General features: G+C 38.0%; 2 protein-coding genes across 2 annotated transcripts; one reads left to right on the plus strand and one right to left on the minus strand.

Annotated features, from left to right (window-relative positions):
- Window positions 1–33,177: 33,177 nt before the first annotated feature.
- LOC113279160 (FHA domain-containing protein DDL-like) lies at window positions 33,178–34,496 on the plus strand. Its single transcript, XM_026527865.1, has 2 exons — window positions 33,178–33,307; window positions 34,054–34,496. The coding sequence occupies exons 1-2, from the start codon at window positions 33,178–33,180 to the stop codon at window positions 34,494–34,496; spliced, it is 573 nt and encodes a 190-aa protein (XP_026383650.1).
- Window positions 34,497–37,120: 2,624 nt separating this feature from the next.
- On the minus strand, window positions 37,121–38,326 carry LOC113279161. The gene is made up of 2 exons (XM_026527866.1): window positions 37,822–38,326; window positions 37,121–37,725 (listed from the first exon to the last, which is right to left on the minus strand). The coding sequence occupies exons 1-2, from the start codon at window positions 38,324–38,326 to the stop codon at window positions 37,121–37,123; spliced, it is 1,110 nt and encodes a 369-aa protein (XP_026383651.1).
- Window positions 38,327–72,089: the final 33,763 nt, after the last annotated feature.

Here is a 72,089-nt window from a genome sequence, read left to right on the forward strand (position 1 = left end):
TCAAATTACTGATTTGAGACTGCACATCTCTAATTTGGGTTTGAAAATTTCCAAACTTATTGTGATTCCAGTCACTTAAAATGTATTTAACATTTTTAAGGACCTAGTAAGCTTGAAAGCATAAGAACCATTATCTTGAGTTTTCCAATTTTCTTTAATAAGATCAGCACAAGAAGTGTCAGAAAACCAGCATATATTAAATCTATAAGGTTTACTAGTATCATTAGTCTCTCTATCACAAACAAACAGAATAGGACAATGATAACTAGCATGAGGAATAAGATGGTACACCACACAATTAGGGAAAAAATTCAGCCAATCACCATTGCAAAAGGCCCTATCTAACCTTTTCAGAATCAAACTAGAATCACTTCTTTTATTAGACCAAGTATAGGGATTACCTATGAAGGGAACATCACTCAGGTTCAAGTTATCTAGATGACCATTAACAAAGTCAAGATCAGCTTGTCTAGGTATGTTACCACCTAGTTTATCTTCTTTATGTGTTATAAAATTAAGGTCACCAACTATCACCCAAGGACGGTGATAAGAACTAGCCATATTATAAAGAAAACCCCATTGTGCAGTAATGGTTTCACTATTTAAGGCACCATACATAAGAATGACTAAGGATTTATTACTCCTAGCATCAATCTGCATGTAACAAACTATGAAGTTATTATTAGCATCTATAACATCAAGAGCAATCCCATATTTCCAAAGCAGAAAAAAACCACCAGCAACCCCTATAGGATTAACAAAATAGTAATTCATGAACCCTAGTTTTTGAGTAAACCTTATCATTTTCTTATCACTATTTTTTGTCTCAGCTAGAAAACCCAAATCAGGATCATTAACCTTAACTAGGTCGCTGAGGTGAAATCTAGTATACTTATTTCCAAAACCTTGGACATTCCAAGAGAGAACTTTCATGTTGGAAATGTCCTTAATGTAGATACTATGCAGATTATGAATACAACCCCTGAGATAATAGATTAAATTCGACTAATTTATCTACTATATCAGATTGAGAACCAAGATTATAAAAAATACCACCAAAGACAGTAACAAAAAATCTAGAATAGAAATTCGACACAAACCAAAAAATACCTAAATTAAAAATACTTTTCAAAATTAAATAAAGATTAGGGATGATGATAAAAACCTGGTGAGTATTGGCAGGATTCCCATGGCGACTCTGTGTGCTTGTCCCATAAAGATCAGTTGTTGAGCTATCAATTGCTTTTGGGAGATTTTCCTCACCATTACTGCTTTGGTACTCCATCATATGCTCCATAGGTATGTCACTATACTCACTGTTGTCCTCAGCTTGATAAATAGGGTTATTATGAGTATTGATTGGATTGAGGGTATGAGGATTGGGATTTTCAGAAGAGACCTCATCTCTAGTTCTTTTGGTTTTCCTCAGTTCAGTATTCTCAATCCCTAAATTAGTGGTCGAGCCAATTTGGGCCACAAGTGTAGCAGTAGTATTAGAAGAATTACTAACAACACCCATCTCATGTTCACTACCATCCTCCATCATATTTGCATCTTCACTAGTATAGTAATTAGCCAAAAAAGCTTTTCCTTCCTCAGTCTGACTCCATACCGCATATTATTGATCTGTCATTGCTTCCACTTTTTGTTCTTGAGACAATATTTTGCAAGATTTTTCATCATGATCTACTACCCAACATTCTTTACAGATTTTATATGCTTGCATCTCATAATGATAAATAACCCATTTTCTCTGATCATTTGGAGTATCCACCCAACCTCCTCTTCTCAGAGGTTCCTTGAGCTTGGTTTTTACATACACTGCGCTCGTCACACTTCCTCTTGGTTGCCTTCTTCTTCCTTCAGGAGTAAATTTCCTCCCTATATCTTTACATAAGCCTTCAATCAAAGTTTCATTCAAAATGATGTTGCCTAAGTTCCTTAGTTTGACACACCAGATATGATTGTCAAAAACATGATCCTTAATTGGTACGTTAGAATCATAAGGAATAAGAGATAGCAGATGACCCAGGATATCCCGCGTTTTGTCTTTCACTCCATTTTTTGCATCTTCCCTTTGAAAACGAAAAAGAAACAAATTCGTTCCTTTAGTGATTATATCATATCTCCTGTAACTTCTCCAACGATCGTTGATTTCTTTCTTCACATCTTCATGATCCAATGGCTTTTTGAAGATGATTTTTCCAAGCAGACAAAATAAGTACTCATCATCTCCATCATATGCAACTTGAGCAGAAGCAACAATTCTTCTTAGAGGTCTTGGTACATTAGGACCAATAGTTGCAGACTGCATTCTTGAATTGATCTTTTCGACTTGTCTGTTACCCTGAGAAGACATAGTGCCGCACTGAGTTTTGAGAATATAAGATTGCCTCACAAGAGTTCTATGCGATTTAGGGTTTATGATATGAGTTGGATACCTAATTGGGTTATAAGACCTTTGCAATATACGGAAATCTTTTTGTTTCCATATTTGGTTATTATACTGCTGATTTTCCGTTTTGACTAAATTGACAATATTTTTGAATTTGAAACTTCTTGAAACTTTCCCATTTATGAAGCTATAATCTCGGCAATGACTTCTGACCGATTCATGAAGCTTAGTTTCATGAGTTACCAGGTTGAACATAGATCTAATGGATATCATGATTGAAAGGAACAACTCTTCTGACTTTAGAACTAGGAATGGGGATCAAAAAAACAGAATGGAATACCAGTGAGATTAAACGACTTTTAACTCACAGTAATAATGAGGATAATCAATAGACACTACTGTTATTATAAGCAAACACCACTGTGACAATCTTCAGAATCAACTTGATCTCAAATACCACCACTGGGAACAACACAGAGACAACTATGGGAAACCTGCAAAACAGATTAAAACCCCATTAGACTACAAATAAAGAAAAACCCGAAAAAAAGTTCGACTCACAAAAAGAACAAAGGAACTAAAACCTTCTACAAGAGTTTTAGATAAACAAAGAACGTTTCAGATAGAACCATAAGCTACAAAAGAGAAGGAAAAGAGAACAAAAAGATCAAATAACTGAAAAACAATGATTGTGATTCATGGCGGAAGGAAAAGATTCAAAATTTTGAAAACTGAGTTAACTCAGTTTCGCCCGATCCTCTGAGCCCAAGTCAAATTTGTGCATTTGATCAAGGTATTTGGGTCTCTGCAACCTAATATCAGTTTCAATCAACCTTTTTATCTCAATGCAAGTATTTGAACATACCAGGTTCAGGCTCAGGTGCAGAAGTATTTGAACTGGTCCCAGGTGCAGGCGAATCAGCTGATGGAACCAACCCTTTAAACAAAACCAACACCAGTTCATGTATTAAGCCTCAATCAAAATTTATTAGATTCAGGTGCAAGGGAACCCAGTGTAAAGTACTACTACTAAGTAATCAATATGAGAAGAAAAGCTGTTGTCTAATAAGAACTGTAGGAAGCTTAAGCATCAGTATTACGGAGCTTTCATTTAACGACTCAGATGAAAGATTAAAGCTTTACAAATGACTTGAAAGTTCACAATGTAATCACAGTTGTATCAGCTAGTTACATACATGAACATGAAGTTTTGTCGAGCTGAATCCTATAGAGAGCAGGAATCCTTAAAGCAAGTGTTTGGTTGAGACGAAAGAAACCTTGTGGGTTATCTTGGTTGCACAAAACACAGAGGCAATTTTGGTCTTGAACATGGAGATCCATGAGGTTGTTGCAACATAGACTTGCTGGTGCAGGCATATATCCTTGTACATAAGGGACGCAAGGTGCTAAAGTTGGAGAGATATACCCACATTCAATAGTGTTGGAGCCTGTTGAAGACGATCCACCTTTCAAAAAACCTATTAACTTTGGTCCCTCAAAAATTATAACTAGAACAAGTATCATCAGAGGAAGGATATAAAATTTGGAAAATAAAGCCATTGAATTTATGTTTTACTTTCGCATATGGATCAAGCAAAGCCAATAAAAAGACTTTTATAGGATAAAATTTTCTGTTTGCAGGGAGTAACTTTTGCATGGTAATAGAAGAAATTTTCATTTCGTACTTGGTTTGTTAAAAGTGTGGTTCATTTATTTATTATGTGTTCACATCTTCATGTCTGTTTGTCGAATCACTTTTTCAGGTGGGTTGATCGGGGGACAGCCTACGGTTAAGATACAATAAAAGAGGATTTTGATCCTATTTTAAACATGGGGTGTGTAAGACGTGCCATTATTTACTTGAGGCAATAAACTGCCATTATTTACTTGAGGCAACACAACTTGCTTGGGCAAGAACTGGCACCTCTTTTTTACCTAGTACCACTCAACCTGCAAAAAGTGCAAAGATAAATTGTTATTATAAGACGCAGTGGAGGGAGAAGTTACCATTAACGGCCTGATACTTGAACACAACATAGAATAAGTAATTGTTCAAAGGCCTAATGAAATGCAAAATCAAATGGAAAAACACAGAATAACTGTTCAAAGGCCTAATGGAATAACAATTGCCGAGGAATAAAAATAAAATTAGTCAGAGACAGTTGTTGTCAAACTAATGATTTTTTCTCGATAGGAAAAGTAACAGCGACCACATCTTATTGAAATGTAAACAACATTTGCATACCTATTTACCACGGAATGTGGTGTGTGTTCAAAATTTGTGACCCAAATACATTTTCTTGTGTGATAAATCGACTGAAATCATGAAATCTCCAACGAATGCTAGATCCTTTTAATTACTCGGTGGTGCTCACTGTCAATCTCATTCCAAGAACAACGCGGATTTACTATGCAATGGTCACGTCTCTTTCATCTGGTTGTTGTGTTCACGTAATCCATGGAATAGTGAGAAGTTGTCAAATTAAGGCATAGAAAAAACAATGTAGCTGCGCATCCGAACAATTAAAAACAAATGTTTGTATTTTGTTCCTTCTGAAATTTTCAGAAATAACTGGAAATCGCACTATTAAAGAATATCATATCACATATGCAACAAACAAATAAATTATGGTCATTTACAGATATGTCCCATTTTCTTAGGTTGTTTACAAAATAGTCCCGTTTTTTTAAGACTTATAAAGTTGTCCCATTACAAACAATTCCATCCAGTTACAAGTTAATTGGTGTTAACGGACATGTGGAAAACTTAGGTTGACCTTAGATGCTCAATATACCCTTCAGTTAAACTAACTAGAAGAGTTGCTTTCCTCTGTCTCCATTTACTGCAGAGATTTTTTCTTCAAACTTTGTCTTCTTCGCCTGTTAGAAATCGGAAAGAAGAACCATAAAATCGTAAAAACAGAGCAATGCAAGCCAATGACATAAACACTACCATTTATTAATAACATTGAATCAAAGATCCAATACTCAAAAGTATCCAAAAACAATATATCTGGGAGATAGATAATATCCAAACAAAATAAAACTAAACTAAAACATAACTAGACAAACATCAAATGCAGGAAGTTTTATAGGTCTCACTTGAAAAGTGAAAGCAAACAAAGACATCCTAACTAAAGCTAGTTTTAAGTAAATTTTCGAGTAAACATTGAAAAGCATGCCAGGCTGGAGGAGATCCAACGGGAAAACCCTAGGGCCCAAGCTCAAAGATCTCATCGAACTAATTATGTAGAACAAACCAGCAGATCAAAGAGAGGCGGTTCGGCTGAACGTCCTAATGATGATAAAAGAGGACGAAGAGATGACCGTCGACGTGACGATCAGAAATTCGAAGATCAAGTCTTCACGAATCTAAACACAAGATACACGCGCATCCTGAGGGAGATCAAAGTCAGAGAAAACCTTGAGTGGCCCTTCTAATGGTACCATATCAGGGGCGTACGTGGTCCTATAGTTATCCACTGAGTAGTAGCTGGCACAATACCGGTAAAAATATGCAAAAAATAAGAACAAAACAGGCTTAACATATTGGAAACAAAGAAAGAATCATCGTTCAAACTACATATGGGTTCTGAACACTTACTCGACCCAATTTGGTCTGATTTGTTGTAGAGCACAGACTGAGTGTTGGCAGGGGAAACCCCTTAGCTGCCATTGCATACAGCTGCAAGTATGTTTCTCAAGGTCAACAGTGAAAACCGTATTATGTATGCTTGTCACTTCATAAAGCTTGCCAGTAACCGCTCCTTCTACCTTATATTCCCTTGTTTTCTTAAACATCTTCATCAATAATTTTTTGGCAGTAGGAACCAAATCCCCAGAATCCCATCCAACACAAGCATTTCTTCTCTTGTAAAACAACCCCATCACCAGACTAGATTAAGTCTAATAAGTTGAATCGAAGCTATCTTTAAAGGATGAAGATTGAAGATTGAAGACTACAAGAAGACATCAACAAGTACTTCATCAACAAAGGTATGTGATTGATTTCATTTGTATTCTTGTTCAATTCTACCTTTCTAATCTATCAAGATAAATGCTCACTCTATGGAACAATTCCAATGACGGTAAATGTACACATATATATATATATATATATATATATACTTGAGGTTATTTGATTCATGACCTTGGATACAATAACCTTTATCCTTATAAAGAATCTCATGTTATAGTGAATGATCTTATGAATCCAACGAGCCAAGAATCACTCAATTCCGAGTTATAACGATGAAGTTATGAGTGATTCATTAAAGTAACAATTATAAGTGTTGCTGTGATTGTTACAGTTCGTTAGTAGGAAACAATCCATGGGCTGTTTGCAACAGTTCACGGACTTGGGACCAATTACGTGACTAAAAGACATTTTTGGTCAAATTGGTGATGTTTCCTTATCTAGGCAAGATGGCTATTGGTCCAAACATTTTTGATTGCCATATTAATGTGGTTGTGATTCCTTCCTAATTTAATTTGTGTTTATTCTCAAAAATACAATTTGCTAAATTAATTATTTATTTAATTATTTTGGCAAGAGTTGTAACTTAGGAAAGACTCCCTTATTTAGGAGAGTCTTGAAAAAGGAAAATAGCTTTACTTATCTTCCAAGATATTGTTCATTATAAATAAGGAGTTCGTGAGTTTACACGTTTTTCATCCCTTTGGAAAATTGGCGTAAGCTCTGCAGGTTGTTTTCCACGTCTTCCTTTCTTCGTGAACGAGAGTGAGATAAAAGTCTTTGTATTGGGGATCACAAAGCCAAGTTGGATTTAATCTTCGTGATTGATCATAAAACTTGTAATCTAGATTTTAACCTCTTGTCTATTCTAAGGTTTTCTCTTCTGATATAAAACCATTCAAGAGTTGTTGATCATAAACCCTAGGTTTTGATAGATTTCAGTTTCCGATCGTATACCAACACTTGTTAGTCGAAATCGGAGACTAGAAAGAAAAACTTCTTTTGAGGCATCTCGTAAAAATCCTTGAGAAGTTTTAAACAAGATATCTCTAGATTCATTCTAGTTGTTCTTGTTGTAGATTTATTAGGGTTTTCTTAACTTGGAAATTGATCTTTGGAATCACCCAAGTTTACTTACGGAAATCAGGTTCACGGACTCCTTGTGTGTACGCATACCGATTGTAAGCTAAAACCCTAATCTATAAGTTTGTTTTGATATTACTTTTACCTAGTAATTATTTTTATCAAAATAAACACAAGATTTTCAAAACCTTGATTTACATCTAAAGAATCAAACCGGTGTTTTGTGCAAACAAAATATCGAATCGTATCAATCGTGGTGGTGTATCTTCTAAAGAGAACCTTGGGTTCTGCTAGAAGATTTGTATGAAGAATTTCTAAAGAGAATCGGTATTCTGCTAGGAGTTCTACAATTGCTGAAGAAGGTATTACATCTAGTCCGAATAGGTAGTAGGAAATTGGTGTAACAACTTATAATCAGTGTGTATTTATTCTGGACTAGGTCCCGGGGTTTTTCTGCATTTGCGGTTTCCTCGTTAACAAAATTCGGGTGTTTGTGTTATTTTTTTTCCGCATTATATTTTGTTTATATAATAGAAATATCACAGGTTGTGCGTTAAGATCAATCAGTCCTTGTATCCGGCCTTTGGGTTGTTGAGCGAATTGATTGACACTTGAACATTGGTCTTTGGTACCGTTCAAGTTAATCCTCTTATATTCAATCGGGCTCGCAAATCCCTATTTGTTGATTGCGGATTGAATCAAGAGATAGAGATATAAAACTCTTTGATATACTTTTTATAGATTGTGTCTAACTGTCTAGTTGATTCTCTTGAAAGTATATTGGAGTTTGTCTATTCAGATTGCCAGACAAAATATTGGGTGGTGTTGTTAGACCCCCGCTTTTTCAATCTGTAAACCATATGTATTTGTAGTGTGAACTACACATTAATTCTCCCCCTTTTTGTCAATATAAATTGGAAAAGGTACGAAAACTAGTGGGATCCTCATGAAATTTTCATAGAGATACTTCATGACCAAAAGAGAACAACATATCAACTTGTTTGGATGCCATCATATAGCCGAAACTAAATGCATTCATCAAGGAATTTATAAAGATACAAGATAACCCTACAATATTCCACAGCCGCACTCCCCACAAAGATTTGGCAATTAAGCACAAGTTCAAATAAGAACTCTCCCCAATAAAATGTCATTCCCGAAAGAACAACAAGAGCGACCTTACTTTTACAAGAAAAGAAGGATTTCTTTGGACAGTAACAAATCACACGAAACATGAATTTGTATCCAAAAAACACAATTGAATCAACCACAAGGAAAATGATCAATTCAATTGGTCATGCTCAACATAATAAAACTTACGGAGCACCACAGTATATGCACAAAGATGTGGATCAGAGAAAGACCAATACTGCAGAATAAACAAAAATTTATTCTACTTTTCATCACTATTTGCATAATGACATACAATAGACTTAATCTTTGTAAACAAAAGTTCATCCCTTCTTCCATCAATATTTGCATAATGACATAAAAGGCTTAACTTTGGTAGTCAAAAGTGCATTCCATCTTTTATCAATACTTTCATATTAACATGTAATAGAGATAACTTCTGAACAAGCATGGGACAGTCAACGTTCACAGACGTAAACAACATATCCCATAACAATTTGCAATATATAAAACCATAAAGATTAATACTAAAAAAATCATCTTCCAAATCAACTTTAGAATTTAAATAAATAAATCTAAAAACATTGCAAGATGAAAATGTTGGCAATAGCTATGTGTACTCACAATAATGGCTATTCCAAACCCTAGTTATCCTTCTTAAAACACAAGAATAAATTCTCATAAGAAGTTTTCTGGACATCGTAGAGCTTTCTCAGGTCATCTACTGAGAATTCCTTCTCATTATTGAAGAACCCATTGATAATGGGATCATTCAATTCCTCCAGATCTTCAGAAATATCAGTTAATTCACTAAGTTCTCTTTTCAGTCCACGTAGTGTGTTCTTTGTTAGAGACAACAATTGTTTATAGTGAGATATTTCTTCTAAAGATGAAACGGTTTGAGATTTTAACACATTTCTTTTTCTGATGAAATCTTTCACCACATATAGCCCTGAAGTTATATGATAACAAACAGACATAAGATAGTTAGAGGAAGAACCTGAATCACTAACCGCAGCCTTCACCTTTCTCTTCCTTGAGGACAGGATTCCTTCACATATATACACATTGACAGCTTTTAATGCGTCCCTTTCTGTAGTACCTCTAGTTATAGGTGCCATGACACTGTATCTTTCAAAGAATGGGGAAATAAAATTCTGACCACAAATGAATATAAATAGACTTATTAGGAAAACTAACCCTAAAGAAACTTTGAAAAAGTCTTCACAGTTCACGTTCCATTATCTATCTTGACCAACAAAATATTCACTTACTCAAAATAACATTTAGTCATAAATGAAGAGAATAACCAGCATATTTTACAAGACTTGAGTAACCTTGATGCGATCCTTATTCCAAGTCAACAATAAGGATTCATCACATTACTATGATTAGATAGTAATGGAGTGAACACAACGTTCACTTCTTTTGTCACAAGATGACATATCAAGGTTTGTTGGGTAAAAGAACTTACCTCGTCTGACTCTGATTCTCTTAGTCATCTTCTTCTTGTACTCATTCGTTTGCTGTTTCTCCATAGTCAAACTAAATCTTTGCATGTCATTTTGAAGTTTGGATTTTTTTTTGTTGTTCCTCTTGAATCTCCAACACGCACTTTGAACATGACTTGTACTTCCATAAAATGAGCAAAACACTGGAGATTTTTTTCTTTGTAAAGATGACTCAAAATCAGTTGTTCCATAACCGGCCGGAACAAATGAGTTGATTGTGCTTACAGTCTTATTTTTGAACCCTAAGCCTTTTGTGTTTCCAAAAGCCTTTTAACCAAATAACAATGCTGAAATTTTGTCGGAGCTTCCTGTCAACCTTTGCAGGTCACACTTGAGAGAATTAATCTCTTTTTCTTTCAGAGATAGGGTTCTGGTGAATTCATCATTAAGAAAGTCAATCTCAAGAGTTTTTACCTGAAGTGATGATTCAAGTTTCTCCAACAAAGTCTTTAGTTGAATATTTTTCTTGTGAATTTCTTCACTTTTATCCAAGAAATATAAAATCTCAGTGTCAGACTCACATTCCGAACCAGAATTTGAGTTAATGGAGACTTCTGCCCATAGGGCTGAAAATCCTGAACATACACCATTAATACACTAAGATATTTCTTCTTGAACTGAATCATCAATAGAAACAGAGAGAGAAGACAATGTCTCGGATCTCTTGATTTTCTTCACAATATCCTTGGTCTTTTGTGTATATCCTTGATCTTTTGTGTAATCAGTGATTTGTTAAGATCACATTGATTAGAACAACACTCATCAGGCCATGATAAGTTAGAAGCTTCACTTGTAATGGTCACAGCATTGAACGCAGACGTTCTGACTGTATTCTAATCACGATCAAGTAATTTTAACTTTCCAAACAAAGAATTTCTGGAAATATTATCGAGGTTATTACCTTCAACGATGACATGCTTCTTAGAATCGTATCTAGATGGCAGCGATCTGAGAATTTTCATCACAATGTTCTTTTCAGGAATAGTCTTAACAACGCAAAAGATGCATTAACAATTTCATACACTTTGTGATTAAACTCATCAATTGAATCTTCATCTGCCATACGAAGGTTTTCCCAATCGTAATTTAGGTTTTGAAGCCTAACTTCTTTTTCACTGGTATTTCCTTCAAATACGGTTTCTAAGATATCCCAAGCATCTTTAGACTTTGTGCAAGTAGTCACATGATGCTGGAGCTCTGGGGTAATGGCATGAATGATAGCGTTTAGCACATCAGAATTTTGCTTTGCAGTAAGAATCTCGGCAGCATCATATCTACCAATATCCTTTCGAACTGTTACATCGCCTTATGTAACTTCCGGAGGATTATAGCCATTAACCACATAAACCCATGATTGAAAATCACGCGCTTGAAGAAAGACTCACATAACAATTTTCCATCATAAGTAATTTGGTCCATCGAAAAACTGGTGGTACGTTTATAGAGATAGCACTTCTGTCCATATTCAGATCGCTACAAATACAGACTTATAAGGTCTTTAACATGTTTGCCTGCTCTGATACCAATTAAAAAAAGCGGGGGTACAACAACCACACCCCACAATTCGTTTGGCAATCTGAATAGAAAACTCCAATATACTTTCAAGAGAATCAGATATAAAGTTAGACTCAATCTAGATAAAAGTATATCCAAGAGTTTTATATCTCTATCTCTCAATTTAATCTATAATCAGCAAATAGGAATTTGCGAGCCCGATTGAATAAAAGAGAAATAACTTGAACGGTACCAAAGACCAATGTTCAAGGATCAATCAATCTCAATTAACAACCAAAGGTTGGATTTCCCAATTGATCGATTCAAGCACAACCTGTGATATTTCAATTATATAACAGATGCAGAATTGGGACCTAGTCCAGATTTGAACGCCACATTGTATTAAGCCGTTATAGACACTAGCTTACTACCAATGAACTTCGGACTGGACTGTAGTTGAAACCTAATCAATCTCACACTGATTCAAGGTATAGTTGCGCTCCTTACATCTCTGATCCTAGCAGGATACTACGCACTTGATTCCCTTAGCTAATCTTACCCACAACTAAGAGTTGCTACAACCCAAATTCGAAGACTTGATAAACAAATCTGTCTCACACAGAAAAGTCTATAGGAATAGATAATCTGTCTCCCACAGAAATACCTACAAGTTTTGTTCCGTATTTTGATAAATCAAGATGAACAGGAACCAATTGATAACCCGGACTTATATTCCCGAAGAACAACCTAGTATTATCAATCACCTCACAATAATCTTAATCGCATGGTAGAGAAACAAGATATTGTGGAATCACAAACGACGAGACGAAAATGTTTGTGATTACTTTTTATCTTTCCTATCGGAGAATAAATCTCGATCCAATATTAAAGAAGATCGTACCCAAACACGATAGAAACAGCAAGATCAGATCACGCAACTACAGAGAAAATAGTTGGGCCTGGCTTCACAATCCCAGTGAAGTCTTCAAGTCGTTAACCTACAGGGTTTCATGAAAAACCTAAGGTTAAAGAAGAATCAACTCTAGCTTATGCAACTAGTATCACACAATAGGTGTGGGGATTAGGTTTACCAGTTGCTAGAGTTCTCCTTTATACAGTTTTCAAATCAGGGTTTGCAATCTAAGTTACCTTGGTAAGAAAGCATCCAATAATCACGGTTACATGAAAACCTGATTAGTTTCAAGCTAATATCTTTTAACCGTTAGATCGAACTTAGCTTGTTACACACAAATGAAATGTACCTTCATTTAGGTTTATGTAGCCGTACCTAAACGTGTACACCATGTTGGCTCAACAATAGTTAACCAAAGTTAACCATATGAACACTCCCATATCAACCTTATTCATCTTAACCATAACTAGTTCAAATGACTCAAATGAAACTAGTTAAAGAGTTGTTCAATTGTTATATTCTCATAGAAGTATATAAGAACACAATTGAAGCAAAATCGGTTTGATTCACTCGAATCAATTCATGAACATTATAGCCACGGTTTGCAAAGAATGCATTCCTTATTATATAAATGTATTAGTTCATGTACTAAACCGAGTTTAGAACTTTAACCTTCAAGTACGCGAACAGGTACGCATACTTGAAATACCCGGACTGAAATTGGGTTTCGCCGGTACGAATATAGGTATGCATACCACCAATCCCAGCAGAAAATCTCGGACATGAACCTTACTCCAGTACGTGTACGGGTGCGCATACTCAGGTTCCCGGACTTCTCAAACCAACTGGTGCGCGTACGGGTACGCATACTATGGTTCCCGGACATGGATCACATATGTGCAAGAGTACACAACATGTTATAATCCAATAATGTCTAAGTGTTCTAAACTCTTATTTCAATCACTGAAACTTTCTTAGAGGATGATAGTAGCTGTTTTCACACACTATTAGCATCAAAGCAATTTTCAAGTTATTGAAATAATCATAACGAAACATTCCAAGTCTACATCAAATGATTGTATCACACGAACCATGTAAGATGTTACTCGGAAATTTTCACATGATCATCTTTTGACTTTCGTCAAGAATATAAGATGAACTTGGTCGAAGCGAAAGCTTTCCAACACATATTCCGAGAAATATGTAAACGAGTTAATCTCAGCTCGAAATCTCAAATGTGTATAATAGAAAACTATATCGTAACACGTCTTACGTCTCAATATAGGAGATAGAGTAGAAATATACTTTCCAAGTGATAGATGAGTTTCAGTCTCGACATACCTTTTTGTTGATGAAGTTCCACAAGCTCTCCTTAGTAGTTCTTCGTCTTCAATGATGAATGTCGTGAAGTCTAATGCTCAACTACACAATTTATCCTAGTCCGATATGTCTATAAGTAGACTAGAAATCAAGACCTATAGTTTTGATCACTAACATTGAAAAACAAGCTTGAGATAGCAACGCTTGCGAGTTCGATTGAGAAATGCTCGAACACTAACAATTTTAGTATCTCTTGCATTGTAGGTTTAATGGCGTCTGTAGTCTCCTTCTCTTTTTTCTCTTTACGTTTATTGATGGTGTTAAATTAACTTCCATCATAACTTCTTTTTCGACTAAACTCTATCATCCTCCTTGCTATATATATTTTTATTTTATTTTTGCATGGTCTTCACCGGGGAAAGAAGATAAAGATGAAAATAAAGGGCGTGGATCCCATGTCCCCTCTTTCCCTGTACCACAATGTCCCTCCATTTATATGCTGACATGTGTTCCATGTTTACTTCCTTATTTTTTTTACTGTTTGGAGATTTAGTTATTTTGAGCCAAAAGATATCACTTTCCTTTATTTTCATTATAATCCAATTCCGAACCTATATGAAAAACAGAAATGAGAAAATTTTGAACCTTTATCTTCCGGCATATCTCAACCGTCTCTTTCCGTCAAAGGGGGAAAAACAACACAATTTATGAATTATCCAGACTTTTACTAGTAAACCAGATTCACCAGGCATCGTGTTTCCCAATCATTAAAATGTCTTAGTTACAAGTCTTACGATCAAAATTCATTGATTATCTTTTCAACATTTGATTCTATATATTTTTAGAGCTACCAATGCAACATGGAGCTCGGATAATTGTTAGACAAGATCCTTGTTGCTTTGTGGTCTGTTTTTGTCTTTTGATCACCACTACAAAAAAACTACATAGTAAAATGCTCAATTTTAACATCTATAGCTTTGTTATATTAACAATATGTAACAAATTCTACTGTGATTGATGAAAATTAGATGACTTTCGCGTTTATAGCTGCGGTGTAGAGAGAATATGTCGAACTCATCTCATCTGTGAGAGATTGGAAACTTGTTGGGAAAAATGTTTTCAAGAACTTGGGAGACTTATTAGTAAGGCATTATAAACATCATGGCCCCTTTATTATCTCGAGCACTGATAGACGCATTTATGTGTATAATATAGCTCATTTGTATATATTGTTAGTACTCGATATTGTACTTATTTGGTTATTTTATGTATTTGTAGGTGTTTTTGGAAAATAATCTCTTGCGGCGAATTTGGCTAAAAATGTGGCATTTGGACCTCCGTTGATAACGTACCGGAAGCGCCTCAGAAGTGTACCGGAAGTATCCCAGAAATACCCCGGAGGAACCCCGAAAAAAGTGTGGAAAATGCCCCAGAGGACACTTGTTATACGGACCCTTGATTTTGGATAAGGGGTAACCTAATTACTAAGGGGTGACCCATTTCCAGGCAGCTGCTAAAGGGACACCAGAACTGGATAGGGGGAGATCACATTTCTTCACGTTTTCAAATTAATGTTTTGGCGGGAAACTTCATGCATGTTTACTGGCAGAGTTGGATTCGATTAATGGACGGTTTCTAAAGAGATTCAACCCCCAAAATCAGTTGGGCTGGATGTGAATGGACTAAACAGAGCTGGTACATGTGTTTTGATCGATCACATTGGGCTGGAATAGCCGGGAGAAGAAATCAGAGTCCAAATAGGACACGTATGGTTCTGTTTACGTTTCAAAGATTTTTTTTGAGGAGATTCTGGGAGAGTTTTATGCTAAAGAAAACTCTACTTGGTCCTTTTCAAGTCTTGGGAGAGTTTTGGGGCAATAGAATAGCTCATAAACGCGTACAGGGAGATCAGAGAGAGATATTCTCTCAACAGCGCAGAGAAGAAAAAGAAAAGAAAAAGTCGGATTCAGTAGAGATTTTTGGGGATTAAAAGACTATGTAAGAGTTGGTTCAAGTCATAGAAGGGTTGGAAAGTTTTAGAAAAGTTTTGGAGAGAGTTTAGAGGTCAGGAGAGACGAGAGAATCGAGTTACAGAGAGATTTTGTTGCTGCTGCTGCCAGCCATTGAAGACCTTCAAGAACACGAAGAACAGACTCTCAGAGTCAGTCGTTCTTTAACAGTCTTAAACAGCAGTATCCCGTGTTCTTCATTACAGCAGTACCGAAGTGTCGTTCTTCAACAGTGCAAATAGCGAACTCTCTGTGTCGTTGTTATACAGCACTTGTGTTGTATCGATTATTTTCAGCACTACCCCTTTGTAACAGTGACGCTGCAACAGTATAACAGCGTTACAAACTTCAATTATCAATTATTTTCATCAATAAAAACACTTATTTAGCCATGAATACATCTTGTGAGTGTGTTTTTGAGATGAGGAGCTAAACCCAATCCCAGGGGTGACAGAGGAAGCCATTCTCACAATAATTATGTGGTAATCTCTATTTTATTAATTTATGCAATATTTTTATATGATTAATTGCATTGATAAAAATGATTTAAATGGTTTTTATTAATCAACTGTGTTTTTCCTTGATAATGCATGCTTAGTTTTAGACTTTTGATGCATTATACTTGTGATTAACATTTGATATTTTTGAAAATCTGCTCTTGGCAATATTTAGAATCAACCCAATTATTTAAATTGCATAGTAAAAAAATATTAGATCACATAAGTATTGTTGATTGGTGGAATCTTAACCCCTATTTCTCCATAAAATTTTACTTCAGTTTGCTATTTTTCCTAAATTTTATTTAAATCTAGAAATTTTGTTACCTTCACAAGTCTGAAAAGAACCTGTTTACCACTACAACTACAAACATCATTTGAAAATACATCAAATTTTTGGCGCCGCCGACGCGGACCTGTGTTTAGTTAGCATTTTTTTTAGATTTTTTTTTTTATTATTATTTTTGTTCTTCTTTACGTTTTTTGGGTTTTTTTTGTTTCCTTGCAGATTTTTGAAGATTGGAGCGAAAGACAATTTTGCCAAAGCTTGTGGTGATTTACTTAAAGTTTGGGATCGAAAAGCAAAGCTAAAGGAGCGAAAGAAGAATATTTTCTTTATTTTGCAAAAGAGAGAAAAAAAAAAGAGTGACATTTTTATTTTTGTAATTTTTTTTTATTAGACTTTCTTTTCTTTTGTATTTTTTTTTATGGACTTTGGACATTAATTTCGGGACATTTTTATTTTTATTTTTAAACCCTACGGAAGGGTACCCTTAAATATAAACTGTTTGCAGGGAAGGACGACGATTACAATATTGTCTCGGCCCCTCGGGTTCGCACACGACATAGGAGTCGTGGCCCGAGTCAACGACAACGGTTCATCGCCCGTCTGGTAAGGGAGGTAAGTCCAATCGAAACACTCGCGAATCTCCTGCAAGCGGGTTACTGTATTCCTTAAGGTGATAATTGTTTGAGGACGAACCGGACTGTTTTTATATTCCTAGTAAAGGGCAAGGCCTGGCCTAAACAAGATAAGGGTTCGGATTTCATCACCGTTCCCTTCTTGCCCGCCTTAGGAAAACGAAACCTAAAGCGAACCTAAGCCTAAAATTTGGACTAGAAAGAGACCTATAGGGTATCGAGCTTAACAGGACAATCATTCGAAAAATATTGGTTACTCTTTTAAGCACACCTCGAAGTTCTTGACGGTTTCTGCGAGTTGAATGCGTGACTGCGCCGCATTGGATCGGTGAGGTTTTGGGTATCAAAGCTCCACTGAGCTTCCCTCGCCTCTATTCAACTTACTTTAACTCGGATTGATTCCAGAGGGGTTTGCTTAAATTGTAACGAATTCCCTTTCGAAGGATTAGAAGCTGGTCTAGAAACAATCTAAGTGGAGCCATCATGCTTGTTGTTTGCTAGAAATATTTAGGTTTGATGTGGTAAAGTCGAGTCATCCTGCTGTGTGATTGCTAGAACCTTCTTGTTAGGATTTTTATTTCTTTTTGAATTCTTTTTAGTGTATGCCGATTTTGTTAATAGGGCTTGGAAAAGAGATACTCTAGGTCGATTGATTAGCGAAAAACCTAGTAGTTCTTCTGATTTAAGCAGGGAGCTCGAAGACTCTTCTTTGGAGAGCCCTGTTTTTGGAAACTTCAGTTTTGAGAATTTATCTCTGAGTGATAAAAGTACCCCTAGTACTTCTGTTGTGCCAGCGATGGAAACTTTGAAAGATTACATGTTGCCAACTAGGACCAACCGAGCTTCATGCATTAAATTGCCAGCCACTACGGCTAATTTTGAGATAAAACCTAGTATTCTTCAGATGATCCCTATATTCTTAGGAAAAGATGATGAGAACCCTTATTTCCATATTAGGGACTTTGAGGAAATCTGTGGGACAATTAGAATAAAAGACCTTACTGATGAAGTCTTGAAACTTAAAATGTTTCCCTTTTCCTTGAGAGATAAAGCCAAGACCTGGCTTAACAACCTACCGTCTGAATCCATAGAAACATGGAAGGAACTTATCGCTGCCTTCTATATGAAATTCTACCCTAAGCATAAAACTGCAGCTGTTAGGCAGAAAATTAGTGCTAGTGTGCAACAAGAGGGAGAGTCTCTTTATAGGTTTTTAGAGCGATTCAATGATCTCCTATCTCAGTGTCCTCACCATGGATTTGATAATATGAAACTTGTACAGATTATTTATGATGGTTTAGACTATTCGACCAAATCCATGGTTGAATCTATGTGCGCTGGTGAGTTCACTAGTAAAAATGCTGATGATGCTTTTACCTTCTTAGGAGCTATCGCTGAAAAATCCCAACAGTGGGAATCTTGTGTTGAACCCCCTAAAAGAATCTTGGTCAATAGAAGTAGCACCAATATGGTAGATACGAGTTTTGCATCAGATGCTAAGTTTGCTGCTTTATCCAGAAGGTTAGAAGCTTTAGAAATGGGTCAGACTAAAAATAGATCCCTTGTTGAACCTAATAGAGCCTCTCAAGTCTCTAGTTGTGGAATAGAGCCCGATAATTCATTTTGGGAAGGTCAGGTTAGTGAAGAGCAAGCCCATGTTGTCTATAACAATGCTAGGTTTGAGAACCGTCAGAAGTTTGACCCATACTCAGAAACCTACAACCCTGGTTGGAGAAACCATCCTAATTTCTCTTGGTATAAGGGCCAGAGTCAAGGCCAGTCTAGCAATTCTCAGCCTCCCCCAGGTTTTGGTTTTAAGAACTCTTCAGGTCAAACCCAGTTTCAGAACACTTCCGAGAAAAAGATCTCTACCTTAGAGGAAGCTATCACTATGTTAGTAAGTAACCATGACATGCTATCAAAGAACCACATGAGCTTTCAACAAGAAACTAGGCAGGAATTGAAGAATACTTCCCAGAGTCTTGCCAAGTTAGAACTTCAAGTAGGACAAATAGCTAAGTTTATAAGTGAGAGAGAAGATGGAAGGTTCCCTAGTCATACTGATCCTAACCCTAGAGGAGAGAAATCGTACAATCATGTGAATGCTGTCACGACCCTTAGGAGTGGAAAGAAAGTTGATAATAAGGTCGACATATGGTGTGGTTAGAAAACACACAAAAACTCTTGCAAGTATACAAGGCCAAGTTTTAGTATAGAAAGTAAGCAAGGGATCATTCCACAGGGACTTGGGGTGTATTGAAGTTTCTAGACTAAAGTTATCTAAACAAGTAACTAAGTGGCAGTGAGATAGTGACAGTGGAAGTTAAACAAAGGCAGTGAGCCTAAGGCAGTGAACTAAAGAACCAAAGAAACAAAGAAAAACTTAACCAAAACAGAACATGGGAAAGAAATTGTGGATGGGAATGAAGTGTATGGAGATGGATGAGAATTCCCTTCACCTAGCTAGTTCACCTAGGTTAAGTTTTTGTCATATGGCTAGTGAACTAACCTTACAGCCTTAGCTAACCCCTAGTATTGGCTGTCTGTTTAAGGCACAGGAAATCACAGGTCAACTAGGCAGTGGATTACTAACTAATGTAGCTGATTAACCCCTTAGAGCCACCACTGACCCCTAGCATTAGTGGTCTTCTTACAGCACCACTAATCACAAGTCAGTTGGGCTTTTAGGAATCTAACTAGCCTAAGCTATTTTGAGTTCAACAAAAACTATCCTAATGGCTAACCATCATGGTTCAGTTGTCTTCTCACCTTAGTGGTGAATTAGAACATGTTGCAGTTAGGAGTCTTCATGGTTGTCAAGCATTAAGACTCAAAATAAGAGCATGTGAGTTAAACAGGGGAATTACAGGATCATGTGTAGAAACAATACAAACATACTAATTAACACAAACATAACATGAACAATACATTCACATGATGAAACTGATATTTAATTGAAGAAACTAACATTTGAACAAAACCTAAGAACCAAACAGTGAAGCATAAATTGAAATTGGAAAACAAAGAAATCTAAAACTAAACCTAATTGACACACTGGCTAGTCCAGGTATGCCCCAATTTCACACCCAACACCTTCTATTTATAGTTTCACACGTCTAACCCTAGAATCCCCAAAATATCAGAATTAGGGTTTCAAAGAAATCAAAATTAAATCATACCTACTTTCTGAAAACACTCAATAACGTCGACCCATTCTTCTATTGTGTCTTCTGTGTCTTCCCATGCCTTCAATTTGTCCATTGATGCCTACCAACTATTCTCTCCAATTTCACACACAAACGGCTAGGGTTTGGGGCGATGTGAAATTGAAAAGTCTAGTTGAGAGACATAGAGGTGATGATGGACTTAGGGTTGGTGGTAAGTGGAGTTAGTGGTGGTTGTGGTAGTGGCAGAGAGTTGGTGGCGGAGCAGGTGGTGGAAAAGGTGGTGGTATGGCGTCTGTAGAGGAATGGAGAAGATGGAGTCGATGGAAAGAAGGAGGGGAGTGTTTGGCTAGGGGTATAGGGTGTTCGATACTTGGGTGTTAGGCGGGTTCAGCGAGGTCTGATGATCTGCGACAAGGAGCGATGGATGGGAAGATGGTAGGTGGATCCAGCGGCGATACGGAGGTAAGCGTGGAGCGACCGTCGGATGAAGGGATGTAGCAAAACGGACGACCCAAGATGGAGATGGGCGTTGCGATGTAAAGCAGGGGCTTCGGAGTTTGATGTGCGATGATGGAGCGACCGTAGGATGCTGAAATGCTTCGATCTGATGGCTGAAATCCGAGACGGGCTTGGATAGTGGAAATGTGTTTGAGTAAGGGTTTTGGGCCTTGGGTATGCCAAGCCCATATCTTCTTTAATGACAATTCTTCTTCTTCAAGACCATTCCTAGCCTCTTGGTTTTGTGCACAACGTTCTTCGCGGCTTCCTTGCGTAACTCCTCCCGGCTTTTCACTACTTTTCTGCTCTATTCCGCTCCGCAATTCATCCAAACTTTATTTATTACCTAAAAATATAAAATTAAGTAAGAAAAATATTTATTCTTGAAAACAATGAAAATACAGAATATGGGATAAAATGTAGAATTAATGCACAAAGGATGAGTTAAATGCCAAGAAAAATATATATAAATATGCACTTTTTAGCACTCATCAACATACCTGAAAGTGAACATGTTGTAGTTCACCCTTATGAGCCAGAAAATGAGGAGACTGATAGAGTCTCTAAAGAGACCAATGAGGGTCATGTTGAGCCTCACTTTGTTCCCAGATCCCCGTTTCCCCAGCTGCTAGTTCCGAATAAGAGGGAGTCCAACTTTAATGATATATTGGAGGTTTTTAAGCAGGTTAATATCAACCTTCCATTATTAGATGCAATTAGGCAGATTCCCTCTTATGCCAAGTTCCTTAAGGACTTGTGTACGCGAAAGCGTAAGCTCAGTGTCCAGAAGAAAGCCTTCATAGCTAGTCATGTGAGTTCTATTATTCAGAATACCACTACTCCTAAGTATAAAGACCCAGGGTCCCCTACCATTGCTTGTACAATAGGTAAGTACCGTGTTGAGAAAGCGTTGCTTGACTTAGGAGCCAGTGTGAACTTACTTCCATACCATGTGTACCTCAAGCTAGGACTTGGTTAGATGAAACCTACCCAGATAACACTTCAGTTAGCTGATAGGTCCGTTAAAGTTCCTCGTGGTGTGATAGAGGATGTTCTCATAGAGGTTGACAAGTTTATTTATCCAGTGGATTTTATTATCCTAGATACCCAACCTGTCCCTGATCCAAAGAACCAAATACCAGTGATTTTAGGTCGCCCGTTTTTAGCCACGTCTAATGCGATCATAAACTGTCGAAATGGTATTATGAATCTATCTTTTGGTAATATGACTATTGAGTTGAATATTTTTAATGTCAATAAGCTACATTCTGAGCTAGATGACACGTGCATTGAAGAGGTCAACATGATAGGAACCTTAGTTCCGAAGTCTGTACCAAACACCGAATCGGAAGATCCATTAGAGAGTTGTCTAGCCCGTTTTAGCATGGATTTTGACGATGATAGCAACATTGAACAAGTAAATGCTCTGTTGGATTCTATTCCTATGTTAGATACCGATAGATGGAAATCTAGGTTTGAACCATTACTAGCTACCGAATCTACCTTAAGCCCTTATTTCGAAGAGCCTAAAGATCCTCCTAAGTTGGACCCCAATTATGCATTTGTAGGCCCATCTGAGATTTTGCCTATAACTTCCAATTTGGATAGTGATCATGAGATTAGGCCAGTAACCGTGCTTAACACAATAAGGAAACTCTAGGGATGACCATAGAGGATATGAAACATATAAGTCCTATAGCTAGTATACCTCAAAAGAATTTAGAGGATGAACCACCTGATTATAACTCAGAGAAAGCAATTGACCTTTTTCAGGAACCGGATGGTCTAGAAATTAGGAATATTGTGACTAGTTTATCTAGAGACACCCAAAACTCTAAGTTTGGGGGTAGTGAACTAGAAGAAGCTCTAGAGTATTTTAAATACTCTCCGGATCCGGAAATTCAAGCCATAGTTAAAGGTCTTACGGAGAATAGTGATTACCCTAAATTTGGGGGTAGAGATTGTCAATTATCCCCAATAGAAGTCCCTAACTTGGGACTCAAGCTAGTGCATCTGAGGTATCGCTTGAGTGTATTCAGACTCCACAACCTGATCCGCCTGATAAAGTCCAGGAAAAAATCCATATGTTAGAGGCCCGTTTTTCGGATGAATCTGTCTGCCGAGACACTCATATGAAGCCCAATTGGGCACTCCAGATAAATCCAGTTGTCTTGCGAGAAACTTTAGATCAGGTTGTGCTCTTTCTGCTCATTTTTCTGATCTTGACCATTTGTCTCCTATTAGTGGCAGTTCTATTTGGTCTTATGGACCCACAATTATTTCGACTATTGGTATACGACTTTGGAAGGTGAAAATTCTTTTTGAGGTATTTGATGTCTAGCTAATGACTATAAATTTAGCATTTACTGGGAGGCTCCCGCGTTCATGTGATACGGTAATATCCTTCCTTATTTCTTTTCCCTCCAGTGGTAATAGTTTCTCCTTGTTCATGCTTTTATTTTCATCCTTAGAACATTGAGGACAATGTAAGATTTAAGTTTGGGGGTGGGGAAGAAACACTTTTTGTTAGCTTTTAGTTGCAATAAATAAACTCCAGAGCCTAGAAATTTATGCCTATTGAGGATTGCACTAACTAATCTAAGTGGATGGAAGCATTTTGATTGTAGGAGTTTGAGGAACCAATCTGATTAGATGGAAACATATAAAGAGTCTATTCATAAAAGCACAGAGCTCAGGTGTTAGAAATAACATGATAGTTTCACCATATCTCGTTGAGTCCTTTTCACTTCTATTTTTATTTTATTTTGTTTTTAAACTATGTTTCTCTAAGTGATAGGTGGGGCCCACGATTCAAGTTGTTACCAATGCTAGGGTGAATTAGAGTGATTGAGATACCATGAAAAAAAAAAGTTGAAAAAGAAAAAGAGATGAAAAAAAAGATGAAAAAAAATGGTAGTTACCAAAAAGTAAAAAAAAAAAAAATAAGTTGAAAAAAAAAAGAAAAGAAAAAGAAATTGAGACCAGACCATTTGACCAAAAGGAATAAATTCAATAAAGTCGACCACTGGTACCCTTGTATATGCCAGTTGTGTTGACCTAGAGTTAGGTTATCGACCACTGGTACCCTTGTATATGCCAGTGTGTTGATATTAGTCAGACTAGTATCTCAATCCATTAGGATAGGTTCATTTTGGCGGAGGCCTTCAGACAGATATGGGAAACGCCGTTCACTTAGTAAACATCAAAACCATACATGTTTTTCTATATCCATCTTCTTGATCTATCCATGTGATTAGTTTTGACTCCGAATATGATGTCCATAGTGCAACTATCTGAGTAGAGCTTTGTCACTTTATATGAATTTTAGTATGCTTGAGTGCAAACTCGTGTACAGCAATTGGAATTTCGCATCAGGGTACTTCTTCCTGTAGTCAATAAGTATGCCAACCAAGGAGATTCTTTAGTGCCTTCCAAGGTTCTGCGTGGATAGCTAAGGTCTGGAGTACAGGTTTTGTGGGTATATCTCTGGTAAGCCCTTCCGAGACTATAACTCGGCCACTAGGGCCACCTAGGGGTTTAAAGGCTTATTGCATACGCTAAATACAATCCACGATACCTGCGACAGTGAGTTAGGATTTTATTTTGTAGTTTTTTGATTTGCTCGGGACTAGCAAATAATAAGTTCGGGGGTAATTGATAGACGCATTTATGTGTATAATATAGCTCATTTGTATATATTGTTAGTACTCGATATTGTACTTATTTGGTTATTTTATGTATTTGTAGGTGTTTTTGGAAAATAATCTCTTGCGGCGAATTTGGCTAAAAATGTGGCATTTGGACCTCCGTTGATAACGTACCGGAAGCGCCTCAGAAGTGTACCGGAAGTATCCCAGAAATACCCCGGAGGAACCCCGAAAAAAGTGTGGAAAATGCCCCAGAGGACACTTGTTATACGGACCCTTGATTTTGGATAAGGGGTAACCTAATTACTAAGGGGTGACCCATTTCCAGGCAGCTGCTAAAGGGACACCAGAACTGGATAGGGGGAGATCACATTTCTTCACGTTTTCAAATTAATGTTTTGGCGGGAAACTTCATGCATGTTTACTGGCAGAGTTGGATTCGATTAATGGACGGTTTCTAAAGAGATTCAACCCCCAAAATCAGTTGGGCTGGATGTGAATGGACTAAACAGAGCTGGTACATGTGTTTTGATCGATCACATTGGGCTGGAATAGCCGGGAGAAGAAATCAGAGTCCAAATAGGACACGTATGGTTTTGTTTACGTTTCAAAGATTTTTTTTGAGGAGATTCTGGGAGATTTTTACGCTAAAGAAAACTCTACTTGGTCCTGTTCAAGTCTTGGGAGAGTTTTGGGGCAATAGAATAGCTCATAAACGCGTACAGGGAGATCAGAGAGAGATATTCTCTCAACAGCGCAGAGAAGAAAAAGAAAAGAAAAAGTCGGATTCAGTAGAGATTTTTGGGGATTAAAAGACTATATAAGAGTTGGTTCAAGTCATAGAAGGGTTGGAAAGTTTTAGAAAAGTTTTGAAGAGAGTTTAGAGGTCAGGAGAGACGAGAGAATCGAGTTACAGAGAGATTTTGTTGCTGCTGCTGCCAGCCATTGAAGACCTTCAAGAACACGAAGAACAGACTCTCAGAGTCAGTCGTTCTTTAACAGTCTTAAACAGCAGTATCCCGTGTTCTTCATTACAGCAGTACCGAAGTGTCGTTCTTCAACAGTGCAAACAGCGAACTCTCTGTGTCGTTGTTATACAGCACTTGTGTTGTATCGATTATTTTCAGCACTACCCCTTTGTAACAGTGACGCTGCAACAGTATAACAACGTTACAAACTTCAATTATCAATTATTTTCATCAATAAAAACACTTATTTAGCCATGAATACATCTTGTGAGTGTGTTTTTGAGATGAGGAGCTAAACCCAATCCCAGGGGTGACAGAGGAAGCCATTCTCACAATAATTATGTGGTAATCTCTATTTTATTAATTTATGCAATATTTTTATATGATTAATTGCATTGATAAAAATGATTTAAATGGTTTTTATTAATCAATGTGTTTTCCCTTGATAATGCATGCTTAGTTTTAGACTTTTGATGCATTATACTTGTGATTAACATTTGATATTTTGGAAAATCTGCTCTTGGCAATATTTAGAATCAACCCAATTATTTAAATTGCATAGTAAAAAAATATTAGATCACATAAGTATTGTTGATTGGTGGAATCTTAACCCCTATTTCTCCATAAAATTTTACTTCAGTTTGCTATTTTTCCTAAATTTTATTTAAATCTAGAAATTTTGTTACCTTCACAAGTCTGAAAAGAACCTGTTTACCACTACAACTACAAACATCATTTGAAAATACATCAAGCACTTAGCTCATGCCCAAGAAGTTAATGTAGATCGGATTAACATAAAAGCAAGTGATCAAGCTGAATAATATCCTCACGAGAAGTTTATTTATTTAGAATGATGAATTACTCGTTTTCTAGAAAAAAAATATAAAGTTGGATACAGTATCAAACTTGTGATACAGTATCAAGCTTCTCTAAACTTATGCAACTCATTGGTTCACAGTATAATCAAGTCGAGGATAATATTCAGCAGAAAAAAAGAAGAGTAGATGTGGTTCGGAATTGGCTTAATGCCTATAAAGGAAAGTGAATAGTTTTCTGCTAATATTTTTCAAACTAATTAGACCTCCAAACCATAAAAGATAATGGAAGTAAACATGGGACACATGTCAACATATAATTGGAGAGACATGATGGCACACAGAAAGAGGGGACAGGGGATCCGCGCCCGAAAATAAAGAAATTATGAATCTCTCTATTTTTTTATCTAATGGCATGTGTCATTTTTATTACAACAAAAGTTAATGACTGACATTTTCTAATCACGTGTCAATTTTCATTTTAGGTTAAAAGGTAATCCATGAATCTTAAAATTAATTTATTAACTTGTTACCTACATGTGAGTTGCACTGTACAACTACAAGGATTATAATGGTTGTTACTTATACCTGAGAGGGGCTTTTACCTATTAGTGATTTAAAAAGAATAAATGTAAAATAACTATTTATTTTGAGGGGAACACAGAATCCCCATTTTTTTTTCATGATAAACCGTCTAGGCCGCCCTTATCAAATCTAGTGGGTTCTTATTCGACGGACCAAAAGGAGGCCTTCTATAGGATGAAAAATTGATTCCTTATCCGTCACAATGGATGCCCAAAAAAAAATTAAAATTCGTATTTTATTTTTCCAATTCCATTAAATTAAGATCCAGTTCGAGATAATCATTCAAATTCATCCAAATTTTCCTTCACTTGTAGTCAAACAATCAAATTATATGTTTGTAGTTCATCAAAGTCTCCATTGATTCGATCAGAATCGATAGATTTCATCTTCAAAATATTCAAAAAAAAAAAAAAAATCTCTCTCCTGATTTTATGAATTTAATTAACTTCAGGCTTTTACACTTCAACCCATTGAATTTCAGATTGAAATATCATCAGATTCGATCACATGTGGTAACAGAGAATGAAATTGCAGAGTCTCAATAGCAGGGGATCGGGTGAAGAAGATGAACTTCCCAGATATGGTGTTCCCTGGTCCGATTGTTAGCCCATGTTCGACCCACGTTTACAAAGTGAAACGGACAAATAAAACAAATGAAGCGAAATTCCAGAATGAATTATTAATGATTACTGATCAGTAGTAGAACTTTCCCCTTAAAAGAAAGTAGAAGAACCATAATCAAAATAAGTAAAATTTATGGAAGACCTAAAAAAATGTCATCCATTCACAGTAGGTGGTTCTACATAACACCACAAGTCCACAAAGTGCCTTCGCATTTTACCCATTGGTAATTGATTGGTGATGGTACTCTTTTGCCGAACCAACGGCAATAGACTTGGATTTTGAAGCTGTTGTTTATCTCCATTCTCTCACCGTCATGAGTTAAAACTGCACATAAGCTAGGAAGACTGCCAAATCTTTATGTTCCAAGTGCTGTTTGGGTGGTAATCAATAAAGACTTGACTGAAATTTTTAACAAACAGTACATGAATTGGTGATGGTAGTGGAGTCGGACTAGTGGTTGAGTTGATTTTGGAAGAAGAAGAGAATGAGAACAAATTAACAATCGTGGACAAGTGGGCAAAGAAAGGAGGTAGTCTAGAAGGTGGTGTACTGAAAAGCCTTTGGCCTCGTATACTTGGTGACCATGCCTTTAAATGTTAACCCACATGGAACATGAATTGAAGATGATTTCTTCGGAAATTATTTTCAAAAATGAGATTTTTTATTTGGTGCAATGTTTTTTTGGCCCTGCATAACCGTTTTTTCTAAACAATTGTCCTAATTTTTCTCCAACCTATTTTTTATCCATCATCTTCATGTATAATCTAGATTTACTCGGTATTGGATCTTAGATTCACCAAGTAAATTTAGGAAATACTAGTTTGTTGTTTTATTTTTCAATAAAAAATATTGTGTTCTTTCAATATTTAGGTTTTAGGTTTTAGATTTTTGTTTTCTTTTTCTAGTTTCAATAAATTTATCAATGGCTACATGCTATTTTTTACTTCATTACGCTTATATAGCGATTTTTTTATTGTCATTGAGGCTTTCTAATGAGATTCTATGATATAATCTATATATGGATTTCAAATGTTGTCTCTACAATCTCATCAATCCAGAATAGTGGAAGGAATAACATAGAAAATATGTTATGTTGGACGAAATCTGATTTTGTTGTTCGTGTGGAAGATTATTCAGGAATTTCGGTTACAAAAATTCGAATATCAGACTGATTTTGATACAACTTATTCTCTGATGGACAAGACAAAGGTATGTGATTTGGAAATTAAATTGAAGAAAAATCTTAATCTTACAGATATGATAATTGAGGAGTATGCAATAAATGGGCAACAAGCCGATTTGGGGAATGATCAAGTTATTCTTTGGAGCATCTTCTTTCTCACTTGTAGGATCAAGATTCATGTTAGTCTCTTCCATATTATTTGGTTTCATGTAATCTCAACAAATGTAAATTACATTGCATGCTTGTTGTGGCAATATGCAATGCATAATGATGAAACAAGAGGGTGTATTTATGTAACACCTATACTATGTAATCCTTCAAACCTCAACTTGAATGAGGTAGTCAAATAAATAATTTCTTTACTCGGTCCAGGAGGGAAGTTAAAAAGGCCCGAGGGATGCACTCGTTTCCCCGCCATATAGCAAGGAATGCTCTATATATATTTCCAAAAAAAAAAAAACACATGATGGAACTGAAGGAGTCTACCCGAGATATCAACCGACTCTAAAAACAGATTCCACATTAAGAAGTTTACCCGAGATATCAACTGATTCTAACAACAGACTCAACGTTAAGAAGTCTACCCAATTTTGTCTCACTAGATATTACATTATTGATTATACTAATACTCTAAAAAAGGAAAGCTGCTCGTACTCTCTCTCCTCTCTAGACAGGCGATTTACGGCAGGGAGGAAAAGAAATTTTCAGTAACCTTAACTGCTCAGATATTTTTAGATCTGGGAAATAACAAATCTATTCCTCAAAATTCAGCTTCAATTTAATCCCATGGAGAAAGAACAGAGATAGTAAACCTAATCCATAGCACAACCTTCACCTTCATCAACAAACCCTAAAACAACCGCCATGGGTTTAACAATCATCATCGGCTAAATCCTCGATTCACCGGCCTTCAAACTCAATTGGTGTTATTTGATTGATAATTATTGTGATACCCCTCTTTTTTTCCTAAGATTTTAACCTAATTGTTGGTGCTGCTGGATGAGATATGGTTTTCATCTGAATTTTATTGGCTCCGATCTCCGTCTTCAATATATCCGGCCATGGTTCCCAGATGCAATATCCTGTTCATTATTCAAAACTGAGGTAATTTTCTGGTTGGTACATCCTCAATCTCATCTTCGGGTTCGCAGAGGGAACGATCCTTTGGCTTTTTCACTGTACCTATTTTTCATATCGATTGTTGTTCTCAGTATGCTTCTCTTTGTTGTGATGCCCAGAGTCTATTGATTTGTAATTTTTGGATTTCTCCGACCCTGTGAGACCTTTTGATTTCCATGCCTATCTCACAGGATAAACCAAAAGTTACCTTAATGTCTCATCAAACTTTGATCGTTAGGCCTATCTTGCTCTTGTTGCTTAAAACCCTTATTTCTTTTGAGTCATTTTTATCTGCTTTCCTACATAGCCTTTACTGGGCTTGTGAAGTTTCTTTGTTTCCTGCTTGTTTTCCTCTAAAAACCTGATGTGGAAGTTGAAAGGCAATTGTACAATCCACCAGACTAGTTTCAGTTTGAAGTTTTGCCTCAGTTTTGTTGGTGGTGTCCTTTTTTTAGTATCATTTCCTTGCCTTGTGTCTCTTGAGTAGTGTTGCAAAATTCAGTATGGTTTTGGATTTCAGAATTCCTTTGTGATGGTTTTTCTATCGTTTTTTAGTTGTTTTCCAAGGTTCAGTTCTTTTTCTTACAATTTTTTTTCAATTATGTCTGAGTCCTTTTGGAGGCCTTCCATGATTTGGGTTTATCCTATCTAGTCTCTGGAATTTAGTTTTGAGCTTTAACCAGTGTTCCCCCTCATAAATTGGCATCATTAGTTTCATGTCCCAACATACTTTCACTTCTACACCAATATTCAGAATTTTTAGCCAAAGGGTTGCAGTTCCCTCACTTATCTGGATTGACAGTATTCATCTCCAGCTTCCCAATTACCCTCATATAAGCCTTTATGCATTATTATTGAAACCTATGGCAAGTCATTTTTCACTTTGGTCCTCTTAAGATTTTCGTTTCATCTGTCAGTCTTGACCAAGGTATCATATCTTTCTTTACAAACATCATAATCAGCACCTCCACATATTTGAAATCTTAGAGTGCTGAAATCCTAGGATTGTATCACAGCTTCAGCTTTATTCTATCATTCTGCAACAAGCATAACACCTAATTGGAATGCGAGTCTGCCGGTGAAATAGACAAGTTGCTTCTCAATTTAGTTGTTTTTTACTTTTCAAGTAAAGTTATAATCTTTTAATTACTTAGTTTAAATTAGTGTGTAATCCATATTGTATTTTTCAGTTTCAGTTTTTCAGGTCTAGTAATTGTAATAACTTTAGTAGTAATAGTAATAGTGTTTATTAGCTTATTCCTCCAAGGGAAGAGATTGGATTCTACTTCAACACACTCAATTCTAAAGATGCAATTTGAAGTTATGGACAAAGCAGTTAAAGAAGGTATGCAAAAAATGAGTGAGCAGTACTCGGCATCATCTGGAGACAAATGCATAATCAGCATCTCAGATCAATTGCAACGAATCACATCACCACCAACCAAGTTCTTATGGACACATTCGCGCCCCTCAAAAATACAACTTTTCTTTTGGAAAGCATTCGCCGATGCCCTTTGAATCGTTGACAACTTCATCCTCGCCATCTCCAACTATCCCCTCAGCAATTCGAATCCCGAGAATGCTGCTCGCATTTCACTCCTATACCTTGTTACTGTAACTTATTGGTATATTGGTCCAAATGTATTTGATCCCACGGGTATCAAATACCATCTTGTAATAGCTCTTTACTAGCGTAATAAAATCATGCTGCAAAAAAAAAAAAAAATTCCAAAAGGTTATAAGCTAGCGAGTTTTGACACGTTGGATGATTAGATCTCACCATCCGTCTCATCTGGGGAACAGCTGTAAAATTCTAGTAGTTGCAAGAGAGACTCCTTATCAAAACCAGATCTGTGTTCTTTCCGTGTCTATTCTGTCCTCATTTTCCATCAAACCGAAAGAAATAAAAATGAATCTTCCCCATTTTGATTCTGCAACAACTTGATTGAAAGCAAGAAAAATGAACATTATAATAGATCTTGGGTTATTCTTCAGTTGAAAGTGCAGCAGCCATAAAGAGAGAAATAACGGCTAACGTAGGGCCACTTTCTTCGTCGCCCCCCACTGCTGTAGCAGTAATCTTTTCTTGGTATTATCTCCCAAACCTGATAGAAGAAAAACCATTATCATTTCTTTCTTTCTTCTTTCTTCTTTCAGTCGATTTCAAGTCGACGAAGCGAGCTGGATCTGATGTGAGTGATTCACCAATGCTTAATTAGTTAGTTGTATCGATGGGAAGATGATGGTGCTGCAGTAATTTGGGATTTTCTTATTTATCGTAATTGCTTTATGAAATTTCCTTGTGATGATAACTTAGAGGTGGGTTTGTCATTTATTGAAGTAGAGTTGGTCGTATGAAGTTTAATTTTGAATTCATAGAGAAATTAGGTTTTCTGTTCTTCCGTAAATCAAAACAGAAATTAGGGTTCATGTAAATTAAGATGTCTGAACCGGAAACTGCAGATGAAGAAGATGCACTGGATTGAGGTGATTGAAGCTGGGATATTAATTTAGGGTTTTGCAGAGAAGAATAGAAATCAGAGTTTGAAATTTTAATTGGGGATTAATTGATTGGTGTTGGAAGGAAGATGAATTTGTGAATGTAGGTTTCTGTTGGTGATTTAGAATTAGGTTTCTGTGACCCAGAGGAAGCTGGGATCTGTTGAGTGGAGTAGATAGGTTTGTGGCTGTGGTTTAGTTTCATCTTGAGACACAGGGGATGTGAAGTTTCAAATATAACGAAGGTGATTGGTTTGGGCAGTTATGGAGTGAACTGGTGACGGGACTCTATTAATGGAGATGAAATTGATATTGCAGTTGATAAAAGTGAGTACAAGTCTGGAAGTAAATTGAGTTGTAGGAAGGGTATTGATGTTGTTGTTGTTGCAGACATGAAGATGAAGTTCAAATTGTAATGAAGATGTTAAATCGTTGTGGTGTATGTTGGTGTTGTCTGGAAATGGAGATGCAGGTGATGAACATGAAGAAGCTAATGGTGTTGTATGCAAAGTGGATGAGGTTGATTAAGAATGAAGTTTAATGTGGATGAGAATGAAGGTTCTGGGATAGAGATATTGTTGTGGCTAATGGAGCTGTTGGAGAAGAGTTTGGGGTTATGTCAGTAGAACAATGGTTAATTGAGGTGAATGGCAGGAAGAAGATTTAGTGGTTTGAAACTAAGAGAGTGTATGTGTTGCTGGTGTTATTGCACAAATATGGAACTGTCAGTGTTAGTGTTCACAGGTGCAGGGGTGGTTGGAGTTGAAGTTATTGGTTAATGCAGTTAGGACTGCGGTTGAAGTTTAGAGGAAATGTAGTGAGATGGTAGAAATGTTATTACCATTGAAAGGCTTGTTGCAGTTAGAAATGCATCTTTTGGTCAAGGCGTGTTTTGGGTTATGTGCAACAGTTTATTTTGGCCGTGCAAAGGCTTTGGCCTATGCAATGGCCTGTTAGTCAGTCAGCTCAGCTGACTCAGTGTATCTGACTGAGTTGAATCGGTTCGACTCAGAACAGACTCAGTGGGGCGAGTTGGACCTTTCCCAGTTGTCATTTGACCCTTGACTTGACATTGACTTTGACATTGACTGTTGGAAAGGCATTATTATTCCTACTAGGAAGGGATTATTATTCCTACTAAGAAACTCAAATACTCCCTCCGTCTCACTCCTAAGTGACCTATTTGATTTTAGATTTTGTCCCAATGATAAATGACCTATATCACTAAACAATGAGATATTCCGGAATTATCCTTAATTATCCTTTTAGTTAATTATAAATAATATATGAAATATGTATAATTTGATAGGCATGTTTATATTCGTTACGTAGGTGTTTTAAAATGCTTTTCAATTGTATGAAATTTGCGAACATCCGTGGAGTATTTTGAGAGATAAACCATTTTTAAATTTCACTAGTTATTATTCATAAGGGTATAATTGTAAAAAATGATTAAAAATACTATTTTCCTTGCTTTCCTTAAAAATTGTGCAAATTTCAAATAGGTCACTTAGGAGTGGGACGGAGGGAGTATAATCGAATTTTATTTGTAAGAGGATTCTTAGACTTTCAGCTGGGTCGTGACCGCTCCACGTCAAATTTTATTTCTTGCTGCTCATATTGATTTTACTCTTTGATCAAATACCAGCGGTTTGAGGGTTGCATCTTTTATCAAGTGAATTGATTTGTAAATACCAGCCTTTTCAGCTCGATCAAATACCAGTGATATTAGAATTGATTTTGTGATTCCAGAAAAGGCTGAGAAATTTATCAATGCGACATGGGGCTTTGATAGATTTACACGTCGTGTTAATGATTGGAGGCTTAGGATCTTAGAGGACGATAAATTGCATGGTACCGGATACCTTTCGCGGAAAAGCTGTTATTTAGTCGGCAAGAGTCCGCTTGCTGACATTGATCTTGTGGATCAGACAAAAATAGACAAAAAGCAGCCTGATGGCAACATTAAAAAGCAATTAAGCCTTTACTTATGGGATGCTGGAACCGGCGACGGAACCTACATTAATGGTGAACTCATTGAACCTGAACGCTACTACGAACTCAAGGAAAAAGACAAAATTAAGTTTGGCAAGGGCAGCAGGCGAGAGTACCTTCTGTTGCACGGAAAAACGTTACCGTAACCGTGTGCTGCTGCATCATCACAACTCTGTTTTTCCTTTGTTGCTGCTTCGATTTTGATTAATAGATTTGGTACTGTTTTATTGGAGTTATCTTTTTATAAAGAGCTCCATATTTTTCTATTAATTGCTTTTGATTAATCAAGAAAAATAGAAAATTCACAAGAACCGTACAAATATGAGTTTTAGATTATTTTTTTTGAAAACTTGAATTTATTAAAAAAAAAGGGGGGAACAGAAGCAAGAAACTCCAAGTTCAACAAAGAAAGAAGAAAACAAAGCAAAAAAAAAACGGAGCTGCTATTCCACACACTTATTGCAGCACTATTTAGCACTCAACCACAGACCCTAGATTTGGGGATTTTGGTAAAAAGGTGGGTCATAGCTTAACAATCTTGACCAATAATACTGGGACACATGGATTTGAGCTGTAAGTAGTGCTGTGATTAGAGCACTGAATAGCATTTCCGAAAAAAAAAAAAAAAAAACAATTACATAAACTTAAGGAGGAATCCACTCGAAGAGGGCATCCCAACCAAATATCCAACGGTGGAAATTAACCGCCACTTGCGGACAGTAAACTTTCATCCAAGAAAAGATCAAAGCTTTGATCATTCCTTTCCTTCCAAATTAGCCACAAAGTGGCGTGAATCAAACATTTCCAAATTTGATGTCCATCACTTCTGGACTTTACACTCCTCGATCAACTGTGCAATTGTAGAAGGAAAACTCTTACAGACTTGAGGAATAACTTCTCGCCAGACTTGTGACGGAAAAGAACAAGAAAGGAACAAATGGTTGACTGATTCCATACAAATATTGCAGAAAAAACATCGTCCATTATTAGCCATTCCTCTTCTATCCAAGTTATCAAGAGTCCCAATCTTATTTAAAACCAATTGCCATACATAGAAGCAAACTCGGGTAGGTAATTTTGAGTACGAAATCACTTTATATGGAAAAGAAGGTTGAGGTTCTAATAAAGAATGCTCTTGCAATAACCAAACATAGCAGGACTTGAGAGAAAATTCCTTCGTGACAGTAGATTTCCACTTTACTTCTGTCGATGGAGAAAGAAGATGGTACGGAATTACGGATCCTACCCAATGATAGAGAGAAGCTGACATACCTCATCAGTTTCGTCCATATTAAATCCACGTCTAAGCTTGAGATTCCAGCCCCAAGATGAACCAAAGGTAATGTGACTTTCCACAGATCCAAATTTGTCGGTCGCAAGCTTGTAAAGAGAAGGATCGAAGCGACCAAGAGCCAATCCAAATATCAGTCCAAAAGGCCACACTACTACCATCACCAATGGAGATATTCAAATTCTTTTGAAAATGGAAATTCAATCGGGAGATAGCCACCCAAACACTAGTGCCATAAGGACCTGAAGCTTGTGGAATAAGCATTCGATTTAGATCAATCATACACAGCTGGAACCACTTGCACCCACAGACAATGTTTTGAAGAGAGAAATTCCCAATGTCATTTTATTAGCAAGATTTTTCCCAATCATACAATCTCCAGATTTTTAATTCCTAAACCACCGTGACAAAAGGGCAACTGAACCTGATCCCAAGAAACCCAATGCATACCTCTCGAACCATCGGCCTTACTCCAAAGAAAATCTCGCATTTTCTTCTCAAGCAGCAAAATAACACTTTTAGGAGCTAACAGAAGAGAAAAGTAGTATGTGGGAAGACCGGAGAGGACTGATTTGATTAAAACTAAACGACCACCTTTAGAGAGGTGTATTTTCATCCACACAGACAATCTTTTCTCGAATCTGACTATCACAGGGTCCCAAACGTGTTTTGATTTATACCGAGCACCCAAAGGTAATCCTAAGTACGATATAGGAAGCATATCGACACCAAATCCAATACGAGAAGCCCACAACTGGATTTCTGGAATGTCTCCAACCCCAACCAGCCTAGTCTTAGCATTATTAATTTTCAGACCCGACAAGACCTCGAAACATCTAAGAGTAGAAAACAAATTATATAGTTGATCCCATATCGCATCAAGAAAACGATGGTATCATCAGCGTATTGAAGATAAGAGATCGAGTTAGAAGAATCGAAATGAAAGCCACAAAATTTACCTATCTGTTCTCCCCGAGAGATAAGTTTGCTAAGACCCTCCATAACAATATTAAAGAGGAGAGGAGATAGGGGGTCACCTTGCCTGACCCCCCTAGAATTCCTGATTTTCCAAAAGCGGATCCATTGATAAGTATTGAAAGAGAAACTGAAGAAATACATTTGAAAATCCACTCCTCCACTTAGCACCAAATCCCATTGCAAGAAGGATTTCATCAAGGTATGCCCAATTAAGCCTATCGAAGGCTTTCTCCAAATCAAGCTTTACAATAATTCCGCTTTTTTTCTCCTTGAGTCTTAAATTGATCATCTCATTTGCAATTAAAGCGCCATCCATAATCTGTCTCCCTTTTAAAAAGGCTGTCTGATTCTGACCAATAACCTTGTCCAAGACCAATCTCAACCTATTTGCCAACACTTAAGAAATAATTTTATAAAGACTCGAAAGCAAACTGATCGGCCTGTAGTCCTCAATGGATTCCGTCTGCTCTTTCTTTGGAATGAGCTTAATGTGAGTAATATTCAGAAGCTTAGAGAAAATCTTGTTTCAAAGAATTCCTGCATCATGGCAATAAGATCCACTTTAAGGAAACTCCAGCATCTCTTGAAAAAAACAAGAGGGTATCCATCAGGTCCTGGAGCTCTTTCTTGCCCCAAACTCTTTACTGCCTCCCAAATCTCTTCCTCAGAGAAAGGTAATTCAAGGTTGTCAGCTTCTTCTTGTGACAATTTAGAAAACCAATCATGATTCATACCTGGTCTCATATCGAAATCCTCATTATAAAGATTTGAATAAAAATCAATGATGTTTTTCTTAATATCTTCTCTTTCTGTAATGAAATTACCATCAGAATCTTTAAGACACATAATTGAATTGGCTCTTCGACTCGCACAAGCGAAACTATGAAAGAAACCCGTGTTCTTTTCACCTAATTTGATCGAGGTCTGTCTAGATTGTTGTCTTTTAGCTATCTCCTTCATCACAAGTAATTTATCCAATTCAGCTTGGACTTTACCCTTTTCAATAACTTCAGACGGAGTCAAAGACCTGGCTTGCTCAATAAGAACAAAGGCATTAAGAGATTCGTCAACTTCTGAAATCTTCTTCTCCAAAGGACCAAAGTTTTCTTTAACCCAAAGTTTAATAATGGCACTCAAACTTTGTAACTTCTTCCAAAAAATGAAACTCGCAGTACCTTCGAAAGACAAATCATTTCACCAACCTTCAAGCCTATCCAAAAAACCGTCAATTGAGAACCACCAGGTAAAGAAACGAAATGGAGGAGGTCCCCACCCCACATCAAAAGTATCCAGCAATAACGGGATGTGGTCTGAAGTAGGTTTAGTAAGAGCTAATTGCAGCACATTTGGATATTTATCAACCCACTCTAGTGACAAGAGAAACCTATCAATTCTGGACATGATTGGATCAGGAAACTGACCAGTAGACCAAGTAAATAAAGCTCCCTGTAGAGGCAAATCAATTAGACTCTGATCTTCAATGAAGTTTGAGAAATCTTGCATACTTCTAGTGAGTGGAGAACCCCCTTTCTCCTCATCTTGAAAGCGAATAACAGTAAAATCCCCTGCTAAAATCCATGGCAATGGAGATTGTAACCTCAAATAATTCAGCTCATCCCAAAAATCAGACCTAAAGGTTGGATTATTAGGCCCGTAAGCAATAGAAAGAAACCACTGGAATCTATCTTCTCTATTAACAATATTCATCGAAAGAGCATAGATACCTTAACCCCTGTCACATCAAAGTCTTGAGCTTTCCATAAACATAGAATCTCACCAGATGCACCAATTGATGGAAGGAAGTTCCAACTAAAGCATCTTGAACCACAGATTTCTAAAATTTCAACTTCAGTAAATTCCTCCTTTTTTGTTTCTTGTAAACGTATAATATTAGCTCTAGACGAAGTAATGATATAATTAACTGCTGTTCTCTTAACAGGAGCACCAAGACCCTGAACATTCCAGGTCAAAATCTTTGGCTTCATGAGAAACTCTCATTCACCCAAGCCTTAAGGCTTTCAATTCTACCAACATCGTTCCAAATTTGAGGGTTATACGAACAAGATAACCTCTTGAGTTCCTTCATCAGCCTTACATTACTAGGAGTTTCAAAACCAGGGGGAATTGAGTCAGTTAAGTAGCCACAACCCTCCACTTCATCATGTTTTAAATCAGAACAAGCTGTATCCACCGCATCTTCTGCCGAGAAACGATAGGGGTCATACACTGGAGTTGAATTTTGCCTTGGACTCTCATCGAACAGTTTCATAATTATTTCCTGAGTTATTTTCTGTCTCTGAATCAACCAATTCTTCAATAACCACCCCACCCCTGCAGATTCTAGACTCAACATTTTGAGCAATCTCATTACCCGAGTTTGGACAATTAAAATTATTACAAGCAAATCTATTCTCACCAATAACACCTTAATCACTGGTATACTTGCTCGAGAAAAGTTGTTCTCTGTGATTAAAAGGTACACCAATTTCTACTCCAAATGAAAACAATCTAGACACTTCATTGGAGATTGGGGTGGAACAGAAGGAGTCCCAAGTCTCCGGATTTTGACGAAATGGTAAGGCCGAACCAACTTCTCCAGAAATTTCGGCAACGCATGTAGAATACTGATTACCCTCGAATAACTCATGTTGAGAATTAAAATCAGAAAGAGAATCGTTACCTGAATTATCAACAGCAGGTTGTAGTAATAAGGAATGCTCAATCTCAGCAAAAATGATGTCATTTGAGACTTCATTACAATTTCCATCACCATTAGCATCCGATTCACACTCTTGAAAATTTTGAGAAGCATCTTTCGAACTTTGTTTCAAATCCGAATTCGCTTGTTGAAAATTAGGAACCTCCAAATTTTCTTCACAAAACATTAGTGAAGAATTAACCATTTCGCTTTCATCTCCTGCAACATAACTTCCATTGGTAGAAGAATTTTTCTTAAGAATTGTCAGCCCATGATTACTACAATTCTCTTGTATTTTATCATCCGACTCCCTATCAGATGAAGGAATTTGATAGGCATCCGAGAAGTGAGAATCAGAAGATATAGTTAGGGTATCAGAACTCAACTCGTCCTCATCTATGCTTGATTCAAAAGAAGAAGGTGCCTTTATCTTGAAACTTGGTTTGTTGTGGTTGCCCGCTTGCCCCAAAAATCATCCGATTCACATGAAAACGCGAGCTGATTCACCTGTATGGATCGGTTATGTTTCTTTTTCTTCTTCTTAGATTTGGGCTTTCTATGCCTCTTGAAACTCAAGTCCAGTCCAGGATTTTCATGTAGAATGTTCGGTAAAGAAACTGGACTTTTAAGTGCTTCATCGCCCGCCTGAAAAACTGGAAACTCAAAGTTTGTCCGCCCTTTAGAGTTATTGAGTCTTCTCTCTTCATTCAAATGTTTGTTAGTTTCCACCTCTTTGAGAAACTCGCCATATTCCGAAAAACTAGAAAATACTTTGGTTTCAATATGGAGAATTTTCGTCACCGTCAATACCAGTTTGAATTTTTATTCTAGGGAACGGTGGAACTTCCATGAAAGGTTGAGCTTCAACAACCACTGAAACTCCAAAGGTACCCACTGGAGTATCTAGCCTGAAGTATCTTGGAATCTCATTAATGCCGTTGGTGTTCCTGACTTTAACCCTGATTGCCGAGAGGTCCGAAAGATGGAGTGTTCGATCCAAAGAACCACATAATTTAACTAACTGTTGAATGAGAGATATGGACCAAAAACAATACGGGATACCCACAAAAGCTAAATCAAAGAAACCTGCTGTTGGAGATGCACAAAATTGAATATCATACTGATCCCAAGTTTTAAAGAAAAATTTATCCTCATCCATCCAAAATTCCTTGTTGTTCATGAGAATTGCTTTTGTATTATCAATTGGAGCTAAATCGAAATTCTCATTTGACTGTACGAAGTCGGATATCATTTTTCCAACATCTCTCCAATTCTTAACTGTTGAGGATGAAAAAACCACTATTGCCTTACTCCATTGACCCCAACTGGATGTAGTTGAAAAATTTAGTTTAATGGTTTTGCATTTCACTCCAGTGACCTCTTGAATGTTAAAGTCCATAGCGAACTTGTCACAAATGGCATTCTTCCATATCAGCTCCTTATTAATTTTTATACTGTGAGCACCATTTTTAAGAGTTAAAATACACTTTTACCTTCGTCTGGAAATTTGAAAAGATCAAATTTTGATTTCTCTTTAGAGTGGCTTTGGTTACTTCTGAAATTCTTCCAACCCGGATCGATAGTACTACCGTGACTATCAGATTCAGCTTTATCTTGATTCTCGAACCACATTTGCTTCTATGTCTATGCTTCCAAAAAACAACATTATTACTAGTTGTGCCAGGGATGTATGCAAATATTACCGGTTATTTAGAAAGACACGAGATGCAAGCACAGAAAAACCGCAGCCAAAGAATCACTTATATGCGCCATAAAACAAATCTGGTGTCTTTTCCTTTTTCTCTCACTCTCTCAGTTGTTCTTCTACTCGCACTGTCTTCTTCAAATCTCCGGCCAGAAAATAAGGCGCTACTATTATGACGGAATTAAATTTGCAAAATTCTCCCGAAACCTCAATCGACGAAAAGATCTAATGCTGGGTTAAGGGTTTTCTAGTGTAGGAAATAAGATGAATGTCTTTCTCTGAGGTTAATGATTTTTGAACGACTCTTCTGTCGATTTTCCAACTCTTGGGGAAGATTCTGGTGGAGTTAATCAAGATGCTAGAGCTGAGAAAGGAAACTCTTTGGGTGTTTCTTCAGAAATTCCAAAAATTGGAAAATGGAGATCTTTATTTGGGGACAAAGGCAGCAAAAATTCATCTTCAACTTGCAAATTACCATTTCACAAACCGCAATCTGTTAATGGTAAGTTGATTTCTGTGATCTCTCCTGAAGATTTGGTCGATGAACTTAGGGTTTGCGACAAATTTTTAGTTGGATATTTTGTTGGTAGAAAGTTACCCTTCCACCTAGTGAAACAAGCCATGGATAAAGCTTGGAAGCTTAAAGGTAATTATCGCTCGACTCTTCATGAAGAATCTAAGTATGTTTTCGAATTTGATTTAGATGAAGATAGAGTTCATGCTGTGGAATTAGGGTCTCTCACTATTTCGAATTCGTTATTTTTGATTCGTCCTTGGCAAGTCTTCATCGAACAAGACATTCTAGAAATGATATATGTGCCTGTATGGATGAACTAGAGGAATGTCCCAATCCATTTATGGAATGAAAAAGGGTTAGGTATGATTGCTAGTGTTGTGGGGGTGGGCTGCGGATCCTCTGGAAATCCCCTGTCTCTCTGTCCATGCCTATCCTAGAGTGCCACTGTATCTCTTATGCCGTCGACTTTTAACTTGTCGTTATCTCCCTAGTAAGAAAATACACAAAATTGGTTAAAAAGACCAAAATCAACAATTCCTGGGTGAAAATGACATTTAGATTTTGATACTGTTTAAATGGACAAAAATGTAAAAATAGCCAGGATGTACACAATTTCATCCTACCCATTTTCAAATACTTTTTCTTATTTTTAATTTACATCATGATGCATCTAGTTTCATCCTTGCTACATCCTTGCTATTTTTTTGGTGTCCATTTCACCCATAATAATTTTTACTCGGCCATTCGAACCATGTTTTAAAAATATTTGGACAAATGATCCATTTTTCGAAAAAAAAATAAAAGAAAACTCTTTTAAATTCGTAGAAATAATTTTTGAAAGAAAAAAAAACAAACAAACAAATCGTTCTTGGCATAGTTCGTTTATGCATCCGTCATAAACAAAACTTCTTCTTATCAGCGACGATCGAAGAACTGATACTATTCCATCAAAAAAGAAAAGAAAAAAGGAACTGATATTACCGATCTATTAAACCCTTGTTTGCACATATCAATACTGAATCCCTCCAATAAGTTCCGGAAAATGATTAGAGTTCCGAAAACAGATTAAATATAATTGTAGTTAAAATCGTATCATATAAACATGGAAGATTCGTGAAACGAACTCCTCTTTTTCCAAAGAAGAAATAGGAGAACCACTGCAAATCCTTTGATTTTTTCCGTGATTAAGAGTTTTTATTTTATTAAATAACAAAATGTAATTATGATTTTTTAGTTGGTTTAAACAAAATTACATAGCAGGCAAGCGAGCAACAAGCTGAGCCGCGAATCCTTTTTGAATTGCAAAACCTATCCTTTTAAAAATAATATCACGAGAATCAGGAGTCATGACATTGTTGTGCTCGCTTAAGTTAGATTTTGTTGTTTGGAAATTGGAAAGGAAAAGCATCTTAGCTGCTTAAACTCCCAGTTGTTGATTTTGTGAAAATAATCAATCTAACCAATAATAAATTAACTAATGTATTACCAAAGTTTAAGATCGTGGATAAGTTTTAGGGTTCACTTGTGCTATATTATGTTATATGATCTGTGAGTTTAAATTTTAAATCTGAAAATAGAGGAAAGACGAAGAAGACATGTATTGATTCCTTTGCTGTCAATTTTCTTTGTAAGAAATCAATGGTATGAACATCTTTAACTCCGTTAACCGTAGAAATAAAGAGAGTACACGTGGTACGCTATGATATGAGGGAATAGAGAGACATGGGATTTTCCGGTACAGAGGATCCGCGCCCTTCCTTTGATTTCTGATTTGCATTTTGTGTCGATTTGGACTAGCATTAGACGAGGTTTAGATCTTATAAAAGGTAACTTCGTCTGACAAATCAAAAATGGAGCTTCGACAAAAATCTGGGGGACCACTGGATCCCCAATGAAGATAAAATTCAAATTCATCCTAATGTTCAAGAACCATCCCAAGTGATGGTTAAAGAGCTCATAACCGAAGACAATCAATGGGATCAAGAAAAATTAACCAAATTCTTTCACCCAGAAGACATAAGGAAAATTGAGGCAATAAACCCAAGAAGACAAGAACAAGATAAAATTAGATGGAAGCACCATCACTCTGGGAAATTCTCGGCTAAGAATATTTACAATTATCTAGTTAAACAAGATCCGGAATATGAGAATTCTTTTGAGTTTCCTTGGAACAAAATCTGGAAAATACAAGCTCTACCAAGGATAAGACTTTTTATTTGGAAATTAACTCAAAAGGCTTTGCCCACTTCTTCGCGACTTGGGGCCCATAACCTAAATATCGATCCTCACTATCAGATGTGTAATGCGCAAGTTCAAGAAACAGAACAACATCTATTTCGATATTGACCCTTCACGAAAGCGGTTTGGTTCGGATTATCTTTGGATAATATTACTATGAGAAATAATACAAATATGAAAGCTTCTTAGGTTAAGGACTGGATTTCATATCCAGATCTATCTCAAATAATAGGGAAAATCTATACGATTCTTTGGTTCATTTGGAAATACAGATGTTCAGTAGTTTTTGAGAAAACTTCACCGAACCCAACTAGCCTAATTGATCAGATTAATAGATTTCTGCAATCAATTCCACCAAACATCAGATCTAAGGAGATTCTCTCGAATAAAGAGCTACCAAAAAGCTTTACTTGGTCTGACCTAAATTCGGATTGGATTATCTTCGTTGATGCCTCGTTTAAGAAGGAAGACTATCGATGGGTTATGCTTTTATTCTCTACTCAGTGGATCAGGAGGAATTTATGCACATTTCTGCAGGCACAGAGTGGGCGTTTTCACCTTTCCATGCGGAAACAAAAGCTCTTCTCAAAGCAACCGTTTGGTTACAAGAAAATATTTTGTCTACTGTCTCAATTGTCACCGATTCCAAGGAATTAGCGGACAATATTAACAAAGGATGGCTCAGAAATTCCTTGGACGGTCGAGAATACTTTACTGGAAACAAAAAATATCTTAAGAAATCTCCCCCAGGCGAAAGTGAGGTTCATAAAAAGAAAATATAACTCAGCAGCGGATATCATGGCTAAGGAAGCAAGAATTAAAAATCTGCAACATATGTCCGTACAAGTTCTACAAAAAGTGCGGAATGCTAGCTTTTCTTCTAATATGTTTGATAAAAATGATATTCTAAATCTCTTGTACTATATTTGCTAGCTAATAAATTTGACTTTCTGATCAAAAAAAAAAAGTGAAAGAAGCACTAAAGGTTGGACGACGAGATTATGTGAATAGTTCTGCTAGATAGAGCACTGAATAAACTTTTTCTTTGAGTTGAGGTTTGTCATCTGTTCATTGTATCCTCTTTTGTATTAGTTTAGCACTTCTTAATGTAAATTTTTCACAATTTGACTCATCGTAGTATAATCTCGAGAAAGCCTTTCGATTCTGGTTGAAATTGTAAAATTCCGGATTAACTATTTCAACGAATTTGCAACAAGATAACATGCTATCCAAAAGTACATGTTTAAATTATGCATCTTAAGGTACAAGATAACCAATAAATTTGCAACGAGAACTCTAGGTAGGGAAATCTATGTTATTTATCTTTTGGTATTGTTGGTACTTCCTCAACATTTTTGATCATTTAAACATGGACTTTTGAGATTAAAATCTTAGTTATTTTTGATTTCATATTAAGAAAGGCCCTTTTATGAAAGTTCGCCCACAACCTCTAAAACGTTAGAGACGCCACTGCGTATATCTGCCCTACAACACTTTGTATATTACAGTTTACCAAATGTTTAACTAATTATTCCTACAACACAACACATTACAGGCGCAACACAACAAAAAAAGAAAAACGCTTTCAAACACTCACAACAATACCAAACTCGCCTTTCATTGTTTCAAAAAAAAATTGTAATATTTGCAACTGCAAATGTTTTGAGCATGATGTACATCCGTTTCTAATTTGGCAAGAAATAGGTTTTGTGAGTCATGGTTGACGATTAGGTCAACATAACTAGTCAAATACCCCTGCTTTCCTTCTATTCATAATCTAATCTCTCTCTCTTTTTTTTTTTGACTATAATGTCACTATTTAAAGAAATACGCAACAGACATAAAGAAAGGCGGAAACACATAATGTTCAAATTGTATTATTTCTCGACTGCACTTATTTTTTTTTAATAAGTAAAGGCCTTCAAAAAGGCAAACAGTCTACCTCAACTGCTGGGGATAGCCAAACAGGAGGACAAGACTGGTACAGATAGGTAAGCCAAAAGGCATGAAGAACATAAGTAAATATAAAAAACAACAAAGGAAAATAAAAGGATAGATACTACTGTTCCAGATTGCTACTGAACAAAGGATAACATCATCAAATGCTAAAGGGGCTTCATCTACGACCGAACAAGTTGTCAGCGCTACAAACCAACTGTAGGAGAACAAACCAAACCACGCGATAATTCTATCAAGATAGGTAAATTTCGGGCCGACTTGAGGGTAACAAGAACTTGCACACCACAGAGGAAACGACGCACAACATACCGCTCCCAAGCCTTCCGAGGAGTTCTGGCTTAAAGGATTAATGTCACACTTCTCATCAGAAGAATGATAGTAATAATAATGTTGTAAATCCGAAGAATTGCAGCTAAGAACATAAACATCAGCAACAGAATCAGCCCTAAGAGAAATTGATAATGGAACCACGATAGTGCAATCAGTACATAAAAAATAGATAAGAAATAAACGAAGGAGAATTTCAAACACATACTCATTCCTCATCCAAGCAATCCACTTGTGATCATCAACAGAATGCATCCTACACTCATAACAGATATATGTACTTACTTCCCAAGCCCTCGCCGAATGAGTAAAATGGCTTAAAGGTCTGATGTCGAGGTATATCAAATAGAAGTGCAAACTGAAGTCTTAAAAACAATCACAAGTGTTTAAGATACCAGACTGATTGTAAGGGAAGAACATAGCTAAAAGATCCTTCAAATACCGCCAGGAAGCGAAAAGAATCCAAATAGACATCCACCAAGACCAAATGTACCTAGTGAAAGAAAGCTCCTTATATCCTTGCCAAATATAAGAATTTCCAGCCCAAATCCCCAAAGGTGTAGACTAACTACAGTTCCTAGTAAAACTATAATCACCCATGGAGAGTAGATCCCAACAAGTAAACTCCTCTTCAAAGGATGTCAAATAATCAGTTTCACACTCAAAAAGAGCAAAGAAGATTAAACCATTCAAATCCCGAGAGAACAAATATAAATCTAGTTTGATCTGCGTTGAAGTATTAATCTTTAAGATTTTTAACTTGTGAAAAGCTCTGAAGGTACACATAATTGCGATATCATGTCTTACAATTTGATCCAGGACACAACAATCATCAGCATGCTGCTCATTTACTTTATCATCCCTACAGGAGTGCCCACCATATCTATATCCCAGAGGCATATTCAAACAGTTGGTATTATAATTTCTAAGAGCCAAGATATTAAAGCACTTCCATTCTCGAGAAAATAAGTAACCATCAAGCCTTATCTGTCTATAATCACCCTTAAAAACACAACCATCCTTAGGATTCCTACCTAGACAGCTACTTCTCCAACATTTTAGAGTCAAAAGTATATTACCATTAGTGGTAAGGAAAATACTCAACGTATATCCTGGATAATGGAATTCCAAAGCAATCTCACCCATCAAGGTAATCGTACAGGTACTAACATGCTTCTTGAGAAATAAAAAATATAAACCCCTCCATTCAGGCGAGAATAAATATAGATCATGTTTAATTTGTCTACAAACCTTAGTATCAGTTGTGTAGAGAGGATCATAAGGAGGTATGAAATACCTGAGACTTGCTAAGGCTCTGATTTTACTTGAAGATTTTGACGACATGAAGTTCTGCAAGTAGGTGAAGAGATTGTCTTGGCTAGACAACTTGATTTTACCCAACCTTTGACTTTGAACAGACCATCCTTTGCCTTCGCCGGACCATTGACCCGTGATAGATCGGAACTTGGCTTGACCAGCAACTAAATCATCTGAGGCTTTTAAGCTGTTACATGGTAGGCGTTTAAAGATGTGAAAATAAGACAATAAATGGAAGAGGAAGCCTACAGTGATACCTGCAAGTGCACAGGGTCAGTTGTAGCTTGTGTGCAAGAACAGGGTAATTCCACAGGGACTTGGGGTGTTATGAAGTTTTCCTAGCTAAGCTATATGCAAGGCAGTGACAATGAGGGATAGGCCAAGGCAGTGAGCAAGGCAAAGCAATAAGGCAGAACAGTTAAGAACCAAGGCTGTAAGCCAAGGGCAGGGGGGAGTTTGTGCACTGATTTCAGTGCACAACAAGCTGTAAATTGCACAAAAACTAAACAAAGCAGCAAGGAAAATTTAACTAAGCAATAAGAAAAACAGATTCGGAGTTGCAAGTGACTGTGAAAACAAATTGTGGGTTAAGCTAAGGCCTTGAATCCACCCTTGTGACCTATCCAGATAATGTAATTCTAGGTTGAATTCCTAATGGAACTAAGTGACAGCTAAGGTCAACTTATGATCCTAAGCATACAAATGTAATGGAAAGAGAATTAGCTTGCTCAACTAATGTGCTCCTAGCATTGACTGTCTTTTGACAGTACAATCAATCACAAGCACACAGATGAGCACTAATTTCTCCCATTGCTCAATCAAAACAATGCACTAAGGCTCTAACCTAGCATTCCACTATCAGACAGTGCACTGAGGTTTCATCTAAACCTCAGCTGCAACAATTTAGCTCATGCTCAACATATAAACAACATTAACATTTATCACATATGATAATAAGAGCAAATTCAAACAAAACATGACTGAAAATTTACAAAACAAATGAACCAACAGTTGAGGAACTGGCTAGTCCAGTCCTCTTGGGTGAAGCTCTGGCTAATCCAGGCATGCCCAAAATCAATACCCAAGTCCCCCAATTTATACATGCAAGTTTCCCCCAAAAAATACCCAAAATCAGAAAACTAGGGTTTCATGAAAAGTGAAATTAGGTCTCACCTAATCTCTGAATCCAATCAATTATCTTCACCCACTCTTCAATTTCTTCTCCTGCGTCTCCTGCTACTCCCAATTGATTTTCTAACCTAACTTATTTCATCATCCCCTAATCCTAGGGGTTCAGAGAAAAATAGGGTTTGGAAATGATGAAAAAAGTTGATAGAAGGATGGTGAACGTGTTGATAATGATGGTTTATAGTGGTGGAGGTATGGAAGGTGCAGACGGAGTTGGTAGTGGTGGCAGAGGCAGAGCAGGTGGTGGTGATGGCGTCTGCAGAGGGAAGAAGGGAGAAGAAGAAGATGGGTTCGATGGATAGGGTGTGTTTGTTTTGTGGGATATAAACTTAGGTGCTAGGGTGTTGAGCGAGGATAAGGATTTTTGATGTTTCGCGAAGCCGAGCCGTGGGATGTGGAGATGATGGATCGATCTAACGACGAGATAGAAGGAAGCGAGGAGCGACCGTTGGATGCGGAAGTACAACGAAACTGACGGCTCAAGATGAAGTTAGGTGCTGTAGTGTTAGACAGGAGCTTCAGACTTCGATGCACGACGATGAAACGACCGTAGGATGCTGAGATGATCCAATCTGACGGCTGAAGATGAAGGCGGGTATGGATATTGGAAATGGGTTTGGGTAAGGGTTTTGGGCCTTGGATATGCCAATCCCATATCTTCTTTAAGAACAATTCTTCCTCTTCAAGCCCAGTTCTAGCCTTTTGGTCTTGCGCACAACATTCTTCGCGGCTTCCTTGTGTGATTCCTCTTGGCTTCCACCACTTTTCTGCTCTTTTCCGCTCCGCAATTCATCCAAACTTTATTTATTACCTAAAAATGTAAAATTAATTAATAAAAATATTTATTCTTGAAAACAAAGAAAATACAGAATATGGGATAAAATGTAGAATTAATGCACAAAAGATGAGTTAATTGCCAACAAAAAGATATAGAAATATGCACTTTTTAGCACTCATCAAATACCCCCAAACCTGAATTTTACTTGTCCTCAAGTAAAACAAAACTAAGGAAATCCTACCTATACCACTGTCGCTGGTCTCTCGAATGCATTTAGCATATGCACTAAGCCTTTTAAACCACTAAGTGTCCCTAGTGGGCGAGTGAAGTCTCGTGAAGGTTTGCTTAGAACGTACCTACAAAGTTCTAGGTCAAAATATAAGCTCAGATTCCATCAAATGTGACATGTGCAAGACAGTTTAAGCTCACAGCAAAATGGAGATGTCAATCTAGCTATCTAAGGCACAATCCTAGCATTGATAACAAAAAAAGACATGTGATAAGAGTGTAAAGTGTATCTACACATGTGTCTAGAATGACCTGAAGTTATGACTACTAATCACCAAGAGATAGTTTTTAGGCTAAGAACCAAATTCTAAGCCAAGCTAGCTGTCCGGCTTTACGAGAATTGTGAATGTTCACCCAATGAGTTGGTGATATTTCAGTTTACCCGCGTTATACATCGATGGCTGCACCCTCCTTGCTTATTACAAGACTATTTACAACAAAAATATGACTATTTACATGACTCTTATTTACATTGATTACTCTCTTTTATTTTTGGAACAAGAGAGAATATTGTCTTTAACATGACAAAACATGGAATAAATACTTGATTGAAATTTTTTTTTATTTTTTTTTATTTTTTATTTATTTATTTATTTATTTTTTTTATTTATTTTTTATTTATTTTTTTTTTGTAAGAAATAACTTTGATCTTTACAACATAGTGACACTTTTGATACATGAACCAAAAAGAAAAACATAATTACATGACTCTTAGCAAGAGGTGGCCCTTATCGAATGCATCCGGTCAAATTCTATGGTTGCTTTTCTTAACGTATCCTCCAACTTCTATCCCAGCCAACCAAAGAACAAGCTAGTCAAGTCTCATTCAGTATTCTAAAGTGATTGGCAATCTAACTTCCTATCAAACACCTTGAAGATCGAGGCTATACATGTATTGGTAGATCGTGCGCGTGCAAGTTTCTTATCACTATGTGAATTGTGCTAGAATCAGGGTGCCTAAATATCTAGACTAAGACTCCTAATAATTACATATTTGCACAAGAGTCAACATTTCAAGGTAAATGAGCTCCATTTTTATGTTTTTTTTTTTTTCAATTTTTCAATTTTTTTGGAATTTTTCAATTTTTTCAAAAAGATGGAGTTTTGTTTTCAATTATGGCATATTATCAAAGTATCTACTTTTCACCCCCAAACCTAAACTAAACATTGTCCTCAATGTTTCAAAATATGAACAAAATTATAATACAACATATGAAGAGGATCATGTTGAGTAGAGAAAAAGGAAAGAGAATACCCGATTTCGGCGAAAGCAAGATTAGACTCCGTTATTCAAGGAAAAAAATCCAACATATTTCAGCCGAGATCATATTGGATTAGCAAAATAAATACAAAAGGAACAAAAGGGTTTTAAGAAATTTTATCTACTGGATTATATACAAAAAATTCACCGTACACTAACAATCTAAAGAGTTGAGGATCAACCCAAAAGACAAAGTGTAGAGGTTTCAACAGCTTCACACAATAATAATATGATAGGCATGCAAGTGAAGCTGTGAAACAAAATGAGCTACCCCCAAACCTGGATTTTTCAACAGATAAAATTTTGGATACAAAATCTCGCAGTTTTTGGGGTTCATCATGCACAAGGTCTAATTCGAAATGAACTTTGCTAGGGACGGGTACACATGCTAATTCCAACTGTGGTTCCTCAAAGATATTATACTTAGATGCAAAATAGTCCAAAAGGACTTGGGAAGCACACAGTTCCAAACCTAGATTAGGGACTCTCAGAAAAATTGGTTTGACAATATGGGTACAAACCAACTCTAGGTTGGGTGGAAGGGTATCAGATTGTGACTTAGGCAAGAAAGTGACATCTAAGTGTCTCACATGCATGAGATCAAGAGAATCAGTATTATCAGTCACATCAGCATTATCTAAGTCACACTCAAGATGTGTAGCATGCTCATCATCACAAAAAATTTGCACAAGTCCTAATTCAGAATCGTGGTTATCCGATATATTCAAATTATCATCAACAAAAGCAATATATTGTGGCTTAAGTATGGAATCAGACACATCAACTATGTTTTCATGCATAAGATCATTAGTGTCAACATAAGATTTACCTAAGTCATGCTCTTCACAGGATAATTGCACAATATCAAAATCAGTATCAACATCACATGCATATGGAATATTAGAAGAAATATCATTCATGAAGGTCGGGGCAGAAAAGCCTATTGTATTTGAAACCAAAGGTTCCACAACATTTTCAGCATAGACATGTTCTTCTAACATAACATTATCATTATCATCATCATAGTAATATGCATACTTGTCCCTATTAGCAGTTGTGGTGTTATTAGTCAACTCATGTTCCTCTAGATTAGGTTCATATTCAATATCATACACATGAGAAGGACTAGACATGCTATTTCCAAAGTTCAATTCATTACCACCTATATCATGTGACAGTGTCTCAGTTTCCCTAATGGATTCCCAGTGACGGGTTCTCTCTGCAATCTCAGCTAAAAATTTCCATGCATCATCCACAGTTTTATCAAGAAATTCACCATTACACATACACTCAACCATGGCTCGAGATTTAAAGTCTAGTCCCTCATAGAGGATAGCGACAAGTCTCCACTTCTCAAATCCATGGTGTGGACATTCGCTCAACAAATCATTAAAACGTTCAAAATAGTCAAAAACAGTTTCCTCATCCAATTGGACAAAACAATTGATACTTTGACGAATAGCGATGGTCCTATGATGTGGAAAGAATTTTTTGAAAAATAGATCTGTGAGTTGGTCCCAAGTGTTGATTGATTGTGGTCTCAAACCGTAAAACCATGTTTTGGCCCTTTCCTTTAGAGAAAATGTAAACAAACGCAATTTCAAAGAGTCTTCGGACATATGATCAGGTTGCATAGTCCGACAAATTTGTTCAAACTCTCTTACATGAGTATAGGGGTTCTCAGAATCGAACCCTCGAAATAAAGGAAGTATTTGTATCATGCTTGCATTTATTTTAAAAGGGTTATTGGTTTGAGGTAAGACAATACATGATAATGGAATTTTTATTGTGGGATACATGTATTCATGGAGAGCACTAGGTTGGCCCATATTGAAAAGACACAAAGCCCACTATTTGGTTTTAAAGGGTTTTCAAAAATTTTTTTTATGGGAGAATTTTGGTTTTTTATGGGTTTTGAAAACTTTGGTTTTTATGGGATTAAAAATTTGGTTTTCGAAATTAGGAGCAATTTTTTTTTTTTTTTTTTTTTTTGTGTGTTGGGTTTTGAAGCCCAAATTTTAGTTTAAAAGAAACTACAAGCCTAACAAACAACTAAATTACAAGCCCAAATAAAGAAAAAAATAAAAATAAAACTAATTATTACAAACCCACAAAAAAAGAAAATAAAAATAAAACTAAAATTATTACAATCCCAAATAAAGAAAGAAATAAAATTAAAATTAAAATAATTATTACATGCCCACAGATTAAAAATGGAAGCCCACAGGTTGGGTTCTCTTAATGGGTTTAGGCTTACCTTTGAAGCACAGCCCAGCTGTTCAGTTTGGTTGCAAAAGCCCAGTTGGGCTTTGGATCATCCTAAGCTTTTGTCTTTGTTCAGGCCCAGTTGGGCTTGGCTCAACTTGTTAAGCTTGGCAGCAACTTCAGCAGGCCCAGTTGGGCTTGATGGCTCAATTTAGCACCAGGCAGCAGGGGTTGCAGCAGACTTGGCCTGGCACCAGCAGGAGCACCAGCAGGAGCACAAGTTCTAGCAACAATAGTGCAGCACCAGCTCCACAGCAGCAGTTCAGGCTAGCAGCACAGCTCAACAACAGCAACAGGCAGTTTGCAGGCTTGTTTATCAGCAACACCACAAGCTCAGGCACCTGGCAGCTCAGATAAGAAGTTCAGATCTCTGAAACAAATGGGTAAAGCAACAACCCAAGCCAGGAATGGACAGGACAATGATGTAGGTGCAGCTACAAACGGAAAACTAACATGTAGTTATAGAAGTTACAGATGAAAATGGAATGCAGGGACAGTGAAAATGAAAATGCAGTGATGCTAGGTTAACAACTACAAAATGGCAGGTAATCTACAACAATCTACACAGCTGATTATGAGAAGCAAGCAAAGAATGCAGCTGGTATGAGAATGCAGCTGAGAATGCAAGATGAGCTACAGCTGCCTATGCAGTGAACAAACTAAGATGCAGTAAAGAACTACAATTTACAGCTGAAACAAATAGGTACAGGAATGAAGTAAAAATCAGCAAAGTGACATGAATGATGCTGAACTACAATGGTGCAGAACTACAGGTGGTACTAAGTTACATCTACAGATGCAATATGCAAGATGAGTACACTAAGATGCTTATCAGAACTACACAGCAGGTATGAGTATGCAAAGAACAGCAAGAAAAACTTCAAAAACACGGCAGCCAAGTCCCCGGCAGCGGCGCCAAAAACTTGGTAGGCGTTTAAAGATGTGAAAATAAGACAATAAATGGAAGAGGAAGCCTACAGTGATACCTGCAAGTGCACAGGGTCAGTTGTAGCTTGTGTGCAAGAACAGGGTCATTCCACAGGGACTTGGGGTGTTATGAAGTTTTCCTAGCTAAGCTATATGCAAGGCAGTGATAATGAGGGATAGGCCAAGGCAGTGAGCAAGGAAAAGCAATAAGGCAGAACAGTTAAGAACCAAGGCTGTAAGCCAAGGGCAGGGGGAGTTTGTGCACTGATTTCAGTGCACACAAGCTGTAAATTGCACAAAAACTAAACAAAGCAGCAAGGAAAATTTAACTAAGCAATAAGAAAAACAGATTCGGAGTTGCAAGTGACTGTGAAAACAAATGTGGGTTAAGCTAAGGCCTTGAATCCACCCTTGTGACCTATCCAGATAATGTAATTCTAGGTTGAATTCCTAATGGAACTAAGTGACAGCTAAGGTCAACTTATGATCCTAAGCATACAAATGGAATGGAAAGAGAATTAGCTTGCTCAACTAATGTGCTCCTAGCATTGACTGTCTTTTGACAGTACAATCAATCACAAGCACACAGATGAGCACTAATTTCTCCCATTGCTCAATCAAAACAATGCACTAAGGCTCTAACCTAGCATTCCACTATCAGACAGTGCACTGAGGTTTCATCTAAACCTCAGCTGCAACAATTTAGCTCATGCTCAACATATAAACAACATTAACATTTATCACATATGATAATAAGAGCAAATTCAAACAAAACATGACTGAAAATTTACAAAACAAATGAACCAACAGTTGAGGAACTGGCTAGTCCAGTCCTCTTGGGTGAAGCTCTGGCTAATCCAGGCATGCCCAAAATCAACACCCAAGTCCCCCAATTTATACATGCAAGTTTCCCCCAAAAAATACCCAAAATCAGAAAACTAGGGTTTCATGAAAAGTGAAATTAGGTCTCACCTAATCTCTGAATCGAATCAATTATCTTCACCCACTCTTCAATTTCTTCTCCTGCGTCTCCTGCTACTCCCAATTGATTTTCTAACCTAACTTATTTCATCATCCCCTAATCCTAGGGGTTCAGAGAAAAATAGGGTTTGGAAATGATGAAAAAAGTTGATAGAAGGATGGTGAACGTGTTGATAATGATGGTTTATAGTGGTGGAGGTATGGAAGGTGCAGACGGAGTTGGTAGTGGTGGCAGAGGCAGAGCAGGTGGTGGTGATGGCGTCTGCAGAGGGAAGAAGGGAGAAGAAGAAGATGGGTTCGATGGCTAGGGTGTGTTTGTTTTGTGGGATATAAACTTAGGTGCTAGGGTGTTGAGCGAAGATAAGGATTTTTGATGTTTCGCGAAGCCGAGCCGTGGGATGCGGAGATGATGGATCGATCTAACGACGAGATAGAAGGAAGCGAGGAGCGACCGTTGGATGCGGAAGTACAACGAAACTGACGGCTCAAGATGAAGTTAGGTGCTGTAGTGTTAGACAGGAGCTTCAGACTTCGATGCACGACGATGAAACGACCGTAGGATGCTGAGATGATCCAATCTGACGGCTGAAGATGAAGGCGGGTATGGATATTGGAAATGGGTTTGGGTAAGGGTTTTGGGCCTTGGATATGCCAATCCCATATCTTCTTTAAGAACAATTCTTCCTCTTCAAGCCCAGTTCTAGCCTTTTGGTCTTGCGCACAACATTCTTCGCGGCTTCCTTGTGTGATTCCTCTTGGCTTCCACCACTTTTCTGCTCTTTTCCGCTCCGCAATTCATCCAAACTTTATTTATTACCTAAAAATGCAAAATTAATTAATAAAAATATTTATTCTTGAAAACAAAGAAAATACAGAATATGGGATAAAATGTAGAATTAATGCACAAAAGATGAGTTAATTGCCAACAAAAAGATATAGAAATATGCACTTTTTAGCACTCATCATTACCAAACCTCATTTGAGGATTCATTATCGATATAACAACTTCCCTTGGGTTTTTACTTCTTTTCTTCATAAGATAGGGTAGGCCCAATAAATCCCACAAGTAAAAGTAACACCAACAAACTACAAAGTTGACTACAAGCCCATTGTTCAAATTTAGTCCATGAGTAACACTTAAGTTAAAAGAAGAAAGTTGACCTAAAATTAGGTCACATGAACCCCCAACTTTATCTTTCGGTAAGTTGTTATAACCTTATGTTCTTTTTGCTACGCTGGTATAGTTGCTTTCGCCGGAAACTCTAAACTTGCAGTTACCCGGACTTCCAGTTTCAATATCCTTACTATCGTTGAACACCGTAATTCGTTCCTTCTCTTCATAGAAATTAAAATCAATTGAATCCTTCTTCAGAGTGACATGGTCGGAGCCTTTGTCGACAGAAGTTAGATGGGTCACCGGGAGGGATGATATCAGTCACCGGGAAACTAGTATGCTTCTCTGAATGTTCAACAACACAAGCAGGAGGGGATTCTAAACCTTCATCAACCAAGGTATCGTCTCTGTTACTGCTATTACTTGAGGCCATAAATCGATCTGCTTCATCATTAAGGGAAATAATCCCAAGAAGTTGATTAACAAAGGGTTTTTTAGAGTTAAGATTTAACTCCAGTTGATTCAACAACTGGCAGATCTGATCTATCTCCATGACAGAAACTGAAGAGAAGGGATAAAACTCTAAAGACAAGACCAAATCCACCTACACAGGGGTGGGAGAACCTCTAAATCACGGAAATCCTTTTGCTTCTCTTCTTTTCAAAACTCAAAGGATGAAACTTAAAAGAAATTGGTAACACAAAAAGCAACAAAGATAGAAAAGCTTAGCAAAAATGGTACCAGATGATATAAGAAGAACAAGATTTTTTTTCACTGAATTATGGGAAACATAGGGAAATCTTACAAGAAACACAGAATTAAGAGAAGCACAACGGGGATAGGGAGAAAACTATAAATAAATAAGACGAAAAAGGAGGGGAAAATCAGGAGAAAATTGAGATGAAAAAGGGTGGTATTGTAAGAGATTTAGTGGTTTTGACCCAAAACAGGTGGTTTTGACTCAATAATTAAGGTGGGTGAAAAGAGGTGTACGACTCACTCTCTTTCATCACTTTTCACAAAGAATTTACTTATTTTCTTCTTTCGACTTGCTAACGCATCTTGAGATTTGGGCGACGTTCCTGATTCGAAAGTTACTGAAGGTCTCTTGGCCAAATTCTTCCGAAGCTGCTAATTATCCCCCACTTTTATACACCACAATTTTACACCCCTATGTGTCACTCTTATCCATAGTATATTTCATCCTCACCCTACCCCACATGGAAAAAACAGGGGGTCCGCTTTAAAAGTGAGCCAATAAGACATGAACGCATAGGCGTGTAAAAATTTTGGGTATAAAAGTGGGGGATTTTTAGCATTTTCGAAAGTAGGAATTGCCAATAGGTACTATTATAGTGTTCTTGGTTAGTGGCAGGTCCACCCATTAAAGCCCAGTAACCGGAGGTCCATAATTAAAAGAAAACAGAAAAATGGACCAATTTTTTTAAGCCCAGGTCCTGCACATGTGTGTAACCTATTACGTGCATTTTAAGAATTTCCAAAATAGCCTTCACTGTTTATAACAAAAATAAAAGCCACCTCTTCTCAATTTTCTTTTTCTTCTCAGATCTGTTTTCTCTTTCTCTCTCTCGCTCTCCTCTTCTCTGCTGCTACCGCTTATGAAGTTTAGACCTAGGGTTTATGAAGATGTTTCGTGGTTTTGCAGGTATGTTATGTAATCTTTTCTCCAGTTCTTGTTTGTTTTTGTTTTGTTTCTCTGAATCATGAATCTGATTGATTTCATGATGTTTTCACTTTCTTTTTCCGATTTTGGTAGTTTGATTTCATTATGTTCTCTTGTTTTTCACGTGCTGCTGATTTTTAGACTATGAATCAACAATACATATTTGGTGTACTGAAATATACTGCTCTAATTTTGTTGTTTTTTTATAGTTTTGGAGATTTTTATTATTTGATCCAAAAGTACATATATGAAATACTCAAATTAAAGTGTTTCGATTCTATTTTTTCATAGATTCGTTACTTGTTTTTCGCATGTAGCTGAATTTTAGATTATGAATCAGCAGTACATATATGGTGTACTGAAAAATTATGCTTTAATTTTGTTATTTTTGTAGTTTTGGATATTTTTCTTCTTCGATCTAGAAGTATATATCTGGAATACTGAAAAAAAAAAAATGTTCCGATTCTGTTTTTTATAAATTCATTACTTGGTTTTCACCTGCAGCTGATTTTAGTTCCATTTTGGTTGTTTTTGATATGCTTTTGAGTTGCTTTTGTGTATTAATCATCGGTACGTATATGATATACTGGTGGATTTTAATGAAACAAGTTCATATCTAAATAAAAAATCATGTTTTATGTTTATTTCATTATTATATGTGATATTTTTATGTGTTTTGGTTTGTTTTTCAGTTTTCTTTTGTGTATTAACCATAAGTACATATCTGACATACTGTTTTCTTTTTGTGTTTACTATGAATCTATAGGTTTTCTCTTATTTTTTTGGTTTCATCCAGGAGTATATATATATGGAATACTGAAATATATGTATTGATTCGGTTAGATTTTATGGATTCATCACTTGTTCTTGACATGCAATTGAGTTTTAGTTCATGAATTTCGCAGTACATATATGTCGTACTGGTTGAAACTTCTTCTGATTCTGTTTTATTCAGAGTTTTGCACTTTTTTTGGTTTGATCCATGAGTTCGTATGTGAAATATTGTAGTATATGTCGTACTGATCAAAAATTCTTTTGATTTTGTTTTATTCGTAGTTTTTCCACTTTATTTTGGTTTGATCCATGAGTACGTATGCGAAATACTAAAATAGATGCTAGTTTTGTTGCTGTGTTTTTTAATATTGTTATATTCTGGTCACATTTACAGGTTCGATATGTCCAGCGGATACATACTTTATATGTTAGCAGTTGGGCAGATATATACTCAGATTTGTAAGTAGTGTAGCAGATATGTACTCAGATTTGTAAGCAGTGTGTCATATATGTACTCAAATTTGTAAACAGTGTGGCAGATATGTACTCAAATTTTTGGTATTGTATATGTTTTAATTAAATTTGGACCTCCAGATAAATAAAATCCCGATTTGGTAGAAGTATGTTATTTCACACGTATTTAAATAATATGGTATATTAGTCATTTTCATGTGTTTCAAAGAACTTTGGACCCTAGGATAAGGATAAAATCCGGTTGGACCCTACTATAAATGTGAACACATAAATCACGAAGACATCCACGTGTTCACAAACAATATTCGCATACATTCTAATTTTAGAATTGTACGTTGTATGTGTAAAGGGGATGATTATATCGATTCATCGACTCGAAGCCTTCGAGCTTGTCATTGTCTAGTCGAATATTATCATAAATAATGTTCGTATAAAGGAATAAACAGAGAATCGAGTATAAATGTAAAGCACATGAAGTTCAACACTGAATGTAAAGTGCTAAAATGTAAATAAGACAAAGATTTACGTGGTTCAGCACTAAGGCCTACATCCACGGGGCTGGTGTTTCACTATGTATTGAATGATTACAAAGATAGTCGAATGACTTTAGAGTGTACATAGGTCTGCGGAAGTAGGGGGATTCCTTACTCTTCTTATTTCTCTCTCCTTTATTCTCCTATAATTGCTCTGCATTGGTCGACCTCTTCTCTCTTAGTGGAGAGGGGTATTTATAGGGTTGGAACATGGGTCCTACTTCTGAGGTGCCGTTGTAATCTTATCTTCTTGTGCTTTGTGCCCATTACGCAGAGGTCTTCGGCATATGCTGCGGCCTGAGCTTGAATACGAAGGGTTATCTTCGCATCTTCCACGAGCTGATTGACACGTGTATATCTATTTGGTATTTAATGCGGGTAGATGGATGTCTGCTCGTGTCAGGCAAGTGTCTCTTTGTCTGGTCACATCCGTGTCAGTCAAACTTCCTCTCAGCCTTTGATCTGGGGCCTTCCTCGGGATTGGGTGTATTAACACCCAAGGGGTATTATCTGGTGCTCCTCTGAGCCATTATACCTCTGTGATCCTCTTTCCCTGACCGTCGGATCTGCTGACCGGTGGCATCTTTTGATGAGATGCTTGCTATCATGTTTTGATATCTTGTTTTGCATGCCTTCCACATGTCTCTTTCTGTACACGTGGTGGATGATGAAAGGTGTACATACAATTTGCCCCTCTTTTTCTGACTTGGGCGTATTTTGCAATTTAGAAGAAGAAAGGTCATCCTACACGTTTCCCACTTTGCATTAACTTTCCCCATAACTGGTCCTTGGTACGAGGAAAAATTATTGTCTTCTCTAGCTTCATAAATAGGAAAGAGAATGTGAAAAAAAAACTTTTATCCTTTTCTTGTCAGTGTTCATCCTCTTCTTGTTTTCTATTCTTGTTCTTTAGTCATTTATTATCGTCATTCTTGTGAGGAAGATAACAGCATTCAATTTTCTGTCTCTTCCGCTCTCGATTTTTATTGCCCCTGTATCGTAGACAACTAGCTTTTGATAGCTCCGATCCTCCTTTCTTCGACTGTGGTTGGTGATTGTCGTCCTCTTCTATACATGTATGGGGTTTTTCATTAGATGCTCATCATTGATTTATCTATGTATCTACCCGTTTGTTTCCTGCTGCTGTATTGTTGGTTTCGTGATGAAGAACACACATGTCGAAGCATATATGTTTACCCATGTTCTTTGTTACAAAGTCTGTGAGTCTGTATCTAAGTATTATCCCTGGAGTTGGATGGAGTATTTCTGGTTATTTTCAGTTCTTAGGGTTTTTAATTTTTATCCGGATGAACCATCAATTATGGGTTTTTTGATCTTTAGTGATCTCCTCGTATTCTTCTCTAAACTGCTTTTGTGTTTCCTTGTAGATATGTCTGATCGTCCGCGGGCTCCTTACCAAACCCCGCCGTCTAGTCCTCCAAGATCCCCTCCGCGTCGAGATTCTGACAGATCTCCACTTGGGGAAGGTCCTTACAAGTCTTTGCAATCGGATCCTCGGGGTCATAGGGTTTCATTTTCCTCTGGTGCGAAGGTTGTGCCTATTAAGAAAGGGGATGTGCCGAAGGGTCCTTCTGGATATAGGTATGCTGTTAACCGCGCCCCTTATCGTCCTCGTGAAGATTCTAGGAGTACGCAGGCTCCTCCTCGTGATGACTCTAGGAGTACGCGGGCTCCTCCTCCTCGTACTGAAACATTGGATGTTCCGCCCCTTCGTTCAATGGCTCCTCTTTCAGTGCCTCCGCAGAAATCTTTGCCGCCTCCTCCCGCGGTTTCTTTCAAAGAGAAGTACTCCAAGGGTACTATGTCGAGAGTTGATCCGTCTAAGAATCTTCCTTCTAAAAGGAAAGCTTCGGAATTGAGTCCTACTTCTGATTCCGCAGACGAAGAAGAAACTGTCCCCGTGATACGCATCATTTCAGTTGGTAAGAAGAAGGTCACTTTCAAGCATATTGATCTTGAGATGTTCAAGGAAAAACATGAACTTCAAGCTTTTGAGGTTCGCATCTATGCCCCTGACGATGATATCACTTACGAGCTCCTTGCTAAGTATCAGTTTGACGAGTTTCATCTGTTGACTACGGTTGGAGCCTTCGAGGCGGGTCTCATGTGGCCCCTATATAAGTCGGGTGACTCCTTTTATTATGACGTGTTGGCTAGTCGTGAAGGCTCTTCCACGAACACTCATAATCGTTCCGTGTCACAACTATCTAGGAATTATCTTCGTTCACTGAAGGAATGTTACCTGCGAAGCAAGGGAGAGACTATGATGACCTGCTATGTTCCAAATCCTGTTGAGAGAGAGTGGTACACTCCTCAGAATTTTAACAGTTCTTTCGGGGATTATGTCAACAGTAGAAACCGTAAGCCGTGGAGTGTTAGTCTTCGTAATATTGCTGCTCCCCGTGGTGAAATTCGTCTTTTGAGTGAGGTGAGTGATGCCAAGCTGAAGTATGTTCCTGGTACTGAGGGATCTGCTAAACGGAAACTCTTTCCTGCTCGTGAAAGGATTAAGCGTGACCATGATTATGAATGGCATGCTACTGTTATTGAGGTAGTTGGTCCTTGGGCTTATGGATGGATTCCGGGTCCGCGCGGTTGGCGTCCTTCTGAAAATAGCAAGCCTCGTGAAATTCCTCCTGCTCGTTATGGAGATTTCTGTCCTTGGCGTCCGAATTTCGCGGGCATGAATTTTCCTTATGCTCTTGACGTCGTTGATGGAGATGAGGAGGAGGGTTCTGGTGCTACCCATCCAACGAAGAGTGCTTCTGCTGCCAAGGTATAGTTTCTTCTTATATTCTCTATTCTATTTTCCCCTTTTTCCTTGCTTGAAATAATTTTCATTTTTGAAGTGAGGGAAAAAATGAGCCTTTGTGGGATGTACTGGTTTGTAGGTGTCGAAGAAGAAGAAACTTGGACCCAAACAATCTTCTACTGTTACCGGTGAGGCTGAGGTTTATGAGGAGGTTACGAGTCCTGTAAACGAAGGGTATGCTGAGGATGAAGAAATGTCCGATGGAGAAGAGCGTACCGACACTTCTCACCCTGATGACGAAGGTGGTCGTTCGGAACTTGCTGTAGTTCGCAACGAATTGGAGCAAGCTCGCAGAAATGTATCGTCCCTCAAAGGTTCGTATTTTTATTGGTCTTTTACTCCTCGTGATTACCTATTTGTACTTTGGTGTTGTGTATCAGTCTCCCCACCCTATCTTCAGTGGGTGGAGTCCCCGAGCTCATATGGCTTCGGAAAGAAAGGGAACGACAGAAATCCCGCATTGCAGAGTTGGTGGGTAAGTTGAAAAGCGAAGCCGTAAAGTGGAACGCTCGTGCTGATGAGTACAACGCCTTAACAGCTGAGTGGCGTGAAAAGCGAACACTGATGGTTGATATGCAAAATAAGTACAATCATGACCGTTGTCTATTTAATGGTACGCTGCTATGGACGCGTGACAACCTGCGTGAAGATCGAGGACATGCTTCGGACTTCGAGGCTAGAGTGCGCTTTTTGGAAGGAGAGTTACAACATGCTCGTTCTTTCTTAGGCCCCGGGGTTAGGGATAGTATGCTGCGTCTTTCCGAGGAAAGAGATAATGCTAGGGCTGAGGTTGGTGCTCTTGGTAAAGCCCTAGCAGCGTCTCGAGCTGATGTTGCTCGCCAAGTGGAGTCGGAAAGGGATCTTGAAGTGAATGTGTATCGACTCCATAAAAGGATGGGGGAGATGAATGACGAAGTCAACCATCTTCGTCATTTGGATTCAATGAAGCAGTTAGACTTAAACACGAGTCAATTTGCTCTTACGAACCTTCAAACGGATTATAAGAAACTATCCGACGAATATGGCTTTCTTGATGAGGCTCGGGACGCAGTTGTTAATGAGTATGAAGAGGCTTCGGCTAATGTCGAAGGTATAACCTCGTTTTATCGAGTGTGATTCTGTTATTTCTTCTTTTTAACCCCTTGGTATTTCTTGTTTTCAGCACTCGAGGGACAGCTTCACGCAGCAAATGATGAGCTTAAAAAAACTCAATCTGCCTTAGTGCAGCAGGAAGGACAAGCCAACTATTTCAAAGGGTTGGCCGCGTCTCGTGAGGAAGAAGCGGAGATTGCCTCCAAAGAGGCGGAACGCCTATCTTCATTGTTGTCTCAGGCCAACTAGCGGATCGCTGTTATTACTTGTAAAGCTCGATGTCAGTTGGCTGAAGAGACCAACAAAGTCCTAGATAAGATTGAACTTGATCTTAAAGTCGAACATGGTCTTGTCAAGAATTATCCGCGTCGTCCCCTTCCCGCGCCCTTGCCTGGTTCTTCTGGGCCTTCTTCAGGTGGTAGCGTACCTTCATCTTGCAGAGACAAACCTGTTGATGGAGCTGTATCGTCCAAGTAGATTTCTTTTGTTAGTCATAGAAAGTTGATCCTTTTTGATTATATAATTTCGGATCATTTTTTGATGTGTTTCCTGCTTTATCTTATTTGCTGAATCTTGTAATCAACTCTTTATGAAATGGATCATCCTTTTAGCATACCTGCGTTATCAATTCATCTTTATTTTAAGTATTGTGAAGTGTTAAAATAGAAATAACTTGCTTTGTTAAAAGTTGAGAGTGTTTGGGTGCGACACCGAAGGTAAATACCTTCGTGATCGTCTTGAGACCTGTCAACCCGCTGGCGAATCCTGGGCCAGAGGATTCCCAAACGGTGGGGGCCGAGGCAGCGTTCTAGGATATGGAATGCTTATTTGAAATATTTACATGCACCCATTCCGTCGACCCGCTGCCTTAAAATTGGTTGGGTATCTCTTTCTGCTGGGTGCCTTCCCCCTGGTCTTACACTCATAGACACTGATAGGGGATCCCTGAGAGATTGTAGATTAACTACTTTCCCCAATATTGTTAATTTATTATGTAATATACATGTGTTCACCCAGCGGGCCTTTTGACCATTTCGTTTGCTTGAAGATTTCCCAAAGAGTTTGTTTGATTGATAGGTTGAGGCAAGCTACTCCTCGTCCAGAGATAGAAACATGTAAAGCGGTTACGCTGCCTTTTTCTTCTGGTATTCTTCACGCAGGTGCAAAGCTGCGCTGTTCCTATGGGTAGTACGGTTTGAGCCATTTAGCATTCCAAGGATGCCGGAGGACCTCGCCTTTCAGATTGCGAAGATAGTAGGAACCGTTTCCCGCAATGTCGTGTATTATAAAAGGTCCTCCCCATGTAGGTGCTAACTTTCCCCATTTCTTCTCTCGTTGATACTGTGGGATTGTTCTTAGCACATACTGCCCTTCTACAAAATTTTGAAGCTTAACCTTTTTGTTGTACTCTCTCGCTAGTCTCCGTTGATAATTTTCCATCTTTTGCAATGTTGCTTCCCTCCTTTCTTCCAGGTCGTCCAATCTCTCTAACATCATGTCTGTTGTGAGATTTTTCTCCCATGCTTCGGTCTTTGTGGTTGGCATGAGGATCTCTGTTGGGATGACTGCTTCAGCTCCATAAGTGAGAAGAAATGGGTACTCCCCAGTGGCAGATCTTCGTGTTGTCCTGTATGCCCATAATACATTGTGTAGCTGTTCACACCATCGCCCCTTGTGTTCGTCTAGTTGCTTTTTGAGGATAAGGGCGAGGGTCTTGTTAGTAGCTTCCGCTTGTCCGTTTCTTTGAGGGTATATGGGGGTGGACTTGTTTTTCCTTATTTTGAAAGTGTCGAAGAGCATGTCTATGTTTTTCCCCTGTAATTGTTTACCATTATCGGACACGATTTCCGCTGGTATGTCGAACCTGCAAATAATGTTTTGGAATATGAAAGTAAACACATCCACGTCTCTGATCCTGTCTAAGGCTTTGGCTTCCACCCATTTACTGAAGTAGTCAGTGGCTACTATCAAAAATCGTCTTTTCCCTGATCCTTCGATGAAAGGCCCAACGATATCTATGCCCCATTTTGCAAATGGCCATGGACTATCCACAGAATTCAACGTTGTTGCTGGTGCGTGTATCTTTTTGGCGAAACGCTGACATTCTTCACATCGTCGGGACATTCTTGCAGCATCTTGTATCATTGTGGGCCAGTAATATCCTTGCATTTTTTCTTTGTCGGCGAGTGATTTCATGTCGCTATGATTCCCTGCGTCACCATAATGGATGTCATTTAGAATTTGATGCCCCTCTTTCCTGGATAAGCAACATAGTAACGGTCCGAGGAAGGATTTCTTGTACAGGATCCCATCCCGAAGATCATATCTTCCTACTTTGGAGAGTATTTTCCTGGTTTGTTTGTGATCCGCGGGTAAGGTTCCATCCTTGAGAAACGCATGGATCATCATTCTCCAATCATCTTCGTTGTTGAAATCTTCGTCTTGATTTGCTCTTGACAGGATATCTTCTTCGTCAAAATCGTCACGGATGTCTTCTCCCACCTGATCTTCGATATTTTCTTCCACTGTATCTTGATTTGTAGCAAAGGAAAATTGTGATGCAATCGAAGGCTCGTATACCCTTGTTATTTTGATAGATTCGATACTCTTGTCCTTCAGCATGGATGATATATATGCTAGGGCATCCGCGTGCCTGAGATCCCTTCTGCATAAGTGCCGGAACTTGATGTTCGGAATTTGTGATGCCAATGTTTGGACCAAGGCCATGTAAGCTGAGAGGGTGTCGTCGTACACATTGTATTCGAGCCCTATTTGCCGTATGACAAGCTACGAATCACTTGTCATTCTTACATCAGTTACCCCCATCTCTATTATTAAGCGGAGGGCATGTACGACTGCCTCGTATTCGACGATGTTGTTTGTATGCTCTTTGAATTCTAACCAGAGTGCATGTATGATCCTTTCTCCAGTTGGGGTGGTGATGACAATGCCTATTCCTGCCCCTTCCTTATTTTTGGAACCATCAACGAAGACTTCCCATTGTCTTTGACTCGCGGGTTCGAGGACATCAACTGGATCCTTGCTTTCCTCGTCGGCTTCTGGTATTCCCCTAATCTCTTCATCGTTGTCCAGGGGGAGGTCTGCTAAGAAATCCGCCAAAACTTGGGATTTTTGGGAATGTTGAATTTCATGAATGATTTTGAATTGGTCTAGGTGGGTGTTCCACTTGGCTATTCTACCTACTTTTCCCGCGCTTTTGAGGACTGCTTCCAGTGGTGCTTTGCATGGGACGCGGATGAAGTGAGTTAGGAAATAGGTTCTCAGCTTTTGAGTAGCCCATACTAATGCCAGGATGAGTTGTTCGATCTTCGTGTAATTCCTTTCCGCAGAATTGAGGGTCTTGCTGACATAATAGATATGCTATTCTATATTCGTATTGGTTTTGACCAACACTGCGCTATCTGCGTCTTCTGTCGCTGCTATGTATAATGCCAAAACCTCATCAGGATCAGGCTTCTGCAGGATTGGAATTGAAGCCAGGTGTTCCTTGATTCTTTGGAAGGCTTCTTCGCATTCTGCGGTCCATTCAAACTTACTCCCTTTTTTGAGAATATTGAAAAAATGTTTGCATTTGTCCGAGGATCGGGCAATAAATCTGCCCAAGGCTGCTAAGGACCCATTGAGCTTTTGCACTTCTTTTAAATTCTTCGGAGATGGCATTTCAACTATGGCCTGAATCTTCGCGGGGTCTACCTCAATACCCCTTTTTGTTACCAGATATCCGAGGAATTTCTCTGAGGTGACACCGAAGGTGCATTTTTCTGGATTTACTTTCATGTGATGTTTCTTCATTGCTTCGAAAATATCTCTCAGAACCTGGTGGTGATCTTTGCGCAACCTACTTTTGACGAACATGTCATCAACGTAGACTTCTAGGGTACTACCAATCCATGGCCTGAAAATAGCATCGACCATTCTCTGGTAAGTTTCCCTTGCGTTTCGAAGTCCAAAGGGCATTCTAGTGTAGCAATAAAGGCCATGCGGGGTATAGAATGATGTGTGTAGTTGATCTTCTTCTGCCAGGGCTACTTGGTTGTAACCAGAATATCCGTCCATGAATGATAGCTCTTCGTACCCTTCCACTGCTTCAACCAGTTGATCTATGCTCGGTAGGGGATAGCTGTCTTTTGGACATGCCTTGTTGAGGTTAGTAAAGTCGATGCATATCCTAACCCCTCCATTCTTCTTAGGAACGACGACCATGTTGGAGATCCATGTAGGGTATTTGACTTCCTTGATGAAGCCTGCTTCTAGTAGTTTCCGAAGTTCTTTTTCTACTGCCTTATGATACTCTGGTGCAACTTTTCTTATTTTCTGCCTGAAAGGTGGCGTGCCTGGTTTGATGCGCAGCTCGTGTTGGATTATTTTCGGATCAATCCCCGGCATATCTCCTAACTTCCAGGCGAATACATCCGCGTATTCTTTAAGTAATTTGGTTAAGGAATCTTCTCTTTTTTCATCCATTATGGTCCCTACTTTGATCATCTTCGGGTTTTCTTCCGTTCCTATGTTGATTTTTTTTACGGGCTCCACTGGTGTGAACACCGGCTTCGGGTCCCCAAGGACTGGGACGTTCTTTAATTGCTATTTGGTATGTTTCTGTCCTTCGTTGGCTGCTGAAGTGCTTGCTTCTGTGTTAAGGACATTATCATCCTTTGTCAATCCCTTACCTGTGGTTTTCTTGAGGAACAGGTCTATGGCATGTTCTTTCGCAGCTTCTTTATTTTTGATCCTTAGGGTTTTTCGCTGCTCTTCCTGTTCATTGTTGATAATCCTGAGTGGCCTGGCACTCTTTGGCAGAGATCCGATCTCCCTTGATTTCCATTACTCCCTCGGGTGTAGGGAACCTGAGATATTGGTAGTAAGTTTCTGCCACTCCCTTGAGTTTATGTACCCACTTTCGTCCAATAATGGCGTTATAGGGGGATGGGGCGTCTACCACGCTGAATCGTGTTTCTACTTTCATGGGCCCGGCGTTCACCTGCAACACGATGTCTCCAAATGGCTTTGTGGGAGCTCCGTTGAACCCGTAGATGGTGTAATAAGAGGTCATCAGTTGTTCATCATGGAGCTTCATCCGTTTGAAGGCGTCGTATAATAGAACGTTCACTGAGCTTCCCCCGTCGATGAGGATCTTTTTGAGGTTACATCCGGCCACTGGTAGTGTGAGGACCAAGGGATCGTTATGGTCTTCCATATCTTCTTCGATATTTTCAGTATCGAAGATGATAGGTGCGTCCATTCACTCTTCGTTCTCGTCCACCTCTACGCCATCAATCTTATATAATTTACAGTGGTCTTCGAATTTCTTTCGTAGCCTCTTTCCTATCTGCGCTGTAAGTGAGGGCCATGCGGCTTCGGAACACGAGATGGTGTTGATTGTGCGGTTTCCCTCTGGAAGTTGGACTTGCTTGGTTCGTTTGGATCTGTCCTCGGTGAGCTCCTTTCGTATGTATTGCTTGAGTTCTCCAGCATCAATCAATTTTTGGATCATTATTTTGAGGTTTTTGCATTTTTCGGTATGGTGTCCATTGAAGCAATGATACTCACAGTAATCTTTAGACTTCTCGGTCCTTGGGGGCTGTTTTCCCTTAGACCACGACCACTCCAAATTTTCCCTTCCTTTGATCTCTCGCGAGATCCGAGCGTAGCTAGCATTGAGCTTCGTGTAAACCTGATCTTCGAATTTTCGATCGTCTTTTCATCGTTCATCTCTTCGTTCTTTCTTATCTTCGTGCGGTCGTTCCACTGAGTTATTTCTTTTGGCCCCGCTGGTTTGTTCTGCGGAATTGGTACGGTGAGATCTCTGCGTTTGTGCCCTCGGGTTCTCACGCTGGATTTCTTCAAGACGAGCATACTTCTCAATAATTATTCGAAGATCTTCTTCTGTCTTAGGTACGCTTCCGTGGATCTCAACAAATAGTGGACTCATTCGGTCTAATCCCCACTTGTAGCAGTTGATGCTTATTACGGGATCCACACTCCCTATGGCTTGGCAGATCTTATGCCATCTGTTGGTGTATTCCCTCGTGTTCTCCTTGTAACCAATTTCCAGAGAAAAAAGTTTATCCATTCCGGTCTTGACAGCTTTGTTGTACATGTAGGTTCTCAAGAATTTCTCTGCGAGTTGATCGTAGGAGTTGATGGAATCAGGTGGCAGGTTGTCAAACCAAGACAAAGCCAATCCCTTCAGACTTGATGGGAAATACCTACAGAGGACGGCGTCGTTTTGACTCCATCGGGCTAAGATACGATTATAATACCGGATATGTGCCGCGGGATCACTGGATCCGTCATAGCATTCAAAAGTTGGGACAAGGCACTTTAACGGAATGGGGGTATTTGCCAGGCGATGAGTTAGGGGCGTGGAGTTAGCTTCTTTCATCACCTCTTCAAGCCTTCCTCCGCCTTGTCTGGCTTTTAACTGCCTGATCTCAGCCATCATCTCATCACGCAGCTCCTCCATTGCGTGGTAATATCCCACGTTCTCATGCTCAGTTGAGCGTTTCTTTCTTCGAACTTCATTGTCATAATAGTCTAAGTCTTCGGCGGCATATTCCGGATCGGATGCACTGCTTCCCCTAGCGGCGTTTGCTAGGATGATTCTTCGGTCTCAATTAGGCTCTGGTGCTTTAGAATTTGCTTCATCCAGTTGTTGGATAGTCTTCGTGCTTTGGGCAATCCTATCTTTCAAGTCTTGGTTCTCCCTGTCCAGAAGAGCTACGACATCTGCATAGACCTGCTGGCTCTTTTTCAATTCTTCGAGCTCTACCATCAGTCGGTGGGACTGGTTTGATCCCTGATTAGGAGTTCCGGCTTGTACCCCTACGGCCATAGTCCCCCCTTCGTCTACTGTGTGTATTAAGGGTGGCAGAGGATCAGCTTCAATTGTTGGTATCTCCAAGTTTGGTCCCCTCAGTTGAGCTTCCACCCGCGGTACTAAAACCACTGGTATGGTTTGATTCTGACCGTTGGTTGACGGCATTCCGAAGACTGGTAGATGTGCGGGCTGGTGTGTCATAGATTCTGCCACCCCTTCTCTTTGTTGAGGGATTTGGTTTGAAACCAAAGGTTTGTTAGCTTCTTAGCCTGGAGGGCCGCAACAGTTGCGTTGTTCTTTGTGGCTGCTGCTTTGAGAGCCGCGGCTGCAATGGAGTTAGTGTTCATAGGTGAGGTGATTTTCGCAGCATCCTGCCTCTGAGTAGCTGTTTTAGCTTTGTCTCCTTTCTGCTTGCTTCGGCTCATGACCGGGGTAATCCTCGGTGTCTCCTTTGATGAGGCTTTGGTTTTTCCTGCCTCTAGTATATTTTCCATTTTAGTCTTTTTCTGCATAGGGGAATAAATAAAAAAACCCAAAGATATCCACGAGGATCGGGTTAGTGCCATTCGTATCCGTAAAATTACTGGAATAGAAGGAAATGAGCTGCCCAAGGGCCTTAATAAAAGAGAAACATAAAGACTCCATCGGTCTAGTTTTCGCAATACAAATCCTCTAATAAACAATCATGGACCTTGTTTTCAGACTACTTTTGAAAAGGAAAACTCTTGAAAAGGCATATCCGTCGCGAAAACTCATGAATCTGGATTATTAAGTCTTAGTTTTAAAAGAAAAACGCATCACGTGCAAATCTGTGATAGATAGCCGTGGATGTGTCTGCTTTAAAATGGTGTTTGTGAAAATGAAGACCATGAACCCAGAATAAAAAAGGTTTTGAAAGCACGCTGAACCCAGAACAAAAAAGGTTTTGAAAGCACGCTGAACCCAGAATAAAAAAGGTTTTGAAAGCACGCTGAACCCAGAATAGGGCACAACCATAATGCGCGTTTAAGGTGAAATCACAGGATAAGATAAATCTTTTACCGGGAAAAAGTCCCTGTTTCTAGCGCAAGATTGTGAACACATAAATCACGAAGCCATCCACGTGTTCACAAACAATATTCGCATACATTCTAATTCTAGAATTGTACGTTGTATGTGTAAAGGGGATGATTATATCGATTCATCGACTCGAAGCCTTCGAGCTTGTCATTGTCTAGTCGAATATTATCATAAATAATGTTCGTATAAAGGAATAAACAGAGAATCGAGTAAAAATGTAAAGCACATGAAGTTCAACGCTGAATGTAAATTGCTAAAATGTAAATAAGACAAAGATTTACGTGGTTCAGCACTAAGGCCTACATCCACGGGGCTGGTGTTTCACTATGTATTGAATGATTACAAAGATAGTCGAATGACTTTAGAGTGTACATAGGTCTGCGGAAGTAGGGGGATTTCTTACTCTTCTTATTTCTCTCTCCTATAATTGCTCTGCATTGGTCGAACTCTTCTCTCTTAGTGGAGAGGGGTATTTATAGGGTTGGAACGTGGGTCCTACTTCTGAGGTGCCGTTGTAATCTTATCTTCTTGTGCTTTGTGCCCATTACGCAGAGGTCTTCGGCATATGCTGCGGCCTGAGCTTGAATACGAAGGGTTATCCTCGCCTCTTCCACGAG

This window comes from Papaver somniferum, chromosome 5, assembly GCF_003573695.1.
Source record: "Papaver somniferum cultivar HN1 chromosome 5, ASM357369v1, whole genome shotgun sequence".
NCBI lineage: Eukaryota > Viridiplantae > Streptophyta > Magnoliopsida > Ranunculales > Papaveraceae > Papaver > Papaver somniferum.

Bases quoted from the DNA above. Each gene is read 5' to 3' on its own strand.
- LOC113279160 (XM_026527865.1), top strand. From the start codon at position 33,178: ATGGTAGAAATGTTATTACCATTGAAAGGCTTGTTGCAGTTAGAAATG. The intron at 33,308-34,053 runs GTTAGTCAGTCA...TGTAAATACCAG, and splicing joins TTTGGCCTATGCAATGGCCT to CCTTTTCAGCTCGATCAAAT.
- LOC113279161 (XM_026527866.1), bottom strand. From the start codon at position 38,326: ATGAATATTGTTAATAGAGAAGATAGATTCCAGTGGTTTCTTTCTATT. The intron at 37,726-37,821 runs GTTGGTGAAATG...TTTGGGTTAAAG, and splicing joins TTTTTTGGATAGGCTTGAAG to AAAACTTTGGTCCTTTGGAG.